At 44.3% G+C, this 72,089-nt stretch overlaps 1 protein-coding gene across 3 annotated transcripts; it reads right to left on the bottom strand.

Moving 5' to 3' along the window:
* Positions 1-5,909: 5,909 nt before the first annotated feature.
* On the bottom strand, positions 5,910-48,099 carry DSP (desmoplakin). Of its 3 annotated transcripts, none has more exons than XM_054164070.1 (24): positions 47,649-48,099; positions 36,385-36,487; positions 34,649-34,797; positions 34,137-34,311; positions 31,035-31,163; positions 30,043-30,093; positions 29,356-29,517; positions 28,331-28,435; positions 26,119-26,214; positions 25,786-25,911; positions 24,814-24,966; positions 23,027-23,181; positions 22,531-22,657; positions 21,838-22,042; positions 21,151-21,368; positions 20,225-20,391; positions 19,712-19,850; positions 18,365-18,558; positions 17,381-17,543; positions 16,205-16,288; positions 15,237-15,344; positions 14,535-14,633; positions 12,736-13,233; positions 5,910-9,468 (listed from the first exon to the last, which is right to left on the bottom strand). In XM_054164070.1, the coding sequence occupies exons 1-24, from the start codon at positions 47,837-47,839 to the stop codon at positions 6,274-6,276; spliced, it is 6,792 nt and encodes a 2,263-aa protein (XP_054020045.1). In that variant the 5' UTR covers positions 47,840-48,099; the 3' UTR covers positions 5,910-6,273. The 3 variants fall into 3 exon arrangements, with proteins under 3 accessions (XP_054020045.1, XP_054020044.1, XP_054020043.1); XM_054164069.1 differs by having other exon boundaries at positions 12,268-13,233; XM_054164068.1 differs by having other exon boundaries at positions 10,942-13,233.
* Between the last annotated feature and the right edge of the window lie 23,990 nt (positions 48,100-72,089).

Below are 72,089 nucleotides of genomic sequence, written 5' to 3' on the forward strand. Positions count from 1 at the left end.
GTTTGAAATATTACAGACTTATTGACGCTGGAAAAGACCTCCAAGAGCATCAAGTCCAGCCTGTGACCTAACACCACAACATCAGCTAAACCATGCCAACAAGTGCCACATCTGATTTTTTTTCTTAAAAGACCTCCAGGGACACTGGCTCCACCACCTCCCTGGGCAGTCCATTCCAGTGCCTCAGCCTTTCTGTGAGGAAGTGCTTCCTAATCTAACCTCCAGCAGATTAATGCCTGGCTCCAGGATTGGTGGCGGCTGCAGGATTTTGGGTTCTTTGATCATGGGCTCCTCTACAAGACCCCAGGCCTGCTGACTATAGATAGAGAATGCTTGTCTCTAAGAGGAAAAAGGATCCTGGGGCAAGAACTGGCAGGGCTGATTGATAGGACTTTAATTTTGAAGGGGGAAGAGGGGAAAACCAGGCTCACTGAGGACATTCCTGGGACAATTGTGAGTCAGGGTACCAGCTCCACAGCTATCCCAGGGGCTGTAGGGAATGGTGGATTATGTGACAACCACAATGGTAACAGGTACTCCTCTGCTAAGTCTCTGAAGTGTCTGTATACCAACAGAGGAAGCATGAGATATAAGCAGGAGGAACTGGAGATCTGGGTGCAGTTGCAGGGCTATGATCTTGTTGCAATTAGAGACCTATTGGGACAGCTCCTATGACCAGACTGGAATGTGGTTATGGATGACTATGTACTTTTCAGGAAGGACAGACTGATGAGGCAAGGTGGTGGAGCTGCTCTCTGTGTGAATAAGCAACTAGAATGCATTGAACTTAACCCAGGGGGAGATGATAAAAGCATTGAAGGCTTATAGGTCAGAGTAAAGGGATATACAAACATGGATGATATTGTTGTGGGCATTTACTGCAGACCACTGAATCGGGAAGAAGCTACTGATTAGGCCTTCTGTGGGCAGCTTGAAGTAATCTCAAGATCAAGTGCCCTGGTGCTCGTGCATGACTTCCATCCAACAAGATTGGGACAGGCTGGAGAGCTGGGTGCAGGCAAACCTCATGAAGTTCAGTAAAGACAAGTGCAGGATCCTGCATCTGGGGAGGAATAATGACGTGCACCAGTACAGGTTAGGGTCTGGCCTTCTGGAAAGCAGCTCCATGGAGAAAGACCTTGGAGTGCTGGTGGAGTTCTCCATGGAACAACAATGTGCCCTTGTGGCCAAGAGAGCCAGTGGTATCTTGGGGTGCATCAAGAAAAGTGTGGTCAGCAGGTCTAGGGAAGTTCTTCTATGTCTCTACTTTGCCCTGGTGAGACCACACCTGGAATACTGCATCCAGTTTTGGGCTCCCCAGTTCAAGAAAGGCAGAGAACTGCTGGAGAGAAGTCAACTGAGGGCCATGAGGATGATTAGGGGACTCGAACACCTCCCCTGTGAAGAGAGACTGAGATCCCTGGGGCTGTGTAGTCTTGAAGAGAAGACTGAGAGGGGATCTCATGAATTTGTATTAATATCTGAGGGGTGGGTGGCAAGTGGAGGGGGCCGAGCTCTTCTTGGTGGTGCACAGTAATAAGACAAGGAACAACGGGTTCAAGCCTGAATATGGAAGATTTCACCTCAACATGAGGAGAAACTTCTTGACAGTGAGGGTGCTGGAGCACTGGAACAGGCTGCCTGGGGAGGTCTCCTTCTCTGGAGATTTTTCAAAACCCACCTGGATGCATTTCTGTGTGGACTACCCTAAGTGATCCTCCTTTGGCAGGGGGGTTGGGCTGATGATCTCTTGAGGTCACTTCTAATGTACTGTGATACTGAAAATACAGAAATTGGGCTTCTCCTGTGAAATGGAAAGTCCACTGCTCATCAGCTCTGATTGCTAGACTGCTTCCCAAATATCCCTAGAGGAGGTGTGAGCAGGTGACATATGTCTGCCATGGGTTTAGCCAATTGAATCTGTTTAGTACTCAATAACATGCTGATGTTATGTTAGCTTTAAAATGAAAGTGCTGGCTTGAGTACTGTATCATGGGGCTTGTAGTTCAGATTGCAATAAGAGCCTTCCTGTTTCCACTTGTGGACTTGCATAAAATGGTCTGCCTTTGCAAGAAAACTGTATTTTCTGTTTACTGAATTTAGATGTTGATAATATATAAATAAAGTATTTGAAAGAAGTAAGCAGTCTCACTGCTGTATTGTTTGTACTCTAAACGAAAGTATGTTATATTGTGCTTCTTTCCAAACATTCGGTTTACAGTCTTTTTCTTTCAATGTGACTTCCCACTGGCTTGCCATACGTGTAAGTCTGAATTTGCTCTCCTTTGACAATCAGTTTCAGAGAATGTTTGAGGAAAAACATGTATCTTGATCTGCTTGCACAGTGTGGTTGTGGGAAAGGGGAGTAGGAAAGAGCAAACATATGGTCTACATTTATACTGGTAAATTAAACATATTAGGAACATCCTCTCTTTGTGATGCCACTGGCATGGAATAGATTCCCAAAACAAGTCAGCCTTGATCAGACTGGAAGTCAGCTGACACACAGCATATTCCACAGGTTTCTGTGACTGTTCAGAAGCATAATTTTCTAGTACAGTATGCCTGCCATACTCTGCCATTATCTACTGTTGTTACACCTTCCTCTTTTTAAGAAGCAGCCTGTCTCTGTCCTCCCTGTCTGCAGTCCCTGATAAGCTCTCAATACTCTAGCCCACAGCTGCTGCCAGGGTGCCTTGGAGCTTTGTAGCTCCCCCAAGTCCTACTACTCCCCTTTTTTGGTCGTGTTCAGGCTAGGTGACTTTTTGAATCAACTTTAGCCTTTATAGCAACCACTCTTGGTGTATAGCTCAGGTATCTACTGTTCTCTGGTGTCTTATCACAGTGCATGGACCTGTAAAGCTGCTAAGCCTTATGTGATACTGTTGGAGGGCTGTGGGAGAAGGAGGATGCTGAAGTGCCATAGTACCACCTCTAGTAGCAAACAGTAATGCTGCCCAGAATGTGGAGAACAAGCTGGATATGCATTCTATGCACTCAAGGGCAGGGCTGCCACTCACATGAGCATAGAACAGGATAACCATACATAGGATGGGTGTGGCTAGGATAACAGAATGAGCTGAAAAGAACCTTTTGAAGGTGGGTGAATACATAGTACTACACAGACATACTCCTTACATTGGTACAGTGTAGTGATGGATTGATTTGAGTTCAGATCCACTGAAAAGGCCCTCCTTGTCCTAGTGCACATCAGGCAAAATATGAGTCAGCAGTGGTCTCTGACAGAAAAGAAGGCCAACTGTGTTGTATTATTGGGAATAATGTCATTAGGAAGTGATCACTTGCCTTTGCTCAACTCCCACAAGACCATGTTCGAAGCACTGCACCTAGTTTTGAGTCCTCCAGTACAGCGAAAGCATTGACAAACTTGTGTGTGTCCATTGGAAGGCCCACAAGATATGGTTGGGTGCTGAAACATGGGCCCTGTGTGACAAAAATGATAGATCTGTGCTTGTATAGCCTGGAGAAGAGGTGAACTGCCAGTAGCCATCCAACTCCTACAAGGAAGTTGTTAGGAAGACAGAGCCAAGCTCTTTACTGAGGTGCACTGCTGAAAAACAAGGGTCTTGAATTCTTACAGGGCAGATTCCAAACAGATAAAAGGAAAAAATGTTCAGGATAATGAACTGAAAGTGGTTTTCCTGAGAAATTATATAATCTCCTGCTCTCAAGGTTTCCAAGACACTACTGGAAAAAAGCCTTAGGAATCTGATTTGAGTTGTATGTTGAACATGTTTTGAGTATGAGGTTAGACTAGAAGGCTTTACAAGGTCTCTTTTGTGGGGTGTTTTTATAGTCTTTCCTTAGCAAATGGCCTGGCTAACAGCATCTGCTAGGGTGAAAAGGTGAGGCTATTAAATGTGTGTGCCAGATTGGACATGCAAAACCAGAGCATTTGCCCACAATTTGTGTTAAAGAGAAAAACATGTATCAACCCACAACTGATCATGTGAAACAGGAAGGCAGGTATCATCTGGAAAAAAGAATAATCAAGGTGTTACAGAGGAACTTTTGAAATGAAGCAGGAGTCAGTCTGAGAAGCATAGAATGGTCTGGGTTGGAAGGGACCTCCAAAAATCATCTAGTCCAAACCCCCCTGTGGTCAGCAGGAGCATCCTCAGCTAGACCAGGTTTCTGAGAGCCCTGTTGAGCTTCACTTTGAGTATCTCCAGGGATGGGGCTCCAACCTCCTCCCTGGGCAACCTCTTCCAGTGTTCTACCACCCTCACAGTAAAGAACTTGCTGCTAACATCCAATCTAAATCTACTCTTCTCTAGTCTGAAGCCAATGCTCCTCATCCTATCACTACAGGCCTTTGTAAACAGTCTCTCTCCATCCTTCCTGTAGGCCCACTTCAGGTACTGGAAGGCTGCTATTAGGTCTCCCCGGAGCCTCCTCTTCTCCAGGCTGAACAACCTCAGCTCCAACTGAAGTAGTCCCATGATTCCATTAACATTCCTCAGCCAGAGCAGAGGGGTTTTTTTGATACATCAAGACTGTGCTGTCCTATTTGCCACACAGTGCAGATACCTCTGTGTGGGCACTATGTTTTTAGCAAGATGATCCCTTAGAATTTAGTGCAGATTTAGACAATCCATAGTACAGAGCTTTAATGACAGAACTCTTGGTATAATTTCCCAGCAGTTGAAAGAAATTCTTCCTGCAAGTAATTAAAAGTGCTGCCAGAAAGTACCTCTGGAGATCCCAACCACTCTACTAAGGCAGGTTCACCTAGAGCAAGTTTCCCAAGATTGCAATGTCCACACAGGTTTGGAATCTCTCCAGAGGAGACTCCACAGCCTCTCTGGGCAGCCCAAGCCAGTGCTCTGTCACTCTCACAGAAAAGAGGTTTTTTCCTCATCTTCAGGTGGAACCTCATGTGTTCCAGTTTATGATGTCCTGTTAATGATGCTGCCCTGAGCAGCCTGTTCCAGGGTTTGACAACTGTTTTAGGAAAGAAAGTGTTCCTAATGTCCAACCTAAACCTTCCCTTGTGCAACTTGAGGGCATTTCCTCTTGTCCTATCACTTGTTACTTGGGAGAAGAGACCAACACCCACCTGGCTACAACCTCCTTTCAGGTAGTTGTAGAGAACAAGGTCTCATCTCAACCTCCTTTTTTGCAGTCTAAACAATTCTAGTTCCCTCAACTGCTCCTTAAAGGACTTGTTCTCCAGACCCTTCACAAGCTTTGTTGCCCTTCTTTGGATACACTCCAGCACCTCAGTGTACTTCTTGGGAGTGAGGGGTGCAAAACTGAACCCAGTATATGAAGTGTAGCCTCACCAGTACCAAATACAGGGGACAATCAGTACCCTTGTCCTGCTACTCACACTGTTGCTGGTATAGGGCAGGATGCTGTTGGCCTTCTTGGCACACATTGGCTCATTTCAGCCAAATGTCAACCAGTGCCCCCCACCCCAGGTCCTTTTCTGCCAGTTTTCCAGCAATGGATCAGCATCATGAAAAATAAGATGCCTGCGCACTTTGCATATCAAAACTTCTATTTGCTACTTCTTAAAATACTTCTTTCTCTAATCTGTACCTTCAAGAATGCCCATTGCTATATTTAAACAAAGACACAACAAGTACCTTCAAACTTCAAAAAGTTTATTGCCCACAGTAGCTCACATGGTGCTGTTAAGATTTTGGGTTTTTTTGCTGTTACATGAAAATGAAGCAAAACAGTAGAAAATATATATGGGGGACAGCAAGAGAAAAGCCCAGCTTAGTAATAGCCCTTTATATTCACCAGGTTATACTTAATAAAGTGGGTAGTCCAACAGAGGGAAGTAGAACATCTGGAAGACAGAGCTCTGCATCGTTATAGGGTTAGGTTGTAAACCAATATTAAAGGCACTTTCTGTCCCTATTCTTAGTTGGTTTTTTTCTTCATAATAGCAGACTGAAAAAAATAGGTGGGAAGACAATTACTGCAAGACTTCAAACCTCAGTTAACAGTTATCTGGTTGACAGATAAAAGGAGAAGGTACAAGACAGACTATTTAAAATGTACAGACACCAACTAAAATCCAAACATTAAAAGGAAATGGGAACCAAAATTCACAAGCAGGACTTTCTGCATCCCCTAACCTATATTCCATGAATTTGTGTTCAGGCATTTTACAGCTTGTTCAGAAGCTGAACACATCCAGAAAAAAAACCTTAAGGGTTTGGGTTTCTTTGTGGTTTTAGGAACGGGGAAGTAGAATAATCTAAATGATATTAAAATGTAGATACACTCCCCCACTTATTAGCGCCCAATAGACCCACTGCTGAAGGTTGAGTATGAGTAAGAATAGGAAGAGCTTGCTGATGCATCAAAACTTCCCCTCCTGGACCCGCTGCGGGAGCCTGAACGTGAGCCAGAGCGAGAGCCAGAGCGAGAGCCGGGTGCTGAGGAGACGTTGTAGGGACTGGAGATGCCTTTAGAAGACACAGAGGCTGCTTCTAGGAGCTTCAGCCCAGTGATGTCTTCCACCATTGACCGATTCATTGCATCTTTGTAGGATATTTTCAGTTTGGTCTTGGGGCAAGTTAGAATTTTGGGATAGCTGTTAGTATCTTGCAATTTCTGGGCAGCACGACCATCAATCAATCCATTCCTAATGGCTTCTTCAGTGCTTATTCTTCCACGTACATCTGGGTCCACAAGACCTCCAGTGAGATACTGGAATTCCAGGAACCTCTGCCCAGCCTCATAAGGCAACCATTTTTCCTTTACTGCTTCAGCTGCTGACATCCTCTTGCGTCCACCCTTTATGCCTTCGAACCCTATGAAGGCCTTCTGGGCTGGTTTGAGACGTGTTGCCATATCCTGATCGATGATGCCTTGACTGGTGGCTTCCTGAAGGGAAAGCCTCTGGCCTGTAGTCGGGCATATTATGCCCCCTGTGCAGGCCTGGGCTTCAAGCAACCGTTGCCCAGTGATGCTATCCACAATGCCCCGCTGTATAGCTTCCGAAATGGAGATTTTCTCCAAGTTTTCTGTGTCGAATATGGCTGCAATAGGACTGCACTCATCTGGGGTCTCGGAGAAAGAGCCGCTCCTGATCAGTGAAGAAGAACTCCTGACACTCAGCACGGTGGGAGACCGAGTCACCGACTCATGCCGGAACACCTCGTCGGTGCCGTTACGGCAGGAGATCATGTCTGCGAACTGCGTCAGGCTTAAGCTGCCAGAACGGTACTGCTCAAAGAACTTCCTCTCCACCAGACCTTTATCAATAGCATCCTGGATGTCATACTGGCTACCTGTTTTTCTGTCCACAAGGACTACTCTGCTGCTGCCATCTGATCCTGTGATAGTTATTTCTTCCCACTCGCACTCCTGCTCAGCTAGTTCTGTATAGGTGTCAAAATCAATGAGGCCTTTGCTGTATGCCTCCTGCACGGACATCTCCCTGTTTGTCTCTGGATCTACGATGACAACCCGGCGCTTCCTAAGGGTGTTCTTCTGCGAGGTGTGCACTGCCTTCTTCTTCTCTCTCAGGGGGAGAAGGCAGAGCCCTGTGGCTTCATCCTTGATGCACCTTTCTTTCAGCTGCAAGTAGGTCAAGTTCTCCTCTGTGTTGGGATCAAAGAAGCCTTTGGTGTCATCACTTGGATCGCTAAGGATCTGGTTGAGCTCTTCATTGAAGTAGCCACGCTTGTAGGCCGTCTCTACTGGCAGTCGGTAGCTCTCTTTGGGGTCAATGATTCCTCCAGTAGCAATCTGGGCTTCCAGCAAGCGAATGCCATGGCCTCGCTCTATGAGCTCTTTGTTCATTGCTTGAAACAGAGAAATTATGTTTCCAGTTTCTGGGTCTTTGTACCCAGTGACAGCTCTTTCAGCAGACAGAAGCTTCTCTTTAAATTCAATTCCTACAAGGCCTCTTTTGTAAGCTTCCTCAACAGGCAGTCTTACATTGCTGACAGGATCCACTATGAAGCCCGTGGCTGCCTGGGCTTCTAGGAGTTCAAGGGCTGTCCCTGGTCTAACCAAACCAATTTTCATAGCCTGGTAAATGCCAAGCTTCTCTTTAGTGGCCTCATTGTAGATGCCTGCAATACAGCTAGAGCCCTGAAGGAAATCAATAATTCTCTCGCTCACTTCTTCCACTGTAATTGCACCTCTTTCCAAGTCATTCCTTGTCGATTCCTTGATAATTCCAGCCTCAAGCAGTGCATCTGCTGAGACGGGCTGCCTGATCCCTTGGAATGACATGCTTCTCTTCTGCACTGGGAGGAGAAGCAGACCAGTGTGTGGTTCAATCCTGCATTTCTCCTTCAGCTGCATGTAAGTGACTGCCTTTTTGGTGGTGGGATCAATGAAGTTCTTTGTGGCACCTTGGCAGTTGTATAGAAGCCTGTACAGGTCTTTGTCAATCAAGCCACGAGATAAAGCTACATCTTTGGGTAGGAAAACACTGTTGACAGGATCAACAATCCCTCCTACAGCCAGCTGGGCTTCAAGCAGACGAATCCCAGTCTCTCTGTCAACCAAATTCTTCTTGATGGCTTCAGATACTGGCACAGTTTTTCCCGAGAAAGGATCTTTAAATCCTGTAATAGCCTTTTCTGCAGTGTAGATTTGTTCTCTGTCATCAAAGTCAATCAAGTCTCTGGCGATAGCACTGTCCACAGTTAAAATCTCATTTCGGTGTGGGTCTATCACACCTCCTGTTGCTGCCTGGGCTTCTAAGAGCAGGACTGCATTTTCTGCTGTAAGCAGTTGATTGCGTTTGGCCTCAACAAAAGAGTACTTCTGTCTGGGTGAAAGAGACACCCCTGCAATAGCACCTGCCCCTTTCAGGTAGGGCTCAATGTCAGCTGCAACTTCTTCCACTGACCTCTGCCCCTTCAGCAGTTTGTCCAGGGTGAGTTTGTCTATCAGCTGACATTCATATAGCTGCATTGCTGTAACCTTCTTCCGCAATCCACTGAATAGCAACTTGGAGGCATCAAGACAGAAGTCTTCCTCAGTCTGTGTGGACCTGTGGGACCCATAAGGGCGTTGCTTGAGCTTCTCAATCTCTCTCTGCAGCCTCAGACGCTCAGACTCCAGCTCTGACTGATTCTTGACAGCAGTCTCTTCCAGTCTGCACCGGTATCTCTCTTCAATCCGTTTGATCTCCATCTGCAGCCTTTCAATCTCAGTCCTCAGGGAGTTCTTCTCCCTCTCACTCTTCTCTCTCTCACACTGGATCTTCCTTATGGATTCCTCTGTCCGGGAGTGCTGGCTCTTCCACTGATTGAGGTCATTTAGGATTTGCTGCTTCTCACTTTCCAGTCGTTGCTTCACACGAGACTCTGATTCTAGGGTGACTTTCAAACGGTTCAGCTCCTCTTCTAACCTCTGCAGCCTGGCTTTGTCTTGCTCCAGAGCACTCATTTTTATCAGCAGGGTTTCTCTTTCTTGCATAATGTGATTATACTGAGTTTTGGATTCTTGAATCCTATTGGATGCCTGGTTTAGAGAAGAAATAAACCAAGAGAAGATAGTTAGAGTTCATGCTGATTAATTATGCTCTCCACTTACAATACTCTCCAGCCTGCCATTTAACCTGCAGCAAGCTGCCACTCCAAAACATTCCAGTGGCAGCAGAGCCTTATGCAAGACCATGGGTACACATCAACCAGTGAAGGTATGCTGTCCCCTCACTGACAGTGTCTCGAGTATGACTAGAGACTCCATTCTGTTACCCACAGCCTTGATTTTCTGATGATTTAATATGCTATGCCTCTTATAGGACACTTACACATAGACAGAGTGTTCAAACCCATGAAGAGTCTGATGCTCAGCACGTGTACACTGCCATAGCGCTACCTGGGTGAATTTGGATCAGTTAAAGGCTGGACATACAGGGATAACAAGGAAACAGATGACTTAGTTTTCACTTTCCTATTAGTTGCACATGTTACTCTCAACAATTTTACCTGTGTTGCTTTACATTTTAAGTCATTCAGTGTCTTCTGATATAACCTACAGGCATGCACATTTGTATGCAGTCTATAGTAAACTAAATTTATATTTATGTATATATATATATGTGCATATAAATATGCATAGCTGTCAGGTAACCCTAAATGTTAGTATCTTTTCAAAACCAGGATTAGGATTTTCAAAATAAAGAATAATAAAAGGGAAAAAACAGCTGGGAATGAAAATGAGAAAAAAAATACGAAGGGCAAGTATAAGAAAGAGCAAGGAAACATTTTCACCAGTGCTCCCATGTATATATGTAACCTGTAGCTCTCTGGACAAGAAACTAGGCAGAAGAATGAAACGTGAAGAGTTTTGACATCTTTATGCTGTTGCTTCCAGAAATAAGGCCAGTAGTAAAATGTGCATGTGCCCTTCGTGACTCCCAACATAAATCCCCCAAAAAGCCAATGAAATGGAGGCTTGAAGTACCTTAGGTACAGCTGACAGTATGATCTTTAATCCTCACTAGCAGTCACCACCTTACCCAGACAAGAAGCATGTTGACAGCTTGTTAGTTCTGGGGTTTTTAACAGGTTTACTTTGTGACAGCACTTGGGTCTGCCTCAAAGGATTGATGCTTTAACTCATCCTGGTTGAAACAGCCTGGAGAGGCACCCAGCTAAAGTCCAGTGGTATTCCATGGACTCTTATCTTCCCCTGGTTGGGTGGAGATTGGAATAGACCCAGTGTTCCTCCAGGGGCAAGGCTCAGCTAGACAAGAAGGCAGCTTATGGCTCCCTAGCACAGCTCACAGGGAGTCAAAAGGCAAAGAAAAGTGGGCAAATCTTGCCATTTGTTTAAAAATGAACAAGGGGAAGTGCCTTTAAGGGGATGTTAGTCACGAGTGTGGTGAACTTAAACAGCAAAGTGTGAATTAGGTTGACACAAATGGACATTGCCATTAATTCTATATCTGAGAAACAATAAAGCTGGGATCAAGATATGTGTGAATACCTCTAGAGCTTGCTTTTGGAATTTTTCAATTTCCTGTCTCAATTTTTCCCTTTCTTTCTGTAAATCATTTATCAAGCCCTGAAGCTCCAGGGTTTGCTTGCTGCTCATCTGAAGCTGATTCTTTAATTCAGCAATGGCAGTATTTTTCTCATCAACTTCACTTCTGACCATCCTGAGGTCATCGTACTCCAATCTAACATTTCGCAGCTCTTCCTCCAGTAACAAGTGCTCCTTGGTTAGGTTCTCGGTGAGAGACTGAAGCCTTTCGATCTCTATTTTGCACTCATTCAGGTTTTTGCTCTTTTCTTCAGAGGATTTCTGCAAGTGCTCGCATCGTAGGTGAGCCTGCTTGAATTGCTCCTGTTCTTGGACCAACTGACGGCGCAAAGCCTCGAGATCAGAGGTGTATTTTCTTATCTCCTCCATGTACCTCTGCTTCTCTCTCACATGGCCATCTAACACCTCTCTTTGGTGCCTAAGGTCATCTTCATTCCTCTTCTTTACAATAGAGACTTCCTCTATCTGCTGTGTGAGATTAGTTATTTTAACTGATTGCTCTCTGAGAGATCTCCTCATGCCTTCTATTTCCTCCTCCAGTTTCTTCCTCCTGGATGCCTCCTCCATTGCATTTTTATTCTGCCTGCAAAGTTCCTCCTCCAGCTTATGCTTCTGGATCTGCAAGTCTTTTACAGTGCTCTGGAACTTTGCACTTTCTTGATCCTTGCCTTTTTTCTCTTGTGAGACTCTTTCATAGTCAATTTTCAGTCTGGCCAGTTCCTGCTCTTGGATCCTCAGCTTGTTAATGGTCTCAGTTGCACTCGTGTTTGCTTTTTGCAGGTCAAACTGGACTCTCTTTAACTGACTGTTCTCATCCTCTAGTTCTTTTCTTTGACTTGTTTCTACATCCAACAACTTTCTCAGCCTTTCAATCTCTTTGTTTCTTTCCTTAATGGTCTTAGAAGCATCATCAAGTGACTGTTTGTAGCGCATGCTTTCATCAGAGTGCCTCTGAATAACTTGTTTTAGCTCAATCTCCAGCTGCTGTTTCTTCTGAGAAAGCTCCGAGCCAGCTGCCTTCTGTTGCTGAGCATTCTCCTCTATTTTCCGTAGATTATCTGTTGTCTGACTTATTGTGTTCTTCAGCCTCCTAATTTCTTCACACAAATTCCTGTTTTCTCTCATGGCATTATCAAGCTGTGTTCTATAGTTATTGGTGTCCTCCTCCTTTTGCATGGTGACCTGATGAATCGTGGTCTTTGTGATATTAATCTCTGTTTCGTATTTGTTCTTTAAACTAATAATTTCCTCATCATAACTGTTCCTTACCTTAGCCAGTTCATTTTCAAGCTCCCATCGGCTTTTAGCTTCTTCCTGAAGCTGAAGCTTCAGCCTTTCCAGCTCCTTAGTTTTATCCTGAATGGTTGAGGCAGCCTCCTCAAGAGCCTGCTTGTATCTTGAGTTGTCTTCACCACGAAGCTGAATGATCTGTTTCAGCTCCAGCTCCAGCTGATGCTTTTGCTGAGACACCTCAGAACTGCAAGCCTTTTGCTGAAGAGCATCTTCTTCTGCTCTCCTCCGCTGATCTGTGGTCTGCAGAACGGCATCATTCAGCCTCACAATCTCATCCTTGAGGTCTCTGTTTTCTCTTGTCAGTCTGTCAACCTGGGCTCTGAGGCCTTTTGCATCATCATCTTTCTGTGCAGCGATCTGCTGGATTGTGGTCTTCTTAATATTTATTTCTGTTTCATACTTGTTCTTTAAATTACTCATCTCCTCGCTAAACTGGTTTCTTACCTTAGCCAGCTCATTTTCATACTCCCTCTTCCGTGTTCCTTCGTCCTGCAGAAGAACCCTTAATCTTTCTATCTCGTACTCCTTCTCCTTGATGACCTTCTCAGACTCTAGCTTTTGCCAGCCAAGGCTGTCTTTCTCGTTTTGTCTGGTTTTCTGCAGCTGGTCATAGTCATTCTTCTGTTGCTCATATCTGTCCTCCAGCAACTTCCTTTTCCTTTTCTCATCTTCAGTCTCATAAGTCAGCCTGGTTATTCTGTCATTTAGATCCTTGATTTGAGCATAGCATTTGTCCAGGTTTTGCTTAGCAGAATTGCCATCCATTTCAGCTTGTCTTTTCATCTCCTCCAAACTCATCAGCTTTGCCTTGAGCTGAGAAATGTCTATCTGGTACTTTTGCAGATTTTGCTCCAAGAATTTGTGTTTGTTGCTTGTCTCTGAATTTGAATCCCTGGCAAGTCTGAGTTCTTCTTCCAGGAGTTCAATTTTGGTGTTTTTCATCTGCAAAAGGACAGCAGAAAAACAAACAAACAAATACACATGAATCATTGTGACAACTGTTTCAAGACCATCACATACAATACAAAACACATTTGTGACACTGACAACTAAAAGTATCCTTTTTCTCTGCTTAAAAACCTTTTATTTGTTTCGTGTCATTGACACTAATTCTATAATCCTTACTGATTCACAATGAACCTTATCAGAAATCAATGTAATGACTTTCAGGAGGAAAATTATACTTGAGGGGATGGAGATGCAATAGCAAAACCTGATGTTAACTAGCATTAAAGAGCCTTCCTTAGAACCTCCACGATTTTCAGACAGGGGATTCATATTCCATACATGTGACCCTTTCAATAGGCCTCTGTTTCCACTGAGATGTATCAAATCAGGATTACTCCATTTGAAACACTTTAGATATGGCCTGAAATTAATTATGTCCCCTTAGTCATGAGGGGTAAGGTTTTAGCACTACCTGCACTCTCACCAAGGTCAAGTGCGTGACAGGCAGAGAAAGACCTCTGCGTGCTTTGATGAGCACCTCCTATTTACCAAGAAGGCTAATGTCCTCCAGCTCACACCTGACCATAAAGGTAACTCTGCAAGACACTGAATTCTGACAAAAAAATGCATGAAACTGCTTAGATTATACTTCCCACATCGGGAATATTGTGTCCAGTTCCGGTCTCCCGCATTCAAGAGAGGCAAGGAACTACCAGAGAGAATCCAGCAGAGGTTACAAAAATGCTGAGGGGACTGAAGGACCATCTCTCTGATAAGGAGAAGCTGAGAGATGTGGGGCTGTTTAGCCCGGATAAGAGAAGACAGATTGGATCTTAGCAAGACCAATCAGTATCTACAGGGTGGGCATCAAAAGGATGCAGCTGTACTCTTTTCAGTGGCACTCAGTGACAGGACAAGGGGCAGTGGGCACAAATAGGAACACAAGAGGTTCCACCTACACATGAAGAAAAACTTTTCTATGAGGGTGCCAGGAGCACAGGAGCAGGCTGCCCAGAGATATTGTGGAATCTCCTCTGGAGAGATTCCAAACCTGCCTGGACATTGTGAACCTGGGCAGCCTGCTCTGGGTGACCTTGCTTTAGCAGAAGGTTGGGACTAGATGATCTGGAAGTCCCTTTCCACCCCCACCATTCTGTCTGTTCTTTCACGGCATACTACTTAACTCGGGAATTAGTTTTGTAGACCATTTTGAACTGTATTTAAACAGAAAATCTTTGATCAGTGATACCTTGTTAACCTGAGATAAATTCAGAAGAAAACAAGAGTCAGGTTACCTTCAAGTCCTCCATGCTCTTCAACATTTCACTTAAGAATCGGTAATAATCTCCTGATCGTGTGAGAAGCTCTATGTAGCGAGTCTGAGCCTCGCTAGCCTTGGAAAGAAAGAGAACTGTCAGCAGCTTTTACTACAGAGCTAGCTATGAAGACATCTATGTCTTAAACCACTTAAAGGATTCCAATCTGCTTGAGAAAACTTGACAAAGTGAAAAGCAGACTCCCTTTCTCACAAATGCACGTGTCTTTCAGGGAACCACAAACAGAAAAATTCTCCCTTCAAATCAAACCCACACCCTCTTCTTCCAGATTATTCCCCCCTCACAGCTGATGTGATCTTACATCCAAGGCTTTACCCCCTGGTTCATCACGCTCTTCCTGTCTGACAGTCACAAGCAACTCAAGTTAAAACTTTTCATTGTGGTTAATTCCCAGGTTGTAAGTGACTAAACCACTTGGGGCACAAGTCTTACTTTCTCACAGTATGTATGCAATACAAACAAGGTACATTCCTCGGGGCTAATCTACTGTCTAAATGAGCACAACTATGATTTTACACTACAGCAACTATTCTGGACTAATTCCTCATGCTTACGTGCTCAGCACACATTAGCAGTGAGAATGCTAATTATTAGGATATGGCTGGATATGACTCAGAACAAATAAGTATTCAAAAGACTGATGGGGAGGAAAGAGGATACCTCTTGTAGAATCAGCACTGCAGGAGACTGAACCACGCTCTTCTTGATAGGTATGTTGAGCAAGGTCTCTAATCCAGAACTGTAGGAAGCAACTTGCAGTTCATAATCCTGTAAAACAATTGGGGAAGGTAATATCCATTTAGCAACTGTCATAGAATTCTCTGGAAATCTGCATTTCCCAAAATACAAATCAAGTTTTGGGGTTGTTCTTGTTGGTTCATAATAAACTACTACATTTTCCTTTCTATATCCCTGGCCATGTATAGCTTACCCTCTACCCTACACTCATTCAAGTACTATGAAGACCCATGGACAAGAATAACAAAGGGAGAAAGTTTCTATTGGTTGAGGGCTACCCAGAGGCAAAAAAGATTCATGGGAGTAACTTATCAACAAAAAATTCACCAGAAATAATTGTTTCTGCACATTTTTCCTATCACATAGACCACACCACATATATAGCAAGATCTTTGTCACAGAAATATCGAGTTGGAGGAAGCATATATATAGAGGTGACATAAAACCACGAGACTGTGAAACCACTCCTTGTGTATGTTCTTGGGTTTCATGGCTATTGCACATCATTTCTCCTGCTGATCTGCATTTGTCTTGACTCCTAAACCAGGAGGCCTAAAGCATTAGGTCCTCCGAGTACCTAATGAGACTGAATTCTTAAGCTACCAACTTGTTCTCCACTCCTTTATTTTTGTGAATTGGAAAACTTGGTCTGGCTAGATGGAAGCTTTGATTCTCCTGAAAAGAAGCTCTCATTGATATCTCTCACATCACCCTGTAGTCTTCAGGTGTCAAGGGCACTAATCGCTTTTGCTGTATTTTGTGCACATGAGTGTTTTGCCCCTCCAACACCCACACGTGGAGCCAACATTTACCCTGCCAGCAGAGCAGGGATATGGGATGAGCCTGACCATGAAAAACCACACTCCATAAAAATACTGAAATCCAAGTACCTTAATTGCAGCCGAGCACTGATCTGCATGCTTGAGAAGCTCCTCAACTTTGTCTCGCTTCCCACAGATTTCACTGTGTAAGTTCTGTTGAGAAAATAGTGAGCTGTGAAGCACTCTCTCATGATTTACCAGTATTTCCTTCTCCATCAGAGTGCACCTGCATTTTGAGACCACTGCGACCCCAGAAGGTGAGACCTGAAAAGACCTGTAGCAACCATCAGGATGAAGGGATGGGGTGTACCCTCAGCAAGTTTGCAGAGAAGAGATTAGGGCTGATGTGCTGGAAAGCAGCCCTGGGGAATAAAATCTGGGAGTGCTGGTGGACAAGAAGATCACTGTCAGACAGAAATGCGCACTTATGGCCAAGAAGGCCAGTGGTGTCCTGCAGTGCATTAAGAATAGTGTGGCCAGCAGGCTGAGGGAGGTTTTCCTCCCCTTCTATTCTGCCATAGCAAGGCCACATTTGGAGTACTGGAGCCAGTTCTCGGGAGAGTCCAATGGAGGACTACAAAGATGCTGAAGGAACAGAAGCATCTCTGTCACAAGAAGATGAGAGACCTAGGCCTCTTTAATGTGAAAAAGAGAAGACCCAGAGAGGATCTTCTCAATGCTGATCAATAGCTAAAAGGTGGGAAGGATTGGCTTGGACAAGGGGCAATGAGCACAATGCAGGAGGTTTTGCCTAAACCTGACAACAAATTTCTTCGCTTCGAGGGTGCCAGAGTAGGCTGCTCTAGAGAGATTCCAAACTCGCCTGAACATTGTGATCCTGGGCAACCTGCTTTGGGTGACCCTGCTTTACCAGGGAGGCTGGACTTGAAAATCTCCAGAGGTCCCTTCCAACCCCCACTATTCTGCAACCATGTAATTTTTGTGCTAGAATTTGTCCTATAATTTGCACCATCACACAGAGTCCCTTAATTCAAAGCTGCTGTATACAAGTGTCAGCAATCATGTAGGGGTCTCAGTCACAACCTGTAGCAGTACTGACAGAAAGTAACGAGGACAATATTTCCTCTCTCCTGCCTTCTACACACATGGTGTATTTTGGTAGCTTGCATGCTCGTTATTCCAAATGGGTCACAGTATTGTAGACTGCATTGATACTGATATTTTCTGAAAAGCAAAACAACTTAAATCCAAGTAATTGCAGACAGTCACTCGAGGGCTGCACACCTTCTGATCATGGAGGTATCTCATGATGGCGTTGCAGTCACACAGCTTCATGGACTCGATAGCATCCTGCCTGCGCTTGGCATCCGTCATCCATTTGCACAGAGCGTGGTAGAGATCTTGGTAAGTTTTCAGCTGTTTGATTTGCCTTTCTAAATCCCATGATCTACAGGGAAAAAAAGGGAAAACTATTAAAATGGAAAGTGCATTATCTATCTCTCTACACATTTTCCAAAAATAAGACACAGTAATAGACAAGGTAAAACCACAGGTAGCTCTGAAAGAGGAGATTCTGAACAAAAGCTTCAGTTAAATGAGAATTGTACTGGTTACTAATAACCCAGATGCAGGTTTCAGTGCCTCTGCAATACACAGAAGTTAGCCTGTCCTATCAGCTGAGGGATGGATAAAACCTTGCAGTGACAGGAATCACGTTCACTGACTTCATTTTCCTCAGTGCAACCAGCAACTAGTCAATTTTTATTCACAGGACTAGATTTTGGCTTGCAGTAAAACCAAACCAAATTATGGCCCCATCCTTCCCCTGGCCTGAAACCAATCAGAATATGCCTTCAGGTCTATAAAGCATTAGAAAAAAACCCCAAAACATTTGGGATTTTAAAAATGGATTCTTAAGTGTTACTTTTTTAACCCTCACATACAGGGTAGTCAGGATTAAGTTTGCTTTGTTTGAGGGGGAAAATGCTGTCTGGAACGTCTTAATCCACGAAAATTAGCCAGAATAAATAATACAATGAAAACAACTCCTTAGCACGTAGGTTTACATGAGTAACTACATTTTCCTGCTCCATCTTACACAGTCCTTTGTAAAGTATGTTGAACATATTCACAGTTGTTCTGGTTTTATTGCCCTGAAGCCACCATTTGTCCTCTGGAAGTGATGATTAGTGCAAAGCAGTTTTTACGTTGTTAAGATCTTAGCAGCAACAGCAATAAGGAAGAAGCTACTTAGAAATATGAGCAAACCTGTTATCTATCTGCTTATCAGCTCTCTGCCAGCGGTCTATGAGCTGGGTAACTTTGTCACAGAACTTCCCAATGTCCATGTCATACAAGGTATACGACTGGCAAGATTGTGAGTGAATCTGAAGTGTTTTCTGCAGCTCATTTTCCAGGGTATTCAGGAGTGACTTCTTCATGTTTAGGTCTGCTTTCATTTTCTGGAGAAAGAATAAAATCCTGTTATAGATTTTATACTTGAGAGGATACTCAAATTTAACCACCAGCAGCTTGCACAATGTGTTGGGATCGAAAGATTTTGTTTCTAATTCAGCAAGGTACACTGACGGCAGCCGGACATATTTGAAGTGAAACACTCCTTTGGTAAACAAAGTTTGACTTACAAATGTATGTTACGTTGGACTCACTCTTAATTTGCTAAACCAAAGCCTTCTGCTGTGCTATCTGTAGACAAAATTTCAGTTTCTGAGAATTGTGGAGAGCAGTTACCATAAAAACAAACCCAGAAAATCAAAAGGGAACACCCTGCCTTGCTTGTTCCTAGAAAACTGACCAGAAAATTTTATTGAGGTATAGACTGCACTTGCATCAGCTGTGGAACCAAACACTGGGATTGGCAGTTTTTAGGCCTTGTCTAAAAAAATCACAGGATCAAGGTAGCTTTTTCATGTGTGTATCAAATTCACACCAGCTAAGAACTCCCAGCAACTGAACTGCAGCTCTCATTTTGCATGGTAAAAAAGCAAAGTAACCTGCTTGTCCTCCATTTGTGCCACCTACACACTTTTTCCCTACTACACCTGAGAATAGGAATGAATGAAAGAGTTCCTGTTCTCCCAAAGGCATTCAGTGCAGAAAAGGACCAGCTCAATGCCAGATCAAGACTGGTTCAGCAAGCCAATTTTGTCCTCAGTTTGCCTTCTCTCCTTGCACAGGATGAATAGTTCTCACTGTAAGGACGGAAATGGCCTCTATAGCATAACCAGGACATTCAATAATAACCAGATTTACTTGTTACAACTAGATGATAACAAGGGGGATTAACAAGGAGGCATTGCCTTCAGATCTAGCTTCCTAAGTGATAATAAACACAAGCAGATAATTTTGTACAGAAATGGGTACAGAAAGTCATGCCTCTGACTCTGCTGTGAGGGCAGCAACAGCCAGGGAATGGAAGTAATAGTAACTCATAAATTCCTTCCAACCATTTGCAAAAGCATTGTATATCTATGTCATTAAATACAGGAGGATCAGCACTTCCATCTCCATGTTGTTTCACTCAGTTCAACAAACAGATCAGTGCTGGCACCTATGAATTTTGCCCTGCCATGTCCTTGGGTCTTGGCCTCTCACCTTCAGACAAGCCCGATAAGCCTCTACTTTATCAAGATCCAAGGGAACAGTCTCCTCCTCAGACAGCCTGACTTCAAAGACTCTGATCACATCTTCTGTTTGTAGAATCATCTGGAGCAGACACCTCAGAGAGTTCAAGCTAAAAATCAGTAACACAAGACAAATCATTATGGACTGTTATTTCTAATTAACAGCAGATCATTAACTAAAGAGAACTGACAATACAGACAAAATTCCAGTGATACTCATGATTCTCCCTTTAGTGAAAGAACAGACAATTAGGTAAAGAGAACAGACAATACAGAAGAAATTCCACTGATACTCATGATTCTCACTTTCCATTTTTTTCCTTACATTTTCAGAAAAGAGAAGAAAAGTCACATAGGTGTTTCTACACCACTTGTAGGGGAAAAAAAGTGTTATTTTACACTGCTAATAACAAAAGGCAGTTTTATGGACTAAGAATTAAGGAAGAAAGTGAATGATTTATTGCTATTAGCTCAAATTTCTTACCTGTCTAAGTAGCCAGCAGAAACACCATTAATATTTTCCAGTTTTTGAAATAGGGCATTTATCTCTGACTGCAAGTACACATACTTTTCACAGCCTCTGAAGTTAGGCAGCAAGTCCTTATGCTTATTGAGGGTTTCAGCCATTATCTGAGAGTCATTCTGCACACCCTAAGGAAAGAGAATGCCTGATTTACACATTTTTGATTGCTGAACGATCATTCTACAGCACACATGTAATCGGTTTCTTTATCCAAGTAGTTTGCTGTTATCTAATCAGCTTGAGTAAGGGACTGAACCAGTGACTGAGCTTGCTTGCTTCAAGGTGGCTGGATGGCTTCTTTTCCACACAGCCCACAACAGGTAATGTCTCTTTTTGAGCACCTCATCCACTCCAGCTCAGCTCTGTTGAAAGCAGAGCACTTTACTGCCAACTGCCTAAGGTGCACCAAGGTCCTCCTGCTCTTCAGACCTTTGCAACCTAATGTCTTCCAGGGATTTCTCATATGCTGAACCTGTTCTCTTTTCTTACTCATGGTCTCCCTCCAGTCTCCTTCAGATCAAAAGAATTAGGAGAGGGTTTTTAAGCCTCAAGTATCTACTCTGCATCCCACAGACAGCACTTCCAGGGTAGGTGGTAGAGTGGGCTCTGTGCAAAAGGGGTTTTATAATACTTTAACTTGGATGAGCTCCTGTCCAACTGGCTTCAGACTTTCTGTATTTGCTTGACAGAATTTTACTTCTAAAATGCAAGAGACAGCTTTGTCTACATAGGAGCTAAACTCCAATCCAAATCATCATGGTTAGCTTCCAATGGAGAATTCTTTTGCACAGGACGCGTGCCTTTCCTAGCTGATCAGAAATACCATTGCAGTATGCTCAGCAGTCACAGTGAGCTTGAGATGCACAAAGGAAAATATCCACAGCTACCTCTAAATCCTTTATCCTGGCTGAAAAGTCATGCATAGCCCCTTGATCCATTCCAAGAGGAGCCCTCTGAACCATCCGGATCTCAGAAGCTTCAATCTGGCGCCGAAGTTTCTGAAGCTCCAGCAGCAGCCAGGCCTCCTGCTTCTCGTGTTCTCGGTTTCTCTCATTAACAATAATGGTGTTTGAGGAACCCACAGGGCAGGCCTCAGTTGGAACCACTGTGAAATTAATTGGGTAAATGTCAGCTGCCAGAGAACACACAAGAAAGGCAATGTAGTACTCAAGTGACTTAAACACCAAGCTGTAACTGTCAGGAGATATGTGGGGTCCTTATGCAGCCAGTTCAAGGAATTGATTTCTCTCCTTCACAAATAAGAAACTTCCTCAAATGCAGCAGAGAGATTTCCTTCCTAATAACTGAAAACATTTCAGATGGACCACATTCCTCTCATTTTCCCCCCATGAACTTTGGAGGACTATTCCCAGATTCACACCAAAGGAAGGAAGAACAAAACATACTCTTCCCTGCACATGGCCAGTTTTGTTATGCTGAGAGACAGCAGAACAACTCTTGAGCACACTTCCATCCATATGTTTATGAGAACATTTTCACACAATGTACCACCACCCCCAAAACAAAGAAACCCAAGCAGTTCTGTCTCTACAAACCCCAGAAGTACAACAGACCTGTCTGTGGCTGTCGTGGTTGATTGGGCAGTTGTATAATCAAGGTCTGGTAGTGCTTCTGAGCATCCGTGAACTGACTCTGGATGTTCCGTTTGTCTTCATCACCAAACATCTCTGAGCCTTGGCTGTTCCTAAGGAATTCTTGGTAATGGATCTCCAGGTCAGTTATTATTTTCTGGTAATCCTCCTTGCGCATTGTTTTCAGCTGAAAGGAGGAAAGAGAGAATTTGGAAAAAGAGAAGAAACTGGGGAAGATTTATGACTATGTAATCATTGAGGAACAAATTAATTGCACATTCAGTAATGCAGAGATGACTGAGAGGGGATCCTACCAATCCTTATCAATATCTAAAGGGTAGGGGACAAGAATTCTTTTGAGTGGTGCCCAGTCACAGCACACAGGGAAAGGGGCACAAGCTCGAATCCAGGAGAATTCCATCTGAACATGAGGAAAAACTTCTTAGCTGTGAGAGAGCTGGAGCACCGAAGCAGGCTGCCCAGAAAGGCTGTGTAGTCTTCTCTGGAGAGATTCCAAACCTGTCTGGTCATTGCAATCCTGGGCAACTTGCTCTGGGTGACCCTGCTTTAGCAAGGGGATTGAACTAGATGATCCCCAGAGGTCCTTTCCAACCCCCACCATGCTCAGATTCTGTGACATCCCTGGTCTACAGATAAGGCCAGCTGGAGTCTTACCTTGGCAATAGTCATCGCTTTGATCTTCTCAATGTCAATCATGCAGTAATGCCAAGACACCAGGCTCTTCATGTTGATATACAGCTGGTTCCATAAAGCTAAAATGGCTTCATAGTACTGCTCAATTCTGATGAGAAAAGAAATTACATAATCAGAACACATGATTCTTGTAGCATAGCTACGAAACATCCAAGAAACATCTACCAGATGTTGAGTCTGTCAGGGCTTGCTCTCTACCTGAAAAATGCCTGGAAATCAATTTATGCATGACTTTCATTATTGGAGATTTTAAAGAAACTTACAGAATTTAAGTTTAAAATATTTTTAGATCCCAGCAAGTTTTAGTGAAATCAGTTTCCTGTAGACTTTAATCCCTCACTATTTTTGAGGGTAGGGGGCACTATGACCAAGGCACAGACCAGATTCTATTGCTCTTTTAAGTGAACTCTTCTATCTACTCCCAATGATAGGTGTCCAAACACAGGCAGTAACTCACTTGGTAGCAAGATCCACTGCTAACGGATTGGGGGGTGGGATGATAAGACTAACAGATGGCACCAGCATGTCAACTCCTCCGGGGCCAGTCACCAGCCACTTGCTGCGCTCGTTATTGTCCTTCAGGATACACTCATCTCCTTTGCGCACTGTTTTCTGTAAGGAATGAAGAACAACAGTTTGTTCTTAAGTATGATGAGGTTTCTAGGAGAAACAGACATGGAAGACAGAGCTAGCATAGAATTATAGAATCATGATTGGTTTGGGTTGGAAGGGACCTTTAAAGGCCATTTAGTCCAATCCCTCTGCAGTAAGTAGGGGCACTTTTAACTGGAACAGGTGGCTCAGAGCCCCATCAAACCTGGGATGGGACTTCCACCACCCCTCTGGGCAACCTGTTCCATCCAAATCACAGAAGTGGGAGTGCTTTCCAGCTGCCATGTCTGGATATGCATCTTAAGCTTCTTACTGGGGCAAGAGATCAGCACAGATCAACCTCTTCTTCCTCAATCTGGTTTCCATGTGAAGAAAACCACACAGGAGCCACAGAACACTCTGAGCTGTTGCCAGTCTGCTTGATTATCAGACCTGGAGCTTTCCATAACAAACAACAAAGACTGAAGGTAGTTACATGGCCACAGAAAGCAATGCAATCATGTATTACTGTGAGCCAGTGAGCTGGAGGCGTAAGGGTGCTTAGTGCTGTGTCTGCATTTTGAGAGGACTGGATGTGAGTGTGGCAGAGTTACATCCACCAGCCCCAACTGCCACAGGTCATGGTACAGGTCACAAGCCACTCACATCCAAGAGGCTCCTCCTATCATTTATCCTGATGGGACTCTACCTGCCTCACACTTTTACAGCCTGTAAATACCATTTTTGACAGCCATGGATTCTGCATTGATATGAGCATGAGGCTCCAGACTGTCCTGGGTTTACCTTCATCTGAGCAAAACTTAGCTTGCTTAAGAGTAAGAGCAATGGCCAAGCAGCCAGGTAACCACTACCCAAATCTGTTTAGTTTTGCTTATAGTAACAACAAGGAGTGACACTGCGTGGGCTGAACTTCTGTGTCTCCAGAATAAAATGTGGTCTGGAAGAGCTCAGACACTAAGTGGATAGTGGAAACCCCAGCTTGCAAACAAATCACAGCAGTCAACTGACTACAGAAATACAACCTAGAGAATCAAGTAAAACCAGTTTTACAGATAAAGAACAGAAAAGCTGGGTAATTAGGAACCAGTGAGGAGAAAGCATGTCAGCAGAAAAGTATCTAAGCCTACTTTAAGAATAAACACAGAAATAAACCAAAGCAGCTACAGTAGTGAGGAGGAAAATAATCTACCACCACCAGTTGCATGCTTCATCCAGCAAAAAAATGGGGATACCAATGACTCACTGGAAATTCCTCACCTTTGGTTAGAGAAGGTGCTGATCTGAGGACCCAGAAGGACACTGGAAAGATGAGCAATCACCCAAATAAAGGGTGTAGATGTTGGGAAGCATCTGTATAGCAATTTGACCCTATCAATGAGATTTTTCAGAGCTAGATTGTACTCTAAGTATTACCTGACTATTTAAAGGACTAATAGTAGTAATTTAGATTTATTACACAACCAGAACCTACCTTGTTTCTCCATGATTCCAAAAAAGTCACAGAAATTTAAATGCTGACCCAAAGCAGACAAAGAAGTTAGGCCTATCAGCTCAGCAGTTTGTGCACCACATAGTTTGCCATGTTCTAGCTCAAGTCATGCTCAGTCTCAGCTAAAAAAGGGGATACAATACCAGATCCTGTTTGTAATCACACAGAGCCTTGAGGATAATGGGCTTGTTACTCCGGTAGTCTGGGTTGCGTGGCTTCAGCTGCACAATCTTCTTGGATTTATTCACCAAACTCTGCACTTGTCTCTTGTATTCCAAAATTCTCTCCCGCTCGTTCTGCAAAGATTAATTCTATGTTAAAAATTCATTATGAAAAGAAACACAACCACTTCCAACCATTTGGGTTTGTTTTTTTCAGGAGAGGGACACATCTGCTGCCCATGGGAGGCAAAGCTTTGTTTTAGTGCCTGGGGGGATTAGAATTTGGCCTATGATGGAAAACTGCAGTTTAAAAGAAGGGAGAAACATCAAAAAAAACCACCTTGCAAAACATGTTTTTCATACAGATCTGCAACGTGATTAAAGGGAGGTATAAGAAACACAGGAATAAATGAAAAGAATCTATTATAACATCAGTGTTAACAACAACAAGAAATAGGTTCTGAGTTCACTCTCAAACCTGACTTCATCAATTACCCTTTTACATCACTGACCAATTTCTCTCCAGTAACTGTAGCACTGAAATCATGATGTACAAATCTTCAGCTCAAAACACCGAGGTAAGTCCTCTCAAAGAGACTGATACTGTGACTTGATGAATCATCACTTAAATGCTTTTATCCTTTGAGGTAAAAATCTTTTCTACCATTTATGAATGAAAAAGCTTCCTTTTTTTAATGTTAGCATGTCAGAAACTTGGGGATTTGTTGGGCTCATTCCAAATATAAAAGGAAAACAGAGTTCCCAATTGAAATAACACTGATGTGTTTGTAGATGTCCCTAAGAAACGGGCAGGAATATACCATTATGGTTTCAAATCCATACAGTACCACATGTAAATGTTGCAGTACACCTAGGTTTAGATTTGTTATCTCAAGAGGGCAACTGATTTCCAAGAAAAGCAGAACATAACCTGTCAGGTGGGTGTGACAGTACCTCTAGCTCTTTGATCTGCTCCAGCAAAGACTGCAGTGACATGCTCTTATCGCAGATGAACTTCTTTCTGATGGAGTCTTGTAAGTTTTTCAGGTAGCACTCTGTGGCTTGGGCCTCTTCAAAGAACTACAGGAGAAAAGTTGTGACTGCTAAAAATGTCTGCTAAAAATAAATGCTCCCATCTGACAGAATGGCAGCGTTTACAACACGGTAACTGTGTGTTACCCACAATCATGCATGGATTTAGAAACATCTTGCTACAGTTAAAAAATATCTGTGATGGGATTCACACTTAAAACACAAGTGGTGTGAATCCTCCACATAACTACTCACCTGAAAGTAAGCTGCATTCTCTTTCAGGTGAACATCAATGCATTTGGTGATCTGAAGAATCCAGCTCCACTGAGTTTGTAATGTATCCATGTAGGCCTAATAAAACCAGCAATGCACAGAACTCAAACCACTGTACAGATCTCTCCTGTACCTAGACTCAAACAAAACTATTTATGCTCCACATAAATGCAAATGAAAAAGCTGCTAAACCAAATTAATGCATCCCAGAATAATTTAACTCATGCAAATAGTTCCCCAGCTTCTAAGTACCATGAGTTAAATACTGTCTTATGGGGTGTGGAGAGAGATTTGTTCATGACTTGAGTTTTGTTTGATCAGCATACAGCCCGACTACATGAACAAAAAGGGGTGAAATGCACAAGCTGTGATGCAAGTAAAATATTTCAACTGCAAATTGTAATGTTCTCTTTCTTCCAAGGAACACTGTCAGATGTGTTTTTCCTATGATCCAGCTCTGGAGCCACAGGAAGACACGGAACTGTTAGAGAGGGTCCAGAGGAGGGCCACAAAGATGATCAGAGGGCTGGAGCACCTCTGCTATGAAGACAGGCTGAAAGAGTTTGGGTTCTTCAGGAGGAGAGAAGGCTCCAGGGAGACCTTAGAGCAGCCTTCTAGTATTTGAGGGGAACTAGATGATCTTTAAGGTCTTTTCCAACCCAAGCAATCCTGTGGTTCTATGATGGTTGTTTTTAAATTTAAACTTCTCAAGCAGTCTTCAAGTCTATTCTTTAGAAAATGACACACATTCTTTACACATACTCTTTAGAAAATTCACTGCTGGAGCGTACAATGATCTTTCCTTTAAGGCAGAAACTGACAACAGATGAAATAGGAGAAACATAACAGTATCACAGTATCACAGTTTAACTAAGGTTGGAAGAGACCTCGAGGATCATCGAGTCCAACCTGTCTCCACAGACCTCATGACTAGACCATGGCACCAAGTGTGGCCTTGATTTATAACCACATTTCTCTAAGACAGTTGGGTGCAAAGGCTGCCATCTCCTTGCAGCCCCACTGGCACAGACAGATGCCCTGAAATCTCAAGGTTTTGGGGCAGTTTGTTTTCAGGGCAGCTGGGGACCTAGAGGCCAGCTCTGAGGGGGCATTCACTGCTTTGAAAAATAGCAAGCTCTCCTCCAAGGTTGCCAGCCAAGAGCTACTGGGGAACCTTGCCTTTCAAGTGTGGAGGGAACATGGGGAGCTGAACTGGGCCTCCCATGTGCCAGCTGAGAACCTTCATTTCAGGCCTGCTGATTATTCTGGGGGGTGGGAGGGGTGGCCTGGTTTTCTTTGAGATACCCCAGTTCAAAAAGTGTCTCAGTTTCCACTCAACATAAATGAGTATGGGAGGCTGAGAAAGCAAACAAACAAAAAACCACAATCCAGTCAGTTAAGTAGAAGGCAGAAAGGGCTCCTACTTTCCTATTAGTCTATTTTAGTTAAGTTTGAGTGTTCTTATGCACTCTTAAAACTGTAAGTACTACAGTATTTCCTAATACAGTGAGATTTTCCAAATGGTTGCAGCCTTTTTAATTAAAAGGTAAATGTATACTAAGCTGTGAAAGCAATACTTTCTTGGCTAAGCTATAGAAATATGCTCTGAATTTCAGTTGCAGAAAGTATTTGCACCTGGATTAAATATAAACCCTCAGTAAAGGGTGTGGTTTTCTTCAGAACATGCCTGGAAAGATAGCAGAAGACCAATGCTATGCCTTCCTACCATAAATTCAGCTGCACTGTAGTCAGCTCTTATGAGAAACAGTACTTTCAATACACTCAGACAACTCTTTAAGCCTTGTATAAATTTTTATGTGTGTCTGTCATCAAATTTGATAGCAATGAGAGCTCTCCCCAGAGCACTTAAGAAGCGTGCAGTTGTTGTAGGCAGGTTTGTTGAGGAAGGAAGAAACATTTATTAGAGCAGCTCATACAGCTGGATAAAAATAGATAGGATTTTTGGCAGGCAAACCCTTCTCAGGTCCCAACGCAGCATTCATTTCATAGAGTCACAGAATCATTTTGGTTGGAGAAGACCAAAAAAATCATCCAGTCCAACCACTATCTAACTCCACCAAGTCTAGTGAGTGCTAATATGCATCCCTTAGCACTGCATTTGCAGATTTGCACTGTGAATTTTTTTCATGCAGCAACTAAAGGAGCAAGTGAAACCACACAAAGCCTAACTCACCTCAATTTTGTCCGAAGCAGGGTGCTGGTTGAGCACTAGCTGGTCACTTTCTTGCTTTAGCTTGTTGAGTTCTTTTTCTTTAAGCTCCAGTTCACTCATCCGTTTCTAAACATCCAAAACACAGCATTAAACAAGGCCCCAGACATACACTGCACAGGATGACTGACTTAAGATTGTCCAGAGAGTTGTGATAATGTAAAACTATCCTAGCTAACACTACATAGTAATTTTTATTCAGTGTACTGCAGTTAATTATGAAGACAGTAGAACCAAAGAAGCTACCGTCATCTCAGTTCTAGACTTGCTTTTTCACACACCCAAAGTTCTGCCCTTCCTAGGAATGATGGAAGCAAAAATGCATTTTGCAGCATCCAGAACTAAACTAAAACCAAAAGGTGCCTCCTTAATAGCATGTATTTTCACTCCTTTTCAATTTGTTGATCAGCACCAGTATTAGTTAAAGAAATGCACATGCTCTGTTTCCCTGCATGCACACAGAAGAGGAGTGGTGCAAACTACCTCTGACCACGCACTCAAAATGCTGCTTGCAAAACCATCAGAGGAAGAGAGCAGTTCCCTCCCTCTGTTATAGTTCCACTTTCTGGTGGCAGATGTCAGGGCCAAATACAGGGACCTCTTACCCCCTACATAAACCTAAGAGGGAGAATTAAACTGCTTGATTCAAGTCCCTTAGTTTGGCATGCCAACCTAATGACTGTGGGCACAGTATCTGTATGATTGATAATCCACAGTGGACTGTGCTGGTAAAGCCAGCCAAGGTCAAAAGAGACCATGACAATTGGTTTGAATGGGAACACAATATTCCAACAGATGTCCAGTCTTGACTCAAAAGGCTGTCACACAGTACTTAATACAAAAATGTTGGTAGAAATCCCCAGGAACTTCAAAAGAGTGAAGAAATGCCCATCTTGTGATTAGTTCCCCCCGAGGCAGGCTGTTTCTCTTTTGCTATCCCAAAAGAGGGATTTCCCCATGGAAATCATGGGGAGGTTGAGCTGTCTTACAGAAAAGGCCTCCTGCTTCCTGGCAATGTCAGTGTTCCTGTCACTCCAGTCATAGAGAAGCTCCTCTTCTTCACAGTCATTGATCCACATGATCTCTCTGCTGGTGGCTTGGATGAGGTTCTGGAATTGTCGGAGCTGATCCATTCTCTCAAATGAGTATTTCTGCAAGGAATTCCACAAATGAGAAGCTACAAACACAGAAATGCCTGTGCTAGGTGGAGAAGGAAAAATCAGGAGTACAGCACATCTTTTTTTGTTCTTTTTTAAACTAAAATAACAGTAAACCTCACTTTAATCTCTAAAACCTGCTGGCAATGGACAGTGGATAACATGTCTACATTTACAGAACAAGAACCTGGAGTCAGCAGCTAATGAAAATCCTTTCAAGCACAGGTGTAGCAGACATGGAGACAAACTCCCTTCTCTGTGTGCAAACTAGAAAATACCTTGTGTGGATAAGTCAGTCATATACTGAGTTAACCTCAAGTGTGTGCAATGAATTAATCTCAAGTTTGTAACTCAAACTGAACTTCAACTGTCAGTTTACTGACTGAATAGAAATATTTAACTATGGCTCTGGCACTCTGTTGAAATCTGAAATGTCTGTTGACTATCACACTGGTGTTAAGAAAGCTAAAAGATCATTCGTCACAGAGGGTACCAGAACTGAACACATCTCATGCTTACCAGTAGTCCTTCATATTCTTCCTCCAGCTGGTGAACCGCGGCCTTTTCCCGCTGAAACAGAGATAGCAAATATTCAATGAGCCTTTTACAAGATGCCCCTTTGCCAATTTTCTCTTTAAAATGTATCCTAATGCTATAAATACAGGTGGTGACTTGCAAATGCCTGCAAGAGACATCACCTGAGAAGCAGATCATGTGGTACTCCAGTGGTGCAGAAGTCCAAGCCGTGGTTTTATACAAGCCTATTTCCCTCAGGGATGCTCAGTACATAAGCAGGTTGAACATGACCTCTGCAATACCAAAATAGCTCCCCAAACTGGATCTCCTTCTGCACATAGAGGCTACAGCAACAGGAATTTACTAGATGTGAGTTTTCTCAGGGTCACCACATCAAAACTATAATTAGGAACTGTTTCTGCCCTGTGCTGAGCCCTGAATTATGTCTAGAAAACTGACTGGGAGAATACTATGTCGAGACCAACTCTGTACCAGGATCTCTTTCAACAATAAATCCATGCAGGCAAGAAAATTCAGTGCAGGAGAAAGGCCACTGAATCTCCTTTTCCTCTCAGAGGAGAAAAGAATAGAAAAGCTCTAAGCTTAGCCCAGAATTTGGGCATTTTCCACAGCAACTTCCTCATTACTCAAGGCTGTATTTAAGCACCCACTTAACCCTTTCACTTTATTTTAACATATTGTAATGGGTTAACATAGAAAGCAATAATAATCATTCCCAGCCATTCTTCTCATAGAAAAAGCTGCAGCCTTGGTCTACAACACAAAATGTTAAAGAGCTACTACATTTTCAGCTTAAAATTCTGGGGAAAGAAGTGGAGCACAAACCCATGAAATAACAAAGACTAGGGCTGCAAGTGGTTGCTATCATTACACTAGGGTTTTCTGAAGAGAAACTGAGCTACTCAGCTTTCTTCTCTGTAGAGGAAGAGCAGTGAGCCTAGACTAAGCTACCTGTAAGGGAAGACAGTAATTACCAGATCTGTTTTGACTTTGTCCAAGTGCCAGCGATAGTCCCCGATGGCATTGTGAGTTCTTCTGTGGTCACCAATTTGCTGCTCAATGGATGCGGCATCAAAGCCCCATTTCACTAGCTCCATTTCAGTCTAGGAGAAAGAGACAGCATTTGTACTTTCACTTCCAACTAAATCGAAGCATAAAAGAGCTGAACTGAACTAAACACGACTGTGTGGTAGAAAGTAGAACTGGACAAAGGCAGGTTTGGAATAGGGAGATACAATTTCTTTGTATTGTCATTGCTCAAAACAGTGTGACAAGCTCCCAAAGCAGAAGAAACAAAGTAGGGGGAAATCTTAAAGATGCTTAAAATTAGACTAGATGAAGCACACTTGTTAGTGTACTTTCATCTATTTTCTTTGGACCAAACTGCTCTTTTGCAGTAGCATTACATTCTTATCAGTCTGAAAACGAATTATGATTTCATGGAATTCCTGTGAAAACACCCAGAGCTGAGTTCTGTAGCTCCATATACTACATTTCCATTTCAAATAATTTCAACTCCACTCCAATAACTTCAGTTAAATTCAGTCAAATTAGACAAAAGAGCAGAAGTCATTATTGAACATGCTGTTTGTCCTGCATCTGGGCAACATTTATTGTAGGATGCAGGGTGAAAATATCTAGGAACAGCCTTTGAAACACAGCGATACACCTGGGTAATTATGGACTCAAAAGCTACCTGACTGCTGTTGTTTCATTGACATTCTAAAAGCCACTGAATTCCCACATCACCTCCTCAAACTCCACCTTTCCTGCTACAAAGACAGATTCTGTATCTGAATGCTTGTCTGCGCATGTGTGTAGTATGTAACTTCATCCTAGGCTGGGACTGAGTTTGCTTATTACCAGCCTGAAGCCAAATCTCAATGAGGCAACAGCTGACAATAAAGCCTGAACCATACTCAAGCATAGAGGTTCAAAGGCAGCATTGAAAACAATCCAAGAAACAAAACCATTTTGCATTCAGCCATCTAAAAGTTAGAGGACTTTGACCCTTCTCATTATAATTAATATCCAAAGAGTCTGGAGGAACAGTGGCAACTATGGCTGGCTGCCAGTAAGCAAACAAAGGCTGTCTGGATTTCACTGCACTTTCCCCGTTCCACACTAGAAATCTGACACACCTGATTCTCCTGCCAGCAATCTATTCAGACAGATCACAACAAAACACCAGCATAAATCCTCAGATGCTCAGACCTTTTCCCCCCACATCTCACGGCATTACCAAGGTGAACATTACCCCAGTCCCAATGTAAGCAGATAATGGGACACAGTGAGACACGACGGAAAGAGAAGTGGTGGAAAGTCAAAAATAGATTTTCCCTAAAGAAACCCCAAAGGCCCAACAGGGAGCTGAGTGCTTACTGTCCCCACCTCAGCACTGCCTTAAGGACTTCAAAAGGGAGAAAGCACAAGCCTTTTACTTTCACAGGAGAATTTGTGTGGGAATACAGCTACACCGTGCTTGCTTACGCTGCCTGTGCTTACCATGGGGTGTCTATGGTATAATGTGAACTCTTTGGAGGTGCAGCATGTTCACTGCCTTTCATCACTGGAAAAGTGCCCAGTGTCTGCCCAACATCACCCCTCAACCTGTGGCAGGCCTGACACTTGGCCTTCTATCTCACAATGTGCACACAGCAATCCTATCTACTGGTGCCTGGGCATAACACTTCTACATGTTAACATTCAAGGAGTGCATCTTAATTTCCCTTTCTTCCTCTAAAACTTCCTCCAGGCTATGGGAGAGCACTGAAGGAACTGGCTATGACTAGCACTCATATAAAAGTATAAGAACTATACAGAGCTCTCCCCTCCTCATCTGAGTTGCATAACAGCTGCCTGGCAAACACGGTGTGCAGATAAAGACAGTATGATTAAGCAACAACCTAATAAAGACAAATACCAATAATACAATTTCCATTCACAGGCAGTCTGCAAAGTTTAACTTCAGCCACCTTGTTCCATCCTCCCTCTCAGAAACAGCTTGTCCAACTACCAACACAGTTTGCACATCAGCAGCATAACAAGAGACTAGGGGCTCTCAATGGGTGTCTTCTACTCCAGGTCACACCACCAACAGATGTGCAGAGGTATATTTATTCTGGGAATGCAACAGAGAGCAACTTCAGGATTTGTGTGTGCATTTCAGCAGTGATTTCTGAAAGCCCAGTCCTGTGGCACCCAGCTCTAGCTTCTGGCTCCCACTGTGATAAGGACAGAGGGAGAGAATACTGTAAAATACTAGACAACAGTTAAAATGCTGAAGCTGGTCCTGAAGAATTATATAATGGTTAGAGTTGGAACAATCTTTGGACATAAGCTAATCAACCACTCCTGCAGTTAACAGGGACATCTTCAACTAGAGTAGGTTGCTCAGAGCCCCAAGCAACCTACAGGAATGTTTGCATGGATGGGGCATCTTCCATTTCTCTGGTCAACCAGGGCCAGTGTTTCACTACCCTCAGTGTGAAAATTAGATCTAGTCTTAATGTCCTCTCTTTAGTTTAAAGGCATCACCCCTTGTCCTGTCACAACAGGCCCCGCTAAAAAGTCCATTCCTGTCTTTCTTATCAGCCCCTTTAAGTACTGAAAGGCCACAGCAATGTCTCCCTGAAGCCTTCTTCTCCCATTTGAACAATCCCTGTTTGTCCTCACAGCAGAGGTGTTCCAGTATCTGTGGAAAGGGTTAAAATAAGTATGAATCAAAAAGGAAATCTGTGAAAGGAAGGAAGGAAATATTGAGTGAAATAATCTCTAACACAAACATGCCAGTGCCTTTTGTTATGTTGACTTATGTCTCATTTAGCTTTTGAATGCAACTTCAACGCCTTTTCCTCTGCAAAAGAACCAAAACCACATTCACATTTCAGTGGAAATTCACTATATGCACAACACTGAAAGAAAAGGAGAACCCACAAAAGGAACATGGAATAATGTATGAGCGCTCATGTGTACTTTTCATCTTCTGCTGGCACCCAAAACACTGCTACCGCTGAGGTGACATTCATAAACACCACCAGGTCGTAGCACTGTCTCTGGGTTTTGCAAAGCTTTACCTTCTGCTGCCTCATCCAGCTCAGACATTCACTTGTGACACGTTTCGTGTACTCATCCCACCCTGAGCCACTCTGAGAGGAGTAGCAACCGCCACCTTTGGAGCTGGCCCTCCTGGCACGGGGAACGCTGATGGCTTTGTACAGGGCACGCATTTGCTCTTGAAGTTGAAGCAGCCTGAAAGGGAAGGAATCACTTACCATCTATGAAGATAATACCCAGAGAACCCAGAGACAACACAACTCATCTTTCCTACTGGACCCCCATTCCAGACAAAGTGCTGAAAGTACAGGTTGTGGAAATACATTGACTGAAATTTCACAGGGACAACCAAGATGTGAAATTTTGTGTGGAATGTATTACTGCAAGGCCCTTCTCCATGTTACCATGTCCCAGAATTAGTTCTACATAATTGCTTTCTGACACACCCTGCAGCACCAGGGAAGGTGAGCACTTCAGCTACCACAAACTTTAATCAGCTGCATTCCCTCCCCTCAGTGTTCCCTGGTAATACCTTTTCTGATACATGTCACAGGGCTGGCCCATCTGCCTCATCTCTCTGATCAGCCCATCCAGAATATCCATTTGGTCATTTGCTTGGGCAAAACACTCTTCCAGATCTCTGTTCCCTCTAATCTGGACACCATCTCCATATTTCAATTCCTAAAACAAACATAAAAGAGAGAGAGAGATGGGAGATTAAATATTCACTACCTAAGTTTCAACTTGCTTGTTTTAAGAGACATTGTGAAGGCTAACTATTTTTAAGAAGCATGAAATCATGACAGTTTTCAACTGCTAGGTTTCAGATGGCCAGTTTTAACTGGCAGAAGGGCAACTAACAGAGGATCCACAATCACTGGAAAGTCCTTATTACAAATAAAACATGACAGAAAAATATTAACATGTGATACCAACCAAACCTTTCTGTAAAGAACATCATATCCTGGTCCATGTTTATTGAGCCATGGCTTCACACAGTGTGCTATGTTTTTAAAACCTTATCATTTTCTGTTTAGAGGATGAGAGGCAAACACCATCCTGTGGGGAGCTGGTGGATATTGTTCCTGAATTTTCCCAAGTTTCCCTGAGGTTCTGAGTCTTCTCTCCCCTGAAAAAATGCTGCAGCTTGTCCGCCTGGAAGCAGCGCCATGCCCTGTTATATTTGCAGTCCACCTCACCACCCAAAGTCTGGGCAAATTCTCCATGAGTCCACTCAGTGCAGTGGCCCAGCATGGTCATGGTGCTTCAAGCAAGCTTTTTGATCTCATCCCACCCTGACACAGCCATGCCAAACAAAACATAACCCTGCTGCGATTTCCTATTGTAATTAAAATGCTGATGGACCTCACTGCTTTGTCCCTTCCAAAGCAAAAACCAAAGCAAGCAACGTATGCTGCTGCACCAAGCCAGAACTAAGTATCACTTTCTTTTAACTTTACTGGAATAATATTAATCCCTAACAAGAGGCAGTTATTTACTCTGGCATTGATAGAAACAAATGTACTGAATCTGCAAAAAGGAAACAAACTGCTAACCACAGAGTTCATTCCTGAAAGAATTCTCTCCACAAGGGTTCAAAAGTGTGCTCTAAATAGTATCTACTGCCAGAACTGTGAATGGGTTTGGCATCTCAGTAGCCTCAACAGCAGGATGCACTCACCACCCCACACATCTTCTGCCTTCAGCAGGAACAGAGCACATCCTACCTTCACCAGGACTAGGGGCAGTGAATAACCCACCCCCTGGCACTATGGGTTTGAATCAGTGCAGCAAAGATCCTCTGTGAGCATTTGGGATGACACAGTCAAGAAGATTTTAATCTAGTTTCATTTTTTTCTTTAGAAATCATCTGGAAAAATGAAGGTAATGAAGGTTAATCATGGGCCAGAAAATGAAGATGATATTCTACAGGACACACTAGGAGAGTGTAAGTGGTCATATGTTAACCCCCGACACTGACAGTAGTCTTGATCCAGACTGAAAAATAAGCTGCAGTAAAATGTGTTTGAAGAGTGAGCTGTGGTTTTCTAAGAAAACAAGAAGTCCACCTGCCCTTAACCAAATGCATTTCAGCCAGTTTTACCAAACACTGACTGCAGACCCAGGAAAAAGGTTTGCTGCTCCACTCCCAGTTGCCTCACACAAAGAGCTGAAAGAGAGGAAGAAGCAGAGTCCAGCTAACACCACAGCACTTGTTCCCTCTAACATTCCCAGTTGCTGTTGATAAGAAGCAGCAGCAGCACTCACAGGTTGCACAATGAGCTCCGCTCGCATCAGGCAATCTGAACAGTTTTGCAGAAGCTCCTGGATGGTGTTCTGGCGTCTGGACACTGTACAGGTCCCGTTCTGGCTGTTGTGGAGGAGAGGAAGAAAACAAAGTAAGTACAGAGTAACAGCACCATTTGAAGAGGTATGAGAAACACAAATTCTGAACAAGTCAGGGAAATAGCATGGAACAATCCACCTCATTCAGCTTCAGAGACACACACACTTTACCTGACCCTCCTGCCTGTTAAGGTTTAATGCTGATTCCAAGAGGACAGAGCTGCTTTCTAATTGCAGCAGCAAGCGTGGACTGGCTTCATCACAGAACAGAGTGGAAGGTGGAAATCAGCATGACACAATGAGAAAGTTTTTCTTCCAGTACAGGTGTTTGTAGCTTTGATAGACAAAACTTTGGCAGTATTTCAGTACTCTTGTGGCCAGGAAGGCCAATGGTATCCTGGGGTGTGTTTGGAAGAGCGTGACCAGCAGGTTGAGGGAGGTTCTCCTGCCCCTTTAATCTGCCCTAATGAGGCCACAGCTGGAGTATTGGCACGAGTTCTGAGCTATCCAGTTCAAGAGGGACAGGGAACTACTGTAGAGAGTCCAGGAGAGGACTACAAAGATGCTGAAGAGAATGGAGCATCTCTCTGAAGCAGAAAAGCTGAAACACCTTGGGCTGTTTAGCCTGGAGAGGGGATCTTCTTAATGCTTATCAATAGCTAAAAGGTGAGAAGCAAAAGGATGGGGCCAGATTCTTTTCAGTGGTACCCAGGGATAGGACAAGGAGCAACAGGCACAAACTGGAACCCAGGACTTTCATCTGAGTATGAGGGAAAACTTCTTTCCTGTAAGGGTCCCAGAGTTCTGAACCAGACTCCCCAGAGAAGCTGTGGAGTCTCCTTCTTTGGAGAAAGTCCAAACCTGTCTGGACACTGCAGTCCTGGGCAAACTGATCTGGGTGGTTGGACTAGATGACCTCCAGAGGTCCCTTGTGACCCCCACCATGATGGGATTCTGTAAGTACGAATTATACACAATCTTTGTTAACAACACAACCTTTGCATGATGTTAACGCACAACCTATTACACCAGCCATCAAATATCAGAGCACAAAAAGAAAGCAGGATCCTGTGCTACACAAAGGCATGAGCACACAAATCCATACAAGTATGTGAAGGGCTCTTGTATCAGCATGAAGCTAGTGCAGCGTCTCAAGAAGAAATTACAAGATTCACAAGCTTGCAAACACAGAGTTTGAGGACTGGAGTGAGTTACTTTCCTATAAATAAATAAGGTGGGAGTTTGGGGGTTCCAGGTAAAACTTCACAACTAGTGGGGGAAAAACCCAAGACTGCCAACAGGATCATTACTTTTGTCTTTTCACATTATCTACTATATCCCTACAGCCAGAAGGTTGCTTATCCAGCATTTGGGAGCTGGCCACCAAAGCGAGCCACTGCTAGTTGAATGTGGGTGAGGTGCTTCAAGCAAGCAACCATTCCTTGCTGATACAATCAGAGCTTCCAGGCAAGCTCAGGCAGCTCCCAAACCCAGGCACTTGACAATGAAACTAAAAGAAACCACTACTAACAGACCGTAAGAAACTAAGAAGCTTCCAAGTCTTGCCCACTTTTCTAACTCCTGTGCTCACAGCCAGTAGCCTTTTCCATTATGGATCACTGAAGATTCAAGCCTTCCATACAACACATCTGTAAGACCACTGCAAACCTGTCCAGCTCAGAGCCAGCAAGTCACCTGGATTCACTGAAAAACTTCCTTCTGACTTTTCACTGATTGAGAGACAGGGAACTACTGGAGAGAGTCCAGTGGAGGCTACAAAGGTGCTGAGGGGACTGGAGCATCTCTCTGATGAGGAAAGGCAGAGAGACTTGGGGCTGTTTAGCCTGGAAAAAAGGAAAACTGAGAGGCTATCTTCTCAAGGCTTATCAAGAGCTAAAGGGTGGGGGTCAAGAAGATGGGGCCCAGACTCTTTTCAGTGGTGCCCAGTGACAGGACAAAGGGCACAAACTGGGACATAGGAGGTTTCACTGAAAAATACCCGGACAGGTTCTGGAGGTTCCTTCTCTGCAGAGACTCCAAACCCACCTGAACGTGATCCAGGGCAACCTGCTCTGGGTGACTCTGCTTTAGCAGTGGGTTTGAACTAGATGATCCCCATAGGTCCCTTCCAATCCTCAGCACACCACCATTTTGTGACTTCAACAACCTCTGACAGGCCTCCACAAAAGGAACTGTGACAATGTAAAAAGCCTCAGCAGAGTTGTCCTTGAGAAATGCTCAATGATGTATCTTGAAGAGCTCTTCTGCAGTGTGTGCAGCTGGTGCTCCGTCAGCCTGTCCTGCTCCTATCAGCTCTTCTTGAGAAAGTGCAAAATGTCAGAGTAACTTTTCACCAGCTTCCCTCAACACCTGGGGAAAAAAAGACTCAAAGACAGGACTGGAGAATCACTGCGTGACTTAAACTGTACACAGCTGCTGCACCCCCCTGTGCTATGCACCCTGCATCTCTTGGAAACAGCTTAAAGGAAACGCTTGTGGATAACAATGTGTCTGATTTGGTGCCAGTCTTCCCATCAGCTTCGTTTTAGAAATCATTCCTTCTCCTCAGGCATGGCTGTGGTGTATTTGACTGCATCTGAAGTTTACATTTAATTATATCCACAATTATTCTCATGAATGAAATATAACAAAGAAGAGAGAGAAGCCTGCCAGGCAATGTTCTCTTTTTTTGAGCATCAGAAAGGTATCTTTTCTCCAATTGCTTCTTCACTCATAGAATCACAGGATGGCTTGTGTTGAAAGGGACATTAAAGATCATCTAGTTCCAACCCCTGTGCCATAGGCAGGGACACTTCCTACTAGACCAGACTGATAAAGGCCCCAGTCAATCTGGCCTTGAACAATGCCAGGCTTGGAGCCTCCACAATTTCTCTGGGTAGCCTGTTCCAGTGCCTCACCACCATCAGAGGGAAGATTTTCTTTCTAATACCTAATCTAAATCTAGCTTCTTCCAGTTGAATCCATTATCCCTCATGCTGTCACTTCATGCCTTTGTAATAAGTCCCCCTGCAGCTCTCTTTGAGGCACCTTAAAGCCCCTGGAAGGCTGCTCCCTGGACCCTTCTCTCCTCCAGGCTGAAGAACCCCAGTCTTCACAGCAGAAGTGCTCTAGCCCTCAGATCATCTTTGTGTTCTTTCCTCTGGACCCACTCCAATCATTCCATGTCCTCCTGACAGCTATAAATGCTGGATATCAATTAAAGCCAGAACTACGGATGGTCACCAGACTTGTGCTGTAATAATCCAGTGTATTTCTACTGGCTTCAGTGCAACTTTGCTTACCTCAAAGGTATCAGTTCACTTTACACTGAAAGGAGCTCCAAACAGCTGTCTCAGTTAACACATTAAGAAATGTTGAAGAAAAGGTATTTTGAAATATACCTATCTACTCAAACAATTAAAAAGATAGCAGAAATAGAATTGTAAGTATTTTGTGTTCATCTCAATAATGCTTGAATCATATCATTTGCTTTAGGTTGCAAGGGACCTTTAAAGGACATCTAGTCACACACACACACCCAGCATTAAACAAGGTCATCTTCAACTAGATCAGGTTGCTCAGAGCTTTCCAGGATGGGGCATCTACCACCTCTCTGGGCAACCTGCACCAGTGTCTCACCACCCTCAAGCACAAAAAAATATACCCCATCTAGAATTGTTCTCCAAAGGCTGTAAAACCAAAGATGGCTTAATACAGATGTACAAAATGGTTTCAAGGGTAGGAGCAGATGCCTTGAAGCAGAAGGCTTAAGCACACACTCTTTAGATCTTCAAACAAAGACACACAAGGTTTTGTTGACAGTTCATGGGGACCTTCACAAGAAGGAAGCAGCAAAGTGTTTAAGGCTCTCCAGTCCACTAGGTAAAGGCATAACCAGTTAAACAACTGACTGCTTTACTAGTCAAAATCCTTAGGTCAGTACTTGGATGAGGGGTGAAAATGTAGTGGCCTTGTAAAGGCAGTTGATGACAGTGGCTTTGAAAACCATGAGCTGATCAAATGGAACTACATGGGGCACAGCCAGAGACAGCAGATGCCAGTACAGGAGCGAGTTTGATGGTGTAACTCCACCCAATCAACAGAACTCAAAGACTTCACATCCAAAGAGGATTTAGCTGTACAAATACATGCAAGAAGGCCATAAATCAATCCCTGAATTTAGAAACTAAAACCACGTAGCATGGCAATACCTCAGCATACACCAACTGATACATCAGAGGGCAGAAGCACAATCTCACAAGGACACAGATTAAATACTCTTCATCCATGTACCAGGAGAGTACTTCATAAGCAGTTTCAAAGGCCCTCAGTATAACATTCCTCTTACTGAAGCCAAAAGTCCTTTAATAGGAATGAACAGATCAAAGCAGAAACCCCAAAGCAGAGTAAGCAGACATCAAATCTCGCAGCAGAAGGAAACAGGCAAAGGAAAACCATATCCAACACAAAAAATACTGAACCAAAAAAACTCAAGGCAAACCCTAAACCCTTAACATGCTGCACAGCATCATAACATGGAGGCAAGAACAAAGATGCATTTTCAAAGTACAACCATGTAAGCTAGATCCCATCTATAAATACATTTATGTCTCTCACAAGGATGTAGGACCTTCAAAATCCTCCCAGGACACAGATTAAAGGAATTACTACAGATGCCATTTTCCCAATGTCTCTATTGCTTCATTCAATTTTGTTTACATGAAACTGAGTGAATTGAAGGCAATGTTTGGTCATTGTAACAGCTCCTGCTGCTACAATGGATTTAATTTGGTTTGAATTCTTGCTGCATTTTAAGCTGGAAGCTGAGAGGAGGATCCTGCTGCAGGAAACACTGGGGCACACCATGCAGTGAAAACATAGGCAGGTTCTTCACTTGGTTTACTGCATGCCTGTAAATCCAGCATCCAGGGCAAAAAAGAGAGCTTGGTCTTTTAGCACACACAAGAGTGCAGGGAGTCCTGATAATAAACAAACATTTGCAATCGTCTGACTGTTAGAGGCACTGCTTTGGGTTTGAAAACCCTGCAGAACACTGCTGAGTGAAACAGTCTGGACTCCTCCAGACCTTCCTACCTATTTGTGCCTATAACACAGAATATTAGACCATGACATCTATTTTGAAGGCAACTCATGAATTTCAAAAAGCTAAGTTATTAAAATTACTTCACTTTAACAGTCATTAACTATTAAAGGAACAAAGGGAAAGAAAGAGGTGAAGAGTCTTTGCTTTAAAATGATAATACTTCCAAACTCAGATGAATCACTTTTATTTGTTATCTTCAGACATAGCCCTGTATCTCTCTACTCTACTAATGGTTGGACTTGATCATCTTTTCCATCTTTTCCAACTGAATCATACAACTGTTCTGATGATTCTATGGCCAGAAGAGCTCTGGGAAAGTCACAGCACCTTCATGCTGTCATCATTCCATACAGAAGCCACCCTGCTTGTTGCATGCCTAGGCAGAATACACTGCTCCTTTGCTGCACCCTGCTTCTGCTCTTTCAGAGAAATAAGGACAGCCAAGCCCTGCTGCCAGCAGGATTTGGGCAGAGTGGTAAAACTCAGACAACATCTCCATGCTCCAAAATACTTCACCTGAGCTAAATTCAGTCTTTACCTTAGAATCATAGAATAGTTTGAGTTGGAAGTGACCTTAAAGATCACCTAATTCCACCCACCCTGCCATGTGCAGGGACACCTCAACAGTATCACAGTGTATTAGAGGTTGGAAGGGACCTCAAGAGATCATCAGATCCAATCCCCCTGCCAAAGCAGGATCACTTAGGGTAGTTTGCACAGGAATGCATCCCGGTGGGTTTCAAAAGTCTCCAGAGAAGGAGACTCCACAACTTCCCTGGGCAGCCTGTTTCAGTGCTCCGTCACCCTCACTGTAAAGAAGTTTCTCCTATGTTGAGGTGAAATCTTCTATCTTCAAGCTTGAACCCGTTGTTCCTTATCTTATTACTGTGAACCACCAAAAAGAGCTTGACCCCCTCCACTTGACACCCACCCCTCAGATATTTATACACATTGATGAGATCCCTTCTTAGTCTTCTCAATAGCCTCCTACTAGACCAGGTTGCTCAATGCCTCATCCAGCCTGGTCTTAAACACTTCCAGGGATGAGGAGTCCACAAGTTCTCTGGGCAACATTTTCCAGTGTCTCATGATCCTCGCGGTAAAGAACTTCTTCCTATTGTCCAGTCTAAGCCTACCCTGCTCTTCTTTAGAGCTATTGCCCCTTGTCCTACCTATAAATACACATTAAGTTGGGTGATAATTCATCCTGGCTATGTCACCAGGTGTAAAACACACCTACACTACTGAGCACGCTTACACAGGCAACACCTCTGGGAGGGTTTCTGCTTTAAAAAGCTCTTGGAAGCACAGGGAAACCATGAAGACCTTTCCTGTCCTGCTCGGTGCCTGTGCATGAAGTGTTCTGGGTAAATACACTTTGGACATGGCAAAAATACGGTCCATAACATGTAGGCTACCCAAGAGAGTCATCTGCACTTGCCAGAGATGTAAGACACTCCAAATGAGTTTTTCTCCCTTTATGTGGAGGTCAGTGTAAACTCAACAGCAGGTTTCAGTGTGCCTGCTACCATCAAATTCCCAGTTAACTGTTGCCTCAAACCCTACCCCGGTACTGAACTAGGATTACACCTAACTGAAAAGTGGTGTCAGTGACCCTCACAAGACATTCAGCTCTACAGAAACAAGAAAATAACTATTTCTGCTTTTTATGAACAGGTACTGAGGAACATTCTTGAGGCCATTCAATGAGTTATGAGTTGAGCCAGACATGGCAAACCAACAGTGAGTGTGTACATCCCTGGAACACAGCAGAACTATCTACAGCTGCCACTGACTTATTCAAGCAGCTGGAAGACCTCCTGAGTGGTATGTTTTGAGAAAATTATACATCCTCTGTACAGGTCCAACTGAGTCACCATGGCTGCAGCACACTAGGGGTGAGGAAGAAAGCTAAGTTCCCTTCCGTGACTCTGCTTTCTCATTTGCCTCCTGCTGCTGAAGACCTGCACATCCCCAACAAAAATTTGTGCCTGCAGTTGAGGCTGGCTGGTTTCTGCTTTCCTTTAGCACACATCAAGAATCTGCTGTGTTATCTGGAGAGCAATTAGCAGCTGGAGAAATAGGGTGAAGGAGACACAGAAGCACATCCAGCAGCTTTGCAGAGGCTTACAGTAGCTTCACATCTCCTTGAAGCTTTGGAATCACAAAGGAGACACTCTTGGCCCAAAGATCTGACTTAAAACAAATTAGAATAATCCTTGTTGAATTTTCTGATTACTCCACAAAACTTTTTGCCTTTTAAAAAAATCAAAGCTTTTTGATTTTCCATTCAAACTGCAAAGGAAGCTTTCAAAAAGCTCTTTTTGCAGATCCAAACGATTGAGTTGACTCCTACTAAACAAAACCAAGAGCAAAATAAATGCATTTCGTTTTCTTCCCCACCTCCTCCTCAGCCACACAAACTTGTTTGAACAAGCAACAGATTCAACAAGGGATTACCTGATATGCTCAGGGTGGGCAAGTTACAAGAAAAACCTGACCTGGAATCTGCGTTCCCAGCACACACAGAGCTAAACCACCACCTATTTGCCACTGCCTGCCAGTTGTGTGTGTGCCATGAAAACATGCAGGCACACGGTGGCAAAAGGTGGCAAATAACAATATCCATAAGAATATAATCAGGGATTAAAATTACAGAGCATTTCCTTTTCCTTCCTCCCTCAAAGAAGGGGAATGGAAGCAACAGAAATCACAGAGCTTAGTAACTGGGTTCTCCCCTTATGTCTCTTCTCTTCCTAGGATAAGTTTGGGCACATCACAGCCTCAACAAACTAGTCCCATCTGCCAACTGTGCACATAGACTAAGGGGCTATGACAGGGAATCTCAAAAGATGCCTGCATCTTGCACGATTGGGCTCTAACTACCACTAGAAATGTGCAACAACTTTAAGTCACCAATGAAATCATAGGACTCTTGAGGCTGCATGCCTTAGGAACTCAAGAGGGATTCACAAGGGATCCTGCCTCACCTATTCACAGAAAATCCACAAGCTTTTTCTCAGTGGAATTAATCACCTGAAGCAACAGCACCATTTCTGCCCAGTGCAGTGGGCTGTGGACACACTGCCTCTCTCACCTCCAGCTCTGGGACAGGGAGATGCCAAATGCAGGATCCAGCCTGCACTACAGAAATACATTTCCACTGCATTCAAAAGCTAGCAAACCCCTCTCTTGAGACAGACTTTCACACCTGTAAAGGTATCTAGTTTGAAATCACATGCAGGTAGCTATGAAAAGGTGAGTTAGGACCTGTTCTTTGCCTCATGATGTGGCAGCAATATAAGCTATTGCTGAAACCTGTTTCTTGGCCAGCTTGAGCACAGCACAAGCTCTGCTGGCATGGTAGGTATTTGGCAGCCATTTGGTCACGTTCCTCCCTCCTGATCCGCCCAAGGTTTTGCTTGTTGCTGTGCAGTTTCACCACCACCACCACTATCTCCCCAACTCCGAGCAGTGCCGGTAAGAGCAGCTCAGAAGGGATGTTATACCATGCCATCCCTACCACTACTCAGCTTGGCCAGGACCCTGTAGATCCCTGTGAAACTGATGGGAAAGGTAAAACCACAACTTTGAATCAGTTTTTTCCACCTTTACTTTGTCTTTTCATTCCTGAAAGTGAAGTCAGGGCACAGGGTGTGACTTTCCAACTCAAAGCACAGCAGTTAGACTCTTAGGCAGAACTGTGTACATTAATTTATTCTTGTATGACATGGTGACCAGGAATCCTTGTCTATTTTTCCCCCCTAATCTCAGCAATGACAAGTAAAACTGCCACTTTTTCCCCCTTTGCTCCCAGTGTATCAGATTTTAGCTCTCCATAGCAAAGACACTGATAAATACTTGACTGATGAATTGGCAGTTTTTAAGTATGTGACTCACCCTCAAGAAGAATATCTGTACTTGAGCCAAGCTCATCCTGAGTTCCCAAGCCAGAAAAAAAACAGGAATGTTGTAAAAGCACCTTGCTGGGCCCTAAGGGGAGGGAGCGTCTTCTATTGCTCGGTGAGTAATGAAATACGCAGCACAGACTTGTTCCACAGAATACACCCCAAAACTTACAAGACTAGACCCTAAGTTTAATCCTACTGCATTTAAAATTAAAGTCCAGTTACCTCATTAACTGAGGTCGTTAGTTCCATGCAGAAGCCTCACGGTAAATCTGAATACATTTCATTGCAGCCTCCTTGCCAGATAAGCTTTCCCAAAAAGGAGGAATTAATATTATGTTGTAAAGAGTAAATTAAAGGATGTCAATCTATGGTTGTTAACCTCTCCACTCTTGCTATACCACCACTGAATACCTAAGAGAGAAGAGCCTAACAAACTGTGGTTGAAAATACGAAGAAAGAGAAATTAAAGGAAGCTTTGTATTCTCGAGTGAAAGCCAGGAGTAATACGGAAGTCAGTTCAGTGAATCCAATATAGCTGCATCAGAGTAAACCCTGCAAGAAGAGAAAGGCCAGGAAGTAGCATGCTATGCCATTCATTTTTCATGTCTGTCTCCTGTAAACACCAGAGGTATCTGCAGTGGAGCAAAACAAATCCTCACACGGCAAGAGCACTTGGAGTCTCAGTGTGCGCACTCTCCCATGATAAAATATTGTTCTAATCTAGCAATAAATAGGGATTCTTATACTACTCTGACAGTAAGCAGCCATCTTCCAGATACAACTCACTGTAATTACCTTAACTGCACACACCAAACTGAAAGTCCAACGAAGAAATATGGACCAGGCAAAACAATAAACCAAAATGAGGTAGAATGCAAGTTTTGTCTTTCATTTAGTGGTCCACAAGCAAGAGGTCCACCATATCTAATCAGAGCTCTCCATGTTCTCTACGGAAACCTCAGTTCTCTACAGCCATTATATATCTGCTTGATACAATGAAACCTGTTCTTATCTGTCCATTTACTACAAAATGTATAATTCTCATCCTTCTGCAAGCTAATCATGGCATACCAGCCATAAAATTAGGGCTTAAATTCTAACACAAATTACATGATAGCACTTCTAAATCAATTCCTAAGTCACTGGCATCAATAAAATGGGTTTAACAGGGCCATTCCACAAGTAAAAATTAGTAACCATCAGCAGCATTTTGTATAGGTGCCGTTTGCTTCAGTAAGCGCTGCCAGCTTTTCAGTCCCATGAGCTCCCAGCCATGGGGATTACCAAAGACATCTTCGTGCCCACTGCACTGGCTTTTCATATGTTCAGAGCACGGCTTTGCTCAAAAAACTCTGCCAGAACTAATCTGTGCACATCAATACAGCTACATCCAGGAAAGCTGGTGCTTTTCAAACAAAGGTTCACAGTGGCACCCTGCCTAAATGATCTGTGATTGAAGCAACGGGGCAAGTGAGTGGAGCAGAAAGGAGAGGAAAGCAGACTGATGCTGCTTGTCATACATCTTTGCTCCCCAGCCACCGAGTCAGGGATTGTTGCCTAAGAGGACCATAGCTTAAACACCTGGGCCTTCCACAAGCAGAAAGGGGGAAAAAAAAAACAAAAAAAAAGGAAATAAAACCCTAACCAAACACAACAAGATGAACAAGAGAACGATTCCCACTACTTAAAATTATTTTATAGCTCTAGTTATGCAACTGCTGGGGGGGGCAGTGAGAGCTGGGCCTGGATGTAGGAGGTAATTTAGCACAGTATAGCTCGTTTTGCGTCACCGAGCCAAGAGGGAGTTTATCAGCAGAGGAGTGTTGAGTCGGCACAGCCAGCACAGACACCAGAGTGCAAAGGGGAGGCACTGGGGTTACCGCTCTCTCTTTGCCCTTTTAATATCTTCAGGAAGACTCCCCGACAAAAGTTTGGGTGTTGGGTTTTTTTTTTACAAAAACTTTAAAAATAAAATTAAAAACGAATACTTTGCTTGCATTTAAACGCTTTTTTAGGAGTCGGGCACCTCGGAGCGGGGGGGGCGGGGAGGGGGTGGAAAAAGACTTGAAAGCTGAGTGGCTCAGGGTCGATCTCCCAAGGCGGGGCCGGGGACCGGCAGGGGCGGCTGGGGGGCTCTCGAAGTCCGCTCCCTCACTCCGGCCCGCACCTACCCGTATCCGTCGGAAGCATAGTCCCCGCCGTAGGTCTTCTGGTAATAGTACGTCTTGTGGGTGTGAGTGCCGCCGCCGCCGCCCCCCACCACATGGGAGCTCATCTCGTAGCGCACGTCGGTGCCCGAGTCTGCCCGCGCCATCCGGCCCAAGGTGTTGATCCGCGGGTGCGAGCCGCCGTTGATGCTCATGGCGACGGGGGAGTGTGCGAGGACAGGGAATCAGGTGGGACGCGACGGGGAGAACACTGAGGCAGAGTCGACGAGGGGAAAGGCATTCACTCCCGGGAGAGCCTGCCGCGGGACTGCCTCGTTCTCTCAGCCCACCGAGAGCCGGAGAAAGGCCGGGCGCCGGGGATCTGCGCGGCCTGCAGGTGGAGGGGTGGGCAGGGGCGAAGCTCGGCGCGGTGGAGGGCGGGCGGCGGCGGTGGCGGCGGCTGGAGAAGAAGGACTCGGCGGCAGCAAGAGCGGAGGTCCCTGTCCCTTCTCCTCCCCTCCGGCAGAGGAAAAGCAAAGCCACACCTTTCGGCGCCGGTTTTAAGCGGCGGTCCTGGGCGTGGAGGAGCCGCCGGCACCCCGCCTGAGTCCTCCGCGCCTCCTCGGTGGCCGCCTCGCGATTCTCTATAGGCCTCCTCCCCGCTCCTCCCGGCCCTGCCCGGCCCTGCTTGGCCCAGCCTCCCGGCGGCGGAGGTGTTTGTACCGTCTCCGGTGCGTGGACTGTAAGGGCTCTTCCAGACTTGCACCGGTGTTTGTTCATTTCGTGGTGCGTGGACTGCCCTCAGAGGTTGCTAGTGGAAGCTTGATCCCAGTAAAAAACTTCTGCCTGACTACTTCTGGAGTTCTGTGTCCAGTTCTGGACTCCCCAGTTCAAGAAAGACAAGGAACTACTGGAGAGAGTCCAGCAAAGGCTATGAAGATGGAGGAGGAACTGGAGCATCTCTCTGACAAGGAAAGTCTGAGAGACTTGGGGATGTTTAGCCTGGAGAAGAGCAGACTGAGAGGGGATCTTCTCCATGCCCATCAGTAGCTACAGGGTGAGGTGCAACAGAATGGTGCCAGTCACTTTTCAGTGGTGCTCCATGACGGGACAAGGGGCAACGGGCACAAACTGGAACTCAGGTGCTTGCATCTGAACATGAGGAGAAACTTCTTTTCTGTGAGGGTGACAGTACTGGACCAGTCTGCCCAGAGAGGTTGTGGATTCTCCTTCTCTGGAGAAATTCCAAACCCACCTGGACATTGTGATCCTGGGCAGTTTGCTCTGGGTGACCCTGCTTTAGCAGGAGGATTGGACTAGATGATCTCCCCGCCACGCTAGGATTCTAAGTGATTCTGTGAAACAAAGAAATGTTTGTTTCATCAGCTCCAAAATACATCTGGATTCCTGCATTTGGGAGGGTAGTCAATACGCCTAAGCCCAGTGCATTTCTGAAACAGCCTCAAAGCTTCTGCAGTAGCCCAAGAAATGTTTAAATTGTGTCATGCACTGACTGCATTTGTGCACAAGAAAGAGGATGTCCAGAAATGGATGTTTGGAACAATTTCCTAGCTGTGCTCAGTGGCAGTGCTTCAGCTGCTCTGGCCTCTTGTCCATGGTGTTAGAAAACAAAAATAAGATGGCCAGATCTGAGGAAGCAGCACTCACTCGTAAATAATCTTGCCAAGCTTTGCTGAAATCATCCTGAGACTTTCATCCCAAAGTGCAGTACAAGAGCCAGCCATATGAAGTCATCTGATGCTCTGTGATACCTCATATGCCATAATGTATGTTACATATATAAGCGTTTTAAACTTGTGGGAGATCACCAGCAGCCCACACCATGCATAAATTCCTGGGCCTGCTTCTGTCTTCCCTGAACTGATAATTTCCCTGGTATTTTGAATCCAAGTGACAGGATGGTAAATAACAACTACACCAGCATATTGAAAGACAAGACTTTCTGAACTACTTAGGGAAAAAAAAAACAGCTGAGAGGAGTTCTCAATCCCACTGAAACTACCAGGGCTCCTTGGAATTACCACAGAACCTGCCCTGCTGCTAGAGGTACAGCATAGCAGAGGCTGCTGCTATGGGGTTGTCTTGGTCCAAAAGGCATCCTGATTGCATTGCCTGGAGCTGTATGGAATGTGACAAAGAGAATGCATATTGGCTGTTATCTGTGAAGTCATACAGTGACTTCTATATTGTAATATATATGCTATATTAGATACAACATGAATCATTGTAGATCAGTGCATATCTATATATGTAGACATATATATGTGTGTGTGTATATATGTAGGTGCATTTGGGGTGCTGTTTTGAATAGATTACATCTGCATGGTTTGATGATTTCACATTACAACCTGAAGTTATTAGGGAGCAGAATAAAGCAGTCAAGATGGGGAAGAAAAACAAATATATAGGCTTAATGCTGTAAAGAAGCAAGCAAAAAGACAGGAAACAGATGTAGAAATAGGTAGTAAATGAATGAAGATGAAACAGACTAAGAATAGGCAGCATAAGAGAAACTTGAGCTTTGTGTCTTGGTACTCCAAATATTGTGAAATGTCAACACAGCTCACTGCATTAGTACCACCAGTGTACCTAGAAGTCAGTTTTTGAGTGGGGATGCATCAAGCCAGGCACTTGTATTTACCCACATGAACAGAAAGCATTTTTTTCAGCAAGCCCCTTTGGGAGCTGCCCGTTTATTTAGAAATCCAAAGGTATCATCCCACTCTGAGGTTCTTGCAGAGTTTTAGCACCACCTCCAAGAAGTCCCACCTTCCAGCTTGGACTGGTGTGCCAGCTCCATGAGACACTCCATTATCTGTCATGGAGACAGCATGTGTGTGATACACTCAGAGGCCTAGGTGAGTCAGTTACTTGGACAGGTAGAAAAACTTACTTAAACAGCAAGTGGGTTCTTCTGGCCCTGCTGAAATGGAGAAGACTGAATTGTACTTGGAACAGCTCAGTGCTCCCATTGTAACTGTTTTCACACATAAGCAAATGAAGGAAATAAATACAAATGTTTCTATTTGATGAAACAATCCATTTTACTCGGGGGCTTACTTTAAGTGGACTTGGCTGTGTTGAAGCGGAATCAAGACACATGAGTATTCCTGTTCTATCAACTGCAGGTCATAAATAGATGATCTCACTTCCACCTTGCTCCACTACTGGAAAGGCACAGTCCTGGCATCTAAGGCCACAGCCTACATTCCTTGACTTTGTTTGAACACAAAGAGTTTTTGGGAGCAAATGTCTTCAGGCTGCAGAGTCTCATTTTCTTCCTGAGGAAAACTCCATGCAGGAGAGAATACAATGCAATAATTTGGAGTCTCTTGCTCATTTTCCATTAGCAGAAGGTGGAACTCTGCCTCTTAAGACATGGATAGATGAAAACTGGGTCTTAGGAGACCTTCTTTAAGTGAGTTAGTATAATGGAGATGTAATATTCCTTCCAGGCACTTTAAACCAAGCTACAGCCAAGCTCCATGCTGCAGCCCTGCATCCTAAGTCACCTCCTGTAGAATTATGGGCACCATGAGGATAATATGAGAAAACAATTCCAAAGAGGCAACAGGGATACAGCTGACCTCCAGTTCAGTAAATAGAGGGAAGCCCCTTTATGTGTAATACTAGGGCTAGACATAATCTGTCTCTTCAGGTTTCATAAAAAGTTCCTTCACGACCCCAGATGCTGTATCCAAAAGCTCTATTTACACTTAGGCTAATAGTAGGTCTTTAACTATTCAGAACGCTACTTGAGGTGCATGTAAGGAGTTGCATTTGTCCTTCTCTATGCCAAAGAGACATCTGTATTTTATCTAAAGAACTGAATTTCCAAGGGCACACTGAAATTCCTCTCAGTGCCTTGCTAATTTACAGCTTTGAACAATAGCTGCCAGACCCTCCTATTTAACATGCCATCTTCTGGGCTTATTTCACGACATCCTCTCTTTAATGCTCTCTGTGGCCGTTTGAGCCTAGGTGCCTTTAAGAGGGCCACTGAGTTGAGACCTATGGGAGCTAGAGTGTCCAGGAGGTGTAATCCTTGTATTTTTTTCCCATAAATACTGCATCCCTATAAATCTGGCTGCAAAATTATTTTCTTTCTCTTTCCTTCCCTCTCTGCTTCCGTGGGAGGCACTTATCTTCTGGTATTTTTACTGTGTAGTTATGGCCTTGGCATGGGGGGGTGTAGTATAGCCTTGATGGGTCTTGGGAGAGAGAAACAAAGGAGTGCAGTTTTGGGCCTGACCAGCCTGAAACCAGCCTAGCAAGCGGGGGGGAAGGAATTGCCCTGGGGTTTATAGTAAACCCCAGGTGGCAGAGAAAAGGTTTTGCTCTGATTTTGTGGAAGGTTTGTTTATCTACTTTAGCTTAATGGGCTTACATGCTAAGCCTGGACTGCGTATTTCATGTGCTTTGCTATGCTCACCACTATATAGCATTGTAGTTTGTGAATAGCCTTTCCATTTAAACTTCCCACCACTGTCCAATCCAATTGGGTGAGCATTATTCTTTTGCCCCTTTTGGAGCAATAGAGCAATCTGTCCGCTCATTCAACCATGACGCTCTCCTTGCATGAAGAAGAACCAAATAAATTCAAACCAGCTGAAACACATGGATAACCAGTGACATTCAATGGACAAATCTGAATGTGACTCACTAACTGATACCCATTATTGTTGCTTGTGCAAACCCAGTTCTAGGCACTCCAAACAGGGATCAGATCATCCAGGTAAACCAGCATGTGATTCCTGTGTTCCTAACTCCCACAGCTTTGGGTAGTGAGGAAAAGGTTGCACGTGCAAGCCACCGATCTGACTATACATCTTAGTACAGCGATTGCTAGGCACCACCACTCCTGTGCAAGGGCTGCCTGGAATCACAAGCACAGAATATATCTGATTGGAAGAGGCCTTGAAGATACCCAATCCAACCTTCAGACCCAGCACTGGAGGGTCAATGCTAAACCAAGACTCTAAGCGCTAAGTCCACACACAGCTTGAACACCCCCAGGGACCATTCCAATGTTTGATAATCCTTTCACTGAAGAAGCATCTCCTACTATCCAGCCTAAACCTCCCCTAGTGTAGCCTGCAACCATTTCCTCTAGTCCTGTCACTTGTCATCAAGAAGAGGCTGGCCCTCTCCCTCTCCAGCCTCCCTTCATGAAGTGATAGTGTAGGCTGAGTGGCAGCATTCACAAAGTTCATGTTTATTACAACACAAAGGTCAGTCCTTCCACTTCCTTCACTAAGACTGCACTTGCCCCAGAAAATTCATGGTTAACACTCTTGAGTCCGCAGTCTGGGCTTTTCTCTACTTGGGAAAAGAGGATTACCAGATAGTGTCTGTAGCTACAGCTCTATAGCAACTGGAGAGATGGTCTGAAATGTCATCAAAACAAACTGAGGGGGCTCTGACAATTTATTCAAAGATCACAGAATTCCAGCATTGTGGGGGTTGGAAGGGATCTTTGGGGATCATCAAGTCCAATCCCTCTGTTAAATCAGGGTCACCCCAGAGCAGGTTGCGCAGGATCTCTGTGTCCAGGTGGGTTTGGAATCTCTCCAAGGAAGGAGAGAGCCTCTCTGGGCAGCCTGCTCCAGCGCTCCAGCACCCTCACAAGAATAAAGTTATTCATCATGTTCAGGTGGAACCTCCTGTATTCCAGTTTGTGTCTGTTGGCCCTTGTCCTGTCGGTGGGCACCACTGAGAAGTCTGGCCCCATCCTTTTGCCCCTCACCCTTTAGCTATTGATCAGCATTGAAAAGATCTCTGTCTGCTCTTCTCCAGGCTAAACAGCCCCAAGTCTTTCAGCCTTTCTTTGTTGAAGAGCTGCACCAGACCCCTCAGCATCTTTGTAGCCTCCATTGGACTCTCTCCAGTAGTTCCCTGTCTCTCTTGAATTGGGGAGTCCAGAATTGGACACCCTAATTTAATACAACCTTGTAACTTGTACGAGTGATTACCAAATCAGAGCAGTTAAAAGGGTCCCAAGTACCTTTACCAACTTAGTGGAGAAGAGTGAGCCTTTTAAAATAGATTTTCATGCACATTTTCCCTTTTAAGGTGTTTAATGGCTGCAGGCTGTGGAGGAAATATCCTAGAAGAAATATTCCTGTCATGGGCAAGATAAATACACTCAAATGGTGTCTAGTTATGGGCAGATTTGCAGTGCCTTGCAGCACAACCCATTTTAAAACACAGGTAGTGTTTGGAGGGGTTGGGGAGGGCAAAAATGACTGACGCAAGGTGCTCAGCAGGAGCCTGTGACTATACACACCCAGGACTGCCTGGCAAGAGCTGTCATTCCCACCTGAACACCCCCTGTGCTCCTTTCAGACAGTTCCTGCTGGAGTTGCTGGTAGTGTTAAAATAAAAAAGGCTTTGAATTCAGCAGGAGGGAATGCATCTTAAGACTTCACAATTCCTTCTATACCATGCAAAAATAGAGGGTGTGGTGAGGGATGTGTCAGCCTTGTTAAACCTGAATGACTACTCCAACAAAAAGTTTCAGGATGCCTGGCTGTTTTGTTTTGCTTCGGGTGGAGGAGACCAAGTGTAACAGCCTTGTCCCACCATGGTCCCTCGGTGGCTGGCAAAGCGTGCGCACAGCATTTCTACACAGCTCTTGCCTTCATGTTGCTGCAAGCAGAGCATCCCCAAGACTGACAGTACAAGGTCAGTTAGTGGACATTACATTATTTCTGTGCTTTTAAAAGCTCACATCACAACTCTGTTTCATCAACACCTAGTAACATTTGCTGGAGCTTGAGAAGGAAACATATAGAAAGATACTTAATAGTGTTGAGAGCTATACAAGGCTATTCCTGACTTGGACCAAAAAGTTTCTCAGCCACATGACATGCAAAATGTACTCAATTTTAAGAATTAATTGTTGTAATAAATCATGAACTTTTGGCAAGGTGCATCTCATTATTCACATGGTTTGATGACTGGTGTTAGACACCACAGTGCAGCTAAGCCACATGCAACACAACACAAGAAGTGGGACAAGAGAATTTCTCAAGGGATCTTTAGAATCATAGAGTTGTTTTAGTTGGAAAAGACATTTAAGATCATCTAGACTAACCATTATCAAACTCTACCAAGTCTGGGGCTAAAGCATGTTCCTAAGCACATTTCTGCATCATTTAAACACCCCCAGGAATGCAGATTCAACCACTGGAGCTTGTTCCAGTGTTTAAGAATCCTTTCAGTGAAGAAGTTTCTTCTACTATCCAATCTAGACCTCCCGTGGTGCAACTCAAAGGCATTTCCTCTTGTCCTATTGTTTGTTACTTGGGAGAAGAGACCAATCCATGCTGTCCTACAACCTCCTTTCAGGTAGTTGTAGAGACTGGCTTCACACTGGAACTGGTCTATTCTGCACCCACATATCTTTGAGCCCAGGAGGATAAGGATCGTGATGATCTTATTGATGCCCATTCCTTTCTTCTGCTTCGCCTTCATCCTTGGGAATAGGAGTGAAGGGTCAAATGGAAGCTGCTACAGAAGCACTGCAGCCACCCAGGGTTCCCCCTCATTAGTGTCAATCTCCCATTAGCAAGGTTGCGTATTGTAGGAACTGCTTGTCAGCCCAACACAGCACCTGGCTGGGTTATGGTATTGGCCCCAGGGCACTGACAGCCTAATTAAAATGTTACCACCATAATTAAAAATACCTTGTAACTTGTAAGAGGGATTACCAGACAAGAGCAGTTAGAAAGGTCCCGAGTAGCTTTACCAACATAATGACAAATACTAAGGGTTTGAAAACAGGTTTTCCTGCACATCTCCCCTGTGCTGAACTTCTAGAGTGCATAATGACTGCAGGCTGTGGAGAACAATGGAGAATTAGGTCTAATACATACCAAAAAAAATCCAATTAACTAACTTGACATTAGTTTTTTTGCAAGCAAACCTGGTGTTTCCATGCTGAATTTGTGAACCATACCATCACTGTTGTGATAATAACCAGGGAAGATAGTGTTCATTGTGCCAGAAGCTTGGCTTCTCTCAGCTGAGGATGCTATGAGAGGCTATGTACGACAATGGAGGCTATGGAGGGCAAATTATCACATAGTAGAATTGGAAACTTCCTTATTAAGACACCATGTCTACAAACTCAAGATGTTATCATGGCCTGATGTGCACCAGCTGTGCTTGCTTGCACACCCAGCCAGCAAGAGTTCCCCACACCAAAGGCACCTTGGTCTACATGGGAAATGCAGCATTAAGAATTGCATTGTGCTGAAGAAGCCTCTTCAAACATGTAAAACTTAAATTCTCCTAAGACTTTTTTACTGGTCATTTAACAGGGAATTTTGTTAGGATAATATTTGTAAGACAAGGGACGAAATAAAGAGGCAGTCTCCTTGCTCATGCATATCCCATAACCCTCTAAAGACAAATTGAGAAGTGAGACGTTGAAGATAGCCTTTCTTCTCCCTCCAGCTGAGTCACACTGAACAGAAATGGGATCTCTTCTATTACAACTTTCTTCTCCTCCATGACAAAAGCACAATCATCCCCTATGTAAATTGTCATCAGTGCAACCAGAATACCAGGCAGCCACTGAGGGTCGTGAAACATCTGTGACTGGCGCAGCTTTCAAGATGTGACCGTGTGAATGTGGAAGTGTTCTCCAGTCTAGAACGAATTCCAGTGCTGTCTGAGCTTCACTCTGGCTTGAAACAGAATATTCTCCTCCTTGGTCCTGAATTACTTCCATGGAGTTGCTGCTCAGTGTCCAAGGGCTGGTGTACTGCACTTTCTTCCCCTTAACACCTACAAGGGCCTTGTGGATCAAATGGGAGAATCGCTTGTATTTATTTGTCTGCTTTCTCATTCTCTGCTCTATGTAATTAGAGAAGTCTGATAAGGAGAGCAGAGGATTAGAGCCCTGATATGATATGAGATGCTAACAACTCTGCTTTGCATTGGTGTGTTCTTCTCCATGTGATTTGGCTGTGTCTGTGGGTATATGTGTCTGTGATATATGCAATAGCTCCTCTATGTAAGTAGGTCTGAGTCAGACATGGAGGAAATAAAATTCTCTCTCCATTCCCTCTTTTTCTGTTCAGATCCAGTTTTCTGTCAGGATTACTTAGATCCCTTTAGGACACAGCCAGGTGTTCCCATAAGAACACTCATTGTTTGCATGATGAGCAGCATAAAAAGCAGTGAGGTTAACATCAATTAAAACAACATACTTTGATGTGAAACGGGGGAAAAAAGGATTGCTTCCAGTTAACCTTGCTGGTACAGCTCTGAGCTCTTATGCCAGCATCAAGGGACTGAAAGCTCTCCGTAGTTTTATTTTCCATGTGGAAATCACCTCCAAATGGCATTGCAAGGAACAACATCGATTTAAATCAACTTACTGTAACAATGGCTCCTTGTGTGCCTGTCTCTGTGAACTAAATGTGTTGAAGTAGTTCTTAAACCACTGCAAACATGTGCTGGAAGACCACTCAATGCAGAACACAATGCAACACACTGGATGCATGATTTCCTTCAACATCAGCAGCAGTTTCACTTGTCTGTGCTACCCAGTTAAACCAAGAATACGTTCGGTTCTGCCTGGTATGGCCTCACCTCCAGCACAGACTCCAGCCACATCCCTGAAAAAAACTCCAGTTTGGTTTGCAAGTAATAAAGTAATAGTTATGAACTGGGCTACTGTTCACAGCAGTGAGCTTTCTGGTGCTTTGGTAGCTAATGTGCTCTGTTGACACACACAGGACAAAGAGGAACCACAACCTGGCTCTTCTAGGAGAGACAGGCACATTCAGGGCTCACTCCACCTCCCTCTAAGCTGGGCAAAGGGCATACAGGAATTGCATGAGACACTGCATCTGAGGGGAAGTCCAAGGCAGTGAGGAGGAAGGGACTCACACACATTGGACATGTTTTAGAATCATAGAATGATTTAGGTTAGAAGGAACCATTAAAGGGCATCTTCTCCAACCCCTCTGCAGTCAGCAGGGACATCTTCAGCTAGACCAGGTTGCTCAGAGCCCCATCCAACCTGACCAGGAATGTTTGCAGGGATGGGGCATCTACTACCTCCCTGGACAACCTGTGCCAGTGTTCCACCCTCAGTGTAAACAATTTCTTCCTTCTATCTAGTTGTGACTATATAACCCCACTGATCATTCTGTTCACCGCTTGTTGTCCTCAAAATGAGAAGTAAATCTTCATACCTGGGTTGAACCTTTTCTTGTTTCAATTTATGCCCACTGTTTGTTGTCCTGTCACAAATCACTACTGTGTAGAGCTTTGGTGGCTCGTAGATACTGACAGGCTGCTTTTAGGGTCCCCTGAAGAAGTTTCATTCCCAGGTGGGACAAAGCCTCATTCCTCAGCCTCTCCTCACAGCGCTGGTCTCCAAACCTCAACCATCTTGGTGGCTTAGCAACAAGTTTGTCAACCAGTTTGGTGTCAGCTATGAACTTGATGAGGGTGCATTTGTCTCCACTTTCTCATCACTAAGATATTAAATTGCCAGAATAGATCCCTGAAGCGCTCTGCTTGTAAAGGCCTCCGGGTAAGATATGAACCCTCCAAGCTCAACAAACAAGCCAGTTTTTCACTTATCTACAAAGGCACCTGTCCAGAAGAGAATATTCCATCTTACCTACAGAGATGCTGTAGGAGATCATGTTTAACATTAAGTTAAAGTCAAGATGAATAACAACCACACTGCTCTTCCAAAACAGTCAGGTTGGTCAAGCAGTATCCCACTCAGTGTCAGGAAAAATAAGTTTACTGTGAGGGTAAACACTGGAGCAGGTGCCCAGAGGGGCTGTGGAGTCTCCTCCCTGGAGATACTCAAACCCCAGCTGGGCAAGGCAACCTGCTCTACCTGGACCTGCTTTGGGCAAAGGTGGGACAAGAGGCCTCTAGAGGTTCTGCAAAGCCTACATGGCCTGATGATCTAACCTTGATAGGTCCATAATGGCTGTTCCCAGTCACCACTTTCACATTCCTGTAACAAAGCTTTCACTTTCACCACTGTCCCTCAGAAAGGTGATACCATCATGAATACATCATATCTGCCCTGGAATATCCTTATTCCAAACATAAATCCACAGGCATATTCCAAGGGCATAAATCACCTCCTTGATTATTCAATAGACACAAGCTCTGGCAGACTCAGTAGGGACCTTGATATTCTGTCTTCTGGGCAGATGAGGAGAATACATGTTGATTTACAGTTTAAGATTCATATTCACTGCTTACAACAATATCATAGAATCATAGACTGGTTTGGGTTAAAAGAGACCTTTAGAGGTGATCTAGTCTATCTAGATGTCAGCAGGGACATCTTCATCTAAGTCAGGTTGCCCAGAGCCCCATCCATCCTGATCTTGAATGTTTCCAGCAGTGGGACTTCCACCACATCTCTGGGCAACCTATATGTTGTAAAACTACCAAGCATCCTCCTTAGGACACATCTGTGTTATCACTGCAGTTTGCTCCCCGTTTCACTCCTGGGCCACTGGTTGTCCATTCATGCTGGTTTACACACAGGCTCCAACAGTGAGACAATCACCTTGCTCCTTCCCAGAGAGTCCCAGCTTCAAGAACACAAGACACTCCACTGCCTGGTGGGTCAGACTTTTCTTCCTAAGGCAGTCAGGATTTACTTCCCAAGCAGACCACAGATTGTGTAGGCTCACTTGTTAACTCCTGTCATACTAATACATTCATTTTCCTGCATTGCTTTGCCTGGAGCAAGTGAACAGTTTTCTGCAGGTCTGTTGGAAGTGTGCTCCAGGGCAAGCTGTGGGAACAGCTAGAGGAGGCACAGCACTGAATGGCTGAAATCAAAGATTCCTCAGGAAGGGGGAAAATCATTACTGTGAGGAGCTGCAGCTGTACTGTGACTGGTCAGTATTTTTAAGGAAGAGTATATGTTTATTTCCTGGCAAAAAGCTGGACATGAGCCTGCAATGTGTGCTCACAGCCCAGAAACCAACTGACTCCTGGGCTGCATCCCCAGCAACGTGGGCAGCAGATCAAGGGGGGTGGGATTCTGCTCCTCTGCTCCACTCTGGTGAGACCGCACCAGCAGGGCTGGGTCCATCTGTGGAGTCCTTTGTGCAGGAGAGGTATGGACCTGTTGGAGCAGATCCAGAGGAGAGTGCAAAAATGCTTAGAGGGGTGGAATATCTCTCCTGTGAGGAAAGGCTGAGAGGGTTGGGGTTGTTCAGCCTGGAGAAGGCTCCAGGAAGATCTTCTCATGCCATTTCAGTACTTAAAGGGACTGATAAGAAAGACTGGGATAGACTTTGTAGCAGGGCCTGTCATGACAGGGGTGATAGCCTTAAACTAAAATAGGGAGATTTAGACTAGATAGAAGACATTTTTTATGATGAGGGTGGTGAGACACTGGCCCAGGTTTCCCAGAGAGGTGGTAGATGCCCATCCCTGTGAACATTCCAGGTAAGGTTTTTTGTGGCTCTGAGCAACCTGATCAAATTGAAGACTTCCCTGCTGACTGCAGGGAGTTAGACTAGATGACCTTTAAAGGTCCCTTCCAGTCCTTACTATTCTATGACTCTGTGTTAGGCAGCTGTGGATTTTCCCATGACCATAGCATAAGAAGCAGCCTGGTGATTAGCTTCAACCACATGTCAGCAGTGGTGAAACTCCAGCAGCAGATACTGAGTATGGCCAGTGACCAGAACATGATGCTGAGGTCTTGGGCATCTACATGCTAATATTGCATTGCTGTTGTTTCAGTGCCATTACCACTGGAGCCAGCACTACTAAACTAAGCCCAGCAGAGTCCATTCATGATGCAGCTGCACCTTCAGCTGCTGTGCGGACATGCTCTGTGTGGCAGATGATAATCAGCACAACAATACATGGCATCAGCTGTCCCTCCCACAACCACATCCTCACCCTCCATAAGATTTTGCATCCCCTTTGTGGATACAACCCTTAAGTAAATTAGTCTATCCTTGTTTTAGCAACAGCCTATCCCCAGGAACCCTGGTAAGGATTTTGTGTGGGCTGGCTGGCTCTGGTTTAACCACTGCTCTTACTAACCTTGCTCTGAGCCAATTTTTGTGGTAACAAACTGCTCTGTTTCCTCTAGAATCCTCACACCTCTAGTCACTCTCTGTCAAAAAAACTGGTTTTCTTACGTTCACAGAAGGCTGGGTTATTCTGACCTAGCTCAGTGCAGGGACAGTGGCTTAGATGACCTTGAAAGGTCCCTTCCAACCCAAATCAGTCTACAATTCTATGCTGTCCTCCATGGAATCACTTCTGTGGGTGATCTGTGAAATGAACAGGCTTAAGAAGATGCCTTTCATATATGCAAAGGTTTCAGTACTGTGTGAAAAACTACCTTTAAATTAATACAATAAAAGTAAAACCTAGGGGTCCTCAGTATTTTTACATTGCTATAATCTCATTTCTAGTTTCACATGTCCTCAAGAAGATCAGGTTCTGCCTGTGACATTGCCTGATGAATGTATTCTATGTACACATAACAAGAGTAAAACCATCCAGAAGAGCAACTTCATTCATTTATTCATTCTTAGTCCCATATTCCCTTACCCCTTCTCCCTTCTCTCTCCAGACTTCAACAAGTTTCCACAGCTAAAACCCAAACTTACACCAGTAGACTGAAGAAATCCCTGGCTGCATGCCCTTGTGTTTAATGGGAATAGCTGATCCAGGTGCTTGTTTTAACATGCACGGCATGATTTTTGCACCGGCAAACAAGTTTTTATCTAGCACACAGAACTTACTCAAAAGGTATTACATCTGCTGTGGGACTAGAGGCAGGAATGAGTCACATCTGTTGAATACTCATGGAGTGCCCTGCCCCAAGGAGTGCCTCTATTTTCCTCCCCTCCCTGTCTCTCGTGCTCTCTTTCAAGCTTTAATTGTCTTGAGTTGTAACACTTTGGAGAAATCACTCTTAAAAATTACGGCTCCTGTTAAAGTTAAATAGATGTGAACCCCAGCCAGCAATGCAGGGACAGTTTCACACTGGTAATTTGAGCTGAAAACAGAAGGATTTCCTGACCACAGGATGTTCAAAGGACGAGCAGCAAAAGGAGGAGATAACCTCCGTTCCCAGGGAACACACCAGCTTCACTCGGGATGCCAGCAGATTTATGACATGAGCTTGGCTCTAATTACCCTTTGGGGTGGGGCCTCTCACGGAGGTAAACAGGGTTTCTACAGGGCTGGAGCTGGCAACAGCGCCATGTCTTTAGGCACAGTGACAGGGACGCACGCTTTTAGCCTGTTTCAGAAGCCGGTGTCCCTGAAGTTGAAAAGAGAAGGTGTTGCACCATGGGACATACTTGGGGGAAAAAAATACGTGACCTCAGTGAAGCTTAATGAGCAAAAACACCCCTAGCAGGTAAAGGAAGGTTCTCCTCCCACTCTGCTCTGCCCTGCTAAGGCCACAGCTGAAGTATTGCAGTCAGGTCTGGGATCCCCAGTTCAAAAGGGACAGGGAATTACTTGAGAGAGTTCAACAGAGGGCCACAAAGCTGAAAGGGGACTGAAGCTTGATGAGGAGAGGCTGAGAGACATGGGGCTGTTCAGCCTGGAGATGAGCAGACTGAGAGGGGATCTTCTCAATGTCATATCAATATGTCAAGAGTAGGGTTCAGGGGGATGAGGCTAGATTTGTTTCAATGGACAAGGGGCAACAGGCACAAACTGGAGCCCAGGAGGTTCCACCTGATCATGAGGTAAAATTTATTTGCTGTGAGGGTGCTGGAGCACTGGAGCAGGCTGCCCAGAGAGGCTGTGGAATCTCCTTCTCTGGAGAGATTCCAAACTGACCTGAACATTGCGATCATGGGCCACCTGCTCTGGGTGACCATGCTTTAGCAGGGGGATTGGTTTAGATGATTCCTAGAGGTCCTTTCCAATGCCCACAATGCTGGGATTCTGTGATAAAGCAGTAGTATTTACAAATTTAACAAACTCAGAAGTCATTTGGATCTGCAGCACTTAAGAAAGCAAGGGGAATTTACACAGATTTATGCAGACAATATTTTATCTATATAAAAACTAAGACAAACCAAATAACCTTAACCTACAACAGGATGCCCAGATTTGTAAGGCTGTACACAAAAACACCTTTCAGCAGAATTCCAGTGACTTTATTGGCCAAATTCTTACCCCACAGATTATTTTTTTTAAAGCTTCCTCACCTGAAAATAATCTTAAAGTCATTTCAAAGATGAATAATGTTCTTCTTTATTGAGCATCAACAGTGTACTTAGCAATGTATAAACATGCACAGTAAAGCCCTTGCCTGAAGGTCACCACAGTCTAGTCAAAATACAGCTAGAATAGATTCAGAAGAGTAAAATAACTCCCTAACATAAACATTGATCCTGTAAGCAGACAGATAGAAATAGAGAGTCTTAACAGAGAAGCATTTCAGATGCCATTTAAATAGTTCATACACAGAAAGTTTTGTGGGGGGAAACAAAAGAGAGGAAGGTCAGATGACTCCCCATCAGGATGAAAGCCAGTTCTGTTAGAAGGCACCAAGCTGGGATCTATAAACACACATGGTCTGTGGACAGGAGGGAATCTGAACAGTGAGAGCAAGATAAGAAAGGAATGTATGAGCAGATATAGAGAGAAGGGGTCACAAAGGGCATTATTTTTGAAGGCAACAGGCTGCAAGCTCAGTGCAGAGAGATGGGAAAATCTGGAGGGAGGGAATGTGAGGGCAACAGCATGGTGGGAAGGGAGACTTGCATGTGCAGTACTGGAATGTCTTACTGTCATAAAACAAGCCTTCTGTCTTGCTGCAGCTAATAACAGATCTGTGGTTAAGCATTTTTCAGGCATGTACCATTCAAGCGGTGCTGCCTTGACAGGAAGCTGCTGTGCCTTTCCCTTCTCCTCACAAGCTGGTGTATCCTGAGAGAGGCATGGCCTGGTCTGGTTGATTGCAGGGAAAGAAAAATCACAGAGCCTCAGGGATCAGGGGAAGAATCATAGAATTGTTTTCACTGACGTGGTACTGAGTGATGTTTGTTTTTTTTAAAGCAAACAGAAAAATTCTATTTATATCCATGTATCTATTTATATAATTTACAGGACAGTTGCCCTTTTTTTTTGCTTTAACATTTTTTTCCCTGGTTTGTAAGAAATACTAAACAAAAAAGAATACTCAGTTCATGGTTTGTTTTTTGATTTTGGGGTTGGTGGGGTTTTTTTGTTGGCTTGTTTGGTTTGTTGGTTTTTTGAACAGAACTTGAACCCTTCTGGTTGCTGATAGTGCTTAATGACTGAGGTCAGAAGAAGTGCAACCCTAACCACATCATAAAAAACCTGGCTCTTGCCAAACATACCTTCTGAAGAAAGGAGGGGTAAGATGGGGCACAGCCACAAAGCTCAGGGTGGTCCACCTGCAGCATAGTCCCTTTTCCTCCAAGATATGTGTAGATGTGGTGTTGAGGCACCTGGGGTCACGTCCCAAGTACTGTACAAAGTACAAATACAGGCTGGGCAGAGAATGGATAGAGAATAGTGCTGAGGAGAAAGACTTGAGGGTGCTGATTGAGGAGACGCTCAACATGACCCAGCAATGTGCACTTTCAGCTAGGAAGCCAACCATCTCCTGGGCGGCACCCCCAGCAAATTGGGCAGCAGGTTGAGGGAGGGATTCTGCCTCTCTGCTCCGCTCTGCCGAGACCCCATCTGCAGTGCCGGGTCCATCTCTGGGAGGTCTCAGCAGAAGAGAGACATGGACCTGTTGGAGTGGGGCCAAAGGAGGACGCCAAGATGCTCTGAGGGCTGAAGCACCTCTCCTGTGAGGTCAGGCTGAGATAGCTGGGTTTGTTCAGCTTGGAGGAGAGAAGGCTCCAAGGAGACATTAGAGCAGCCTTCCAGTATTTGAAGGGGGCCTACGGAACAGCTGGAGAGGGACGTTTTACAAAGGGACAGGATGAGGACTAATGACTTTAAATTGGAAGAAGCTCAATTTAGATTAGTTATTAGGAAGAAACTTCCCTAGGAGGGTGGTGAGGCGCTAGAGCTGGTTGCCCAGAGAAGTTGTGGAGGCTTCAATTCTGAAAGTGTTCAAAGCCAGGTTGGATGGGGCCTTGAGCAACCTGGTCTAGTAGGTGTCCTAGGGTTTGAACTAGCTGATCTTTAAGATCCCTTCCAATGCCAATCATTCCATGATCTTAAAGGTCTTTTCCAACCTATGGTTCTACAATAAAAAAAGCACCAACTGAGATGAGCAGGATTTTCCATTGTGCTTGTCATCCTATCACTGGGAAGCAAACTCCCGAATCTCCTGAGCTCTGAAACAAGCTGGAAATAGCTCATTATTGGTGCACAGTCACTTCTTGTGTGCCAAGGCTGAAGAATGAACTTGCTTGACCTGGTCTCCTCTGATGAATGCAACAAAAAGAGAAGAATTTCATCTTCTGTAGCCTCTGAAGTAGCACTCCACGTTTATAGTACCTTAGAAGACTTATCAGAAGATTAGGTACTGTCTGGCACCAGCCAGGTATTCTTATATCTACATCCTGACTTAGATTAACAAATGCAAATGTATGTCCACATAGCAAGCATAATTTTCAGTGTTTCCACTTCTGTACAGTTGCACCAAGGGCTCCCAAATGCAAAAGCACTTGGAGACTTGTTTCAGTGACCAGCACATAATCTCAGTTTGTACAGACATGAAGCCTGGAGAACAGTTTGATATACAGTGGAACAGGTTCATTGCTTACATTGAACAAATGGGCACAGAAATGCCTTTTTGTATTCTAAGGTTGCTATGTTTCTAAGCTGCAGCCCGCTCAAGGCAACTTTCTTTTCAGAGCTTGATCCATTTGTGGGTTTTTCTGCATTTGCCATCTTCACATGTGTCATGAAGAACTGGGAAGTAAAGGCAAAAAAAACCCCAATACCCACAACCCAAAACTTAATGTGGTCTTTCATAGCCTCATTTGAGTCATTTGAGTTCTAGATAATGAAAAGACATAAGAAGAGGGGGAAATTCTGGACCTCTGCATGCTTCCACATCACCTGGGAGAACTGAGGCCCCTGCCCTACTCCTCAGGCTGCTGCAGCCTGCTTGGGAGGCCAAGAAGAATGGTGTCTGTCTGTTCCCAGATGCTAAAAGCCACAAAAGCAGATCAGATAAATCTGATCCTGATCAACTCCACCTGCCAAGCCAAACATCTTGCATCGAAATCTGTTGCTGCATTGCAGCTACATGCTGGATCTCAGAGACTGCTGTTTGCAGATATTGTGTGTTTCTGTCTGCTTTACCTGTGTCCTGGCTATGCTGACCTCAGCCCACTTCCCTTGTTTATGTGATTCCTGGAGCCATGCTGTTTAGCTGCAATCCCATGTGACGCAGTGAAGCTGGGAAGGTACAAGAATGTGAAAAGAGAAAGCTGGAATGAGGAAATTCAATATGGGAAGTTGCATAGAGGCTCTGGATTTGCTATTCATCTAGCCCTAGCACTCTGCCTCCAGCAATGGTCTTCAGAAAGAAATGTTCCTCATGAAATAAAAAGTTTGAACAATTTCCTGATGAGCATGGTTGTAAGATTCATTTTGTTAAGAATTTTTTGTGTTTCAAGAGGCAAGAAAGAATCATTTTCCTTTTCTCCTCTATATTAATGAGAAGTGAATAGTCAAGAGCCTAGAAATCCATCTTTTGGTGGGAATTTTCCAGAGCCTCTTGTAGATATTTGAGGGCACATGGAGTAAAATTCCAAAGAAGAAATGAAAAGCAGATGGCATGTCTCCATGTATTCCAAGCCTTTATCTTGAAGCAGAGGATGTCCATAGGTATTTCAAGCTGACCAGCCACCTGAGACAATAGGCACCTTCACAAGCAGTCACATCAACACAGAAGCCAAATTCCCCAGGATTTCCCATTTACTCTTCTAAAGTCACATTGGATCTGAGCTTTCTGAAGGCCATGCCCTTGTCCTGGACAAGAAGACTTTGCCTCTCACATGCCTGAAGCAGGTCCCAGCTCCTGCAAGGTTGTCCTAGAACAGAGCAATGGGTGTGGATGGCTTCCACCCTCCCATCCCCTTGCTATCAATAAACCATAAATCATTCATGCTCGGCCACAGGTAGGAACATGCCATCTGGATGGCTGCCTGGATTTGTTGTGCCACTGATAGCTGCAAGTAATTAGCCCTGCAGAGAGCATGAGACTTTTTATGGGTCTAACATGCTGTGATTACATAGGGACCACAATGAAGGCTGAAAATAATCCCCACAGACAGCAGTGGAGAGGGAGTGCTCTGCAGTGTGAATCCAACCAGCTTTCCACTCTCCAAACTTGAGGAAATGCCTGCTTTTCTCAGCAGCTACAGGTCTATCCTGAAAAGAAGCTTTTATCTGCACACCATCCAGCTCCTCACTATTCACTCACCTTTCAGACTGAAAATGACTGCCTGGCTTGGTAATCACACTGCGAACAACAGGAAGTGGAAAGAAAGGGAGAAAGCAAAAGGTGGGGGCGGGAAATGAAAGGCCTGTCAGGATAGCATAAACCAGACCCCTGCAGCAGTGGGGTTGGGTAGGAGTGACACCACCACTGCCAGCCAGCGCAGTACTGGGAGCGGGTGGGATTGTGTGCAGCCATTCAGGGGACTTGTGGAGATTGTGGAGATATAACTTACCATACACTGGTTTGTGTTGAAAGGGACCTTTAAAGGTCATTTAGCCCAACCCCTCTGCAGTCAGCAGAGACATCTTTAACTAGAACAGGTTACTCAGAGCCATATCCAACCTCATCTGCAATGTTTGCAGGGAAGGGGCATCGACCACTTCTCTGGGCAACATGTGCCAGTTTCTTACCGCTCTTGGTGTAACAAATTTCTTCCTTAGATCTAGTCTAAATCTCTCTCTTTTAGTTTAAAACCATCACCCCTTGTCCTGTCACAACAGGCCCTGCTAAAAAAAATAATCTGTCACCATCTTCCTTGTAGGCCCTTTAAGTATGGAGGAGCCACAGAAAGGTTTTATTGGAGTCTTCTCTTCTTCAGGCTGAACAACCCCAACTACCTCAGCCTGGCCTCACAGGAGAGGTGGTCCAGCCCTTGGACCACCTTCGTGGCCTCCTTTGGCCCTGCTCCAACAGGTCCATATTTATCCTGTGCTGAGGACTCTGCTTCTGTACCTATGTATCAATATCTGAAAGGGACCTACAAAAAGTCTGGTTTAGAAGGGTTTGTAGCACTAGATTGAGGGCCAATGGTTTTAACTGGGGCAGGGTAGAGTTAGGTTAGACATCAGGAGTAAGTTCTTTACAATGAGGGTAGTAACATACTGAAACAGGCTGCCCAAGAATGTGGTTGAGGCTCCATCCCTGGAGACATTCAAGATCAGACTTGATGTGGCCCTGATCTAGTTGTAGGTGTCCCTGTTCACTGCAGGGCGGTTGGACAAGATGACCTTAGAGGGTCCCTCAAACCTGATGCAGTCTGTGAAATCTGTAAGTTTGACCCATGATTTCACCCAACCCACACCAAACTGGTTGTTTCTTACTAAAGCCCAGACCTTATCTTCTTCACAGGATCAGCCACTCTTAGCTACCCAAGGATGCTCTGTTTACATCACTACCATACAAAACAGTCTAACTCAATCTGAAGAGTCATGAAGAGACTGCTCCTGCTGAGGTTAGGCTGTGTTTAATGCAAGATAATTAAAAATCTTCACACATTCTGCATGCCTATTAATATGCTCTAATTGCCCCCCCCTTGGAGAGCGCCTTTGCAGACAACTCCTTCAGCATCAGCAATGTTGTGACACGATGAGGCCCTTCTCTGCCTCTCAGTGGGAGTAGCTGCAGTTCCAGTGATTAATGCAGCTATTAAGTTACCAGGCAAACTCTCCATCTGACTGTCCTCTGACTCAGCCATAAACAAACTTGCTTTATCTCTTATTCTCTAGCCTGGATCCCCTCCCTTGCTCGTCTTCCACATCAACAAACCAAAATGTGGGACAAGATGAAAGAGCTGGGCTGGGGCTTTCATTAGCATGCAAAGGGAAGAAAAGGAAGAAGCTCAGGGAGGGACTCAGTGCCCAATCCATATCCCCTAACCAGTGCCAAGGTGTGTAACATGAAACAAGATGATTGGTACATAGCATTTAATGTTAAGTGTGGATGCCTCCTGCCAATACCAAATGTCATTCCTGAGCATTGTTCTTAGACAAGCTCTGGGTTTAATCCTGTCTTGTCCTCACCCTCAAGAAATGCATAATCAGCATAGGAAGAGTGTAAATCTCCTTGCTGCGTAGTTCAGGTTGGCCAGGGCTCCAAGCAATCTGCTCCAGCTGAAGATGTCCCTGCACACTGCAGGGGGGTTGGACTAGAGGACCTTTAAAGATCCCTTCCAACCCAAACCAGTCAACAATTCTATGATTCAAGCTCCTTGCAGCCCAACAACTGAACAGCTGTGTTTGGAGACCTGCTCTGTGGGCTGCCCTGGGGACATCTGGGGAGGAAGCCTTGAAGGGTTCATTGTGGCCTGGCTCATAAACCCATCCTGCTGTATACCTCTGCCAAAAGCTTTTCATTTCATCAAATAGCCTGGCAGTCTTAACTTTATTAAGGTCTTTTCCTAAACCTGCTTAAACATTTATTTTACCATGCTGTGAAACAAGGCAGTATTTTATCAGGAGCTTTCAGTGCATATAACTTAAGGCAGCTGAGGTACAGGACTAAATATGTTTATAGTTCCAGTACTTATTACCTTTTATTACTGTGTGCTTTTTAACACACTATGTATTCACCCTGAAGAGAAAACATAATCCAAGCAAATTGTGCTGATAATGAACACCAAATAGCAACTTTTATGCTGCAGAAAGATCAAAATCAAGCTAGAGCCTGTAGAGTTTGCAGCAGGAGAAAGGAGGTGGAAGGAAAACCCCAGACCATGACTGCAATGCTCAGTAAAAGTTTGCTTAAGCTGCCCAGTTGAGTTTCTGTGACCAGATGTTTTTTCATTAGTGCATTCAATTTTTGTGTGGATGAACTTTTGCAACTACCCCTGACCAGTTAAACTCCTGGCTGGTGTGAATAAAAGCAGTGCTGTATCCCATCTCAGAATGGACAGAGAGGATAGCATCTCCAAGTGACATCAGGAGAGTCCAACCCTTGATGCTAGGAGGCCCAAAACTGTGACCCATGCCCATGGGTTTGCATAAAACAAACCCTCCAGGATTGATCCTATGACCCTGGTCCTTCTCTTGTCTCTTGTCTCATTTTTTCCCCCTGGAGAAAACAAACAAACAAACAGGAGCTCCCAGAAGATGTTTGCATCTGCTGGATTTCCTGGGTTATTTAATCTATTTTTTTCCTTGAAAGTTGTCTTCTCTGGCTGGAGAAGATGCTGAACAACTCCTCTGTGCTGCACCCAGCACCCACCCGGCCCCAGGTGAACCACAGTGTGATCTTGGATGGCAGCATGGGGTTGTGATAATCACAGAATGATTTGGGTTGGAAGAGACCTTTAAAGGTCATCTAGTTCAATGCCCTTGCAGTACGCAGGCACATACTAAAGTAGATCAGGTTGCTCAGAGCCCTGGCCAACCTGACCTTACAATATTTCTTCCTTTTGCTACCAAGCTGCTATACTCTTCTGGACAGAAAAACTGCTTCTCATTAAGCTGATTTACAGCCAAAAGGGACACCAAATGTGTTCAAACTTCTTAAACCTCTCCAGTGGTGTGCTCCTCATCACAGTCTTCAGAGAAAGCAGAATATTGATACCATGAGAATTTATAGATGCCTTCTTGAAAACTCTTCTTTTCAAACCATGTTCCCCACACTGTCTGCTTCTGCCTCAGACTGGTGTGGTGGCATCAAATGGATGACTGGTGTGGGCAGCAGCACATGATCTTACTGTGCTTGGCCCCCTGTGAAAAGGAGAAATGAGCCCATAAGCAAGCCCTCTGCTACATAAGTAAAAGTTGTCTGTGCTACTTTTCCCATGCCTATGTCTGCAGACAGGTTGCATTACAGAGTGTGCAACTTAAACCACATGAAGTGGTCAAGAAGAATCAGTGCAGGCAATGACCCAACTGGCTGTGGCAAAGCAGGAGCAGTGCTCTGCCTGGGCAACAGCAAAGCACCATCAATGCTGTCAGGATGCTTGTTAGCACTTGATCCAACCAATACCATATTGGTAAAGCAGAAACCATCACTAACAAGGGCACAGCAAGTTTTGTTCATATCTCCTGATGCTTCAAAAGCCATGGGCATACACACCCTATGGTCCAGTCTGAGCTGTGGGCACCAGTACCAACTGATGCAGAAGGAGATGTTTTTAAGAGATTCATTTTATGCACTTAATCCACTTCTTACATTGATCCCTTTCCTTATACCCAAAGCAGACAGTGTTAACAGGAACAAGCCTATCTAACAAGAAACACAAGAGGGGTCCAGCAACCTCAGAGATCCTAGAATCACAAAATCACTTTGATTGGAAAAGACTTTCAAGATCACCAAGTCCAACCATTATGTAACTCTACGAAGTCTGGTGCTAAACCATGTCCCTCGGGTACCCCATGTGTCTTTTAAACACCTCCAGGAAAAGGGATTCAACCACCTTCCCAGAGGAGCCTGCTTCAGCATTTGAGAATCCTTTCAGGGAACAAGTTTCTTATACTGTCCAATCTAGACCTCCTCTGGTGCAACTTGAGGCCATTTCCTCTTATCCTATCACTTGTTCCTTGGGAGAAGAGATCAACCCCCACCTTGCTCCCTTCATTCAGGGAATTGTAGAGAGCAAGACTGTCTCCTCTGCATCTCCTGTTCTCCAGGCTAAACAACTCCAGTTGTCTCAGCTGCTTTGCACAAGACCTGCTCTCCAGAACCTTCACCAGCTTTGTTGCCCTTGTCTGAACCCACTCCAGCACCTCAATGCTGTTCTTGGAGTGAGGAGCCCAAAACTGAACCCAACACTCAAGGTCTCACCAGTACTGAGTACAGAGGGACAGTCACTGGTCCACACTATTCGTGATGCAGGCCAGGATGCTGTTAGCCTTCTTGGCCACCTGGGCACATGCTAGCTCATCTTCAACCTGCTATTGACCAACACCTCCAGTGTCTTTCTCCATTTGGTAGTCAAGGGCATAGACCTAGACAGGTGCCTATGTCTAAAGCAAGCACAGAGCATTCCCCAGGTGCTCTTTGGGCATTCACCTAGCCTTGGGTTAGACACTGCATCAGAATGTGTTCAATCCTTTTCCACATATGCCTAAAGTACTTGATGCACTCTAGGCCACTGATCATACAGATTTTCACAGCTCAGTTATAACCTCGGACATCATTCTTGAATGGCAACCACTAGCGTGCTCCACATCACAGTACATAGAAGGCTGGGATTGTATTTTATCTGCTACTATCTAGTCAATGTCACAAAGTCTTTCTGCAGCCCTTCACAGCCA

The sequence above is a fragment of the Dryobates pubescens genome, chromosome 9, assembly GCF_014839835.1.
Source record: "Dryobates pubescens isolate bDryPub1 chromosome 9, bDryPub1.pri, whole genome shotgun sequence".
Classification (NCBI taxonomy): domain Eukaryota; kingdom Metazoa; phylum Chordata; class Aves; order Piciformes; family Picidae; genus Dryobates; species Dryobates pubescens.

Excerpts from the sequence above, each read along its gene's own strand:
- DSP (XM_054164068.1), bottom strand. The coding sequence starts at position 47,839 with ATGAGCATCAACGGCGGCTCGCACCCGCGGATCAACACCTTGGGCCGG. Across the intron at positions 36,488-47,648 it reads TATGCTTCCGACGGATACGG|CCAGAACGGGACCTGTACAG; the intron begins GTAGGTGCGGGC and ends CCTCCACAACAG. Across the intron at positions 28,436-29,355 it reads GGAAGCAGGAGGCCTTTTCT|AAACGGATGAGTGAACTGGA; the intron begins GTAAGACAGCTC and ends TTGGATGTTTAG.